This window comes from Rana temporaria, chromosome 3 (assembly GCF_905171775.1).
Source record: "Rana temporaria chromosome 3, aRanTem1.1, whole genome shotgun sequence".
NCBI classification, from domain to species: Eukaryota; Metazoa; Chordata; class Amphibia; order Anura; family Ranidae; genus Rana; species Rana temporaria.
The window spans coordinates 258651507-258723595 of record NC_053491.1 but is presented as its reverse complement, the minus strand read 5'-3'; positions in this window follow the sequence as shown (position 1 = coordinate 258723595).

Here is a 72089-nt window from a genome sequence, read left to right as displayed (position 1 = left end):
ATTTTTTTTCACGCAACAATAGCATGTCAGTTTTACTGTGTTCGGGGTGCCATTGTCAATGAATGGCACTGCAGTAGAAACACACATTTTTTGCACATTTTGTAAATACGGGCAAAAATGTGTGATTTTGTATACATTCTTTAAACTTTATACTGTTAATACAGCTGAAGTGTACATATGCCAAAAAAAAAAAATACGTTTTGAATACAGTAGTGAAGGGTTCAAATCCCTACCAGGTTTTTATTGTTTTCTTTTGTGACGAGACCCTTGCTTGCTCGGTTCTGCTCTCCCGACACTCCTCTGCTACTATTGAGTCAGCTTGCAGATTGCAACGTCTGATGGTTCGGTCATCCAAGGCTCCGGGATCCGAACTACAGCTATGTGCCGTTCGGACCCATTAAGAACACACACCAGGCAGGCTGTATGTATGTTCAAACAGGACTCTCTTTAATGGCAGCATTCTGCTGGTTAAATACAGTTTACAAGCTTATCATCAATCACAGACCAATGAAATCTCCACCCCCTTTTCACACACTGGGGCTTCCATACAGATTATAGGTAGACACTCTGGTGCCGACCCTGTCAAGACACATTCCTTTAGATAATGACATCAGTGAAGTTAATTACTAATTGTAATAGAACACGTTATCTAGACAGCTTGGCTCCTCATATAGAAGAGGTAATTACTACAGCGTTATATAAGGTACAACGAAGCAATCAGAATAATTAACATGATTAGTCCCCCTTATCCTTGTTTCACAACATTATTCACTTATTACTGCATTTTTTTTCTGAAACGGTAGCGGCGGTGGGTCCTGGGTGGTCTTTCAGTTGTGGGCCCCCTATGATGATTATCTAATCATTTAGCCTGACGAGGTGACTAGGCGTCTCGTCTGCAATTCCCCACTATACAATACACATACAATGAACTTCAATCACATTCTAAAAGTCATTTAGTGGAGGTAATTATCTCCCAGAGACGTCCCGTCTCTGACAACAGCTAATCACCTGCAGAACACAATAAAAAAGGTATTTCACAAGCCGGCTCCACTTAGCATTTCAATAGCCTGAGCTAAGCATTGAAGGATCATTGTCCTATTGACCTAGTCAGGACAAAATAAACCACTTTTAATATTTCCAGTATCTCCTGCAATGAACTGTCAGTAATGTCCCATCTTCTGAAATACATGAATTGGGATTTCAAGTAGAAACACTCCAGCACTCCAAGGTCCATGACATCTTTCATTCAAGGAAAGATTTACCTTTTGTCCTGGTCACAAAGGCAAAAATTTAGGGAATATGCAAAATTTTACAGTTGTCACCAGAACAGGAAGTAAGGAAAATGTCTTTCAATAAACGTGTTTCAGTGACACCTGTCTAGAAGAGTACATTATCTCACTTTTCAGAGGTTTGATCTGATTTCCTGCTGCATCTCTAATACAGGAAGTGAGGAGAAATATACAAAAATGTATAAGAAAGAACCGGGACGGCCGCACTCCAAAAATAAAAATGTGTTCCTTTTAATAAAAACTGGTCACAACATGGATGTCACAGCAAAAAATCAGGAAAAAGGGCTAAAGCGTTTCACACTCTCATACAGCTATGAATAAGCACTGTATGAGAGTGTGAAACGCGTTAGCCCTTTTTCCTGATTTTTTGCTGTGACATCCATGTTGTGACCAGTTTTTATTAAAAGGAACACATTTTTATTTTTGGAGTGCGGCCATCCCGGTTCTTTCTTATACATTTTTGCATACTATTGCAGTGCCTGCACCCAAGTGTTTGGACTCCACTTTGCTGTTCTCTGGGACCTCTGAGCGGTAAACTTTCTTTCTTTTCCCATGAGGAGAAATATACTTGATGAGTAAAAAAATCAAAAATAAATTGAAAGAGAATTTACACCTTCCCCTTTTTAGCCAAAACTGGAAAAAAAGTGTTAGCTACACATGCTCTTTCATGTACAGCCTCTATACCATGACCGCAGGCAATTAATACACGAATAAACTGCTGTAGCAGATTTCCCCTGCTGCTGCCCTTTCTACTCTTCTCCTCTGTGACTGAGTATGGAAATGACTATTGAGTTATTGAGTCATAGAAGGGAAGACAAAATGCAGGAAGTTAAAGGAGATTACTGTAAAAGGGTTTCCTTAAAATGTCAGGCAAAGGGGAAAAGTTTATTTTGATTCTATATTTCCCTCACTCAGTAGTTTAGTATATAATATACCATGTGTGTGAGTATTCAGCAATGCAGCTGTATATAGGCGTGAAAAGAATTGACGCATGCTTTTTAAACAGAAATAGTGTTCTTAAAACCCAACCTGTGCATGCACTGCAAAGGTTAATAACAGCTTGTATAGTCTAGGCCTGGGGTGCTCAACTGGTAGCCCGCAAGCCCAGAGCATAAGAGTTGATGGAGCCAGCATGGGAGGAAGCAAGTGGCTGAGGAGGGAGCAGGAGCTGCATAAATCGATGCTTCCTCTATAGCGCCAACTCTTGTCCCTGTGCAGAAGTTTTGGTGTGCTGTCTGAAATGGCACCACGGCCACGCCTGCAATATATAAAAGAAGTCTAAAGAAATATTAAATATGTGGGGACGATGCTAAATTGCTGCTATTGCCACTGGAGGGTCTCATCCATATATTGAAAAGTATCAAAGAGCAAAATCATGTGTGATGGGACTCTAATTGCCTACAATGCGCAAATATACACTCACAAATTATTTTAACATTTGTTTTATATAACATGTCCTTATTTTATCCATTTAAAACATTTTTTAAAACACATCCTATTACATATTACATCCAATCTACCACTTGTCTCCCATTAAAGGAAGGGGCAGGGGATTAATGGCTTGGAGATTCTCCAAATTTATGAATTGTAGGTTGGACAAATCTGGACCTCGAGTCTCTCATGCAAGCATGGCTGATCCCAGGGTCACAGAAGCCAGGGTGAAGAAACATTTCTGGCACCCCCACATGGGAGTGGGCATCTTACTAACCCCTCCTCTTTACAAATGTTTCTATGGCAATGACTCTAACACAGAGATGCTCCCCGAAGGAGTCTTCGTTACCCTGGGATCTTCCCATAATCTCTTAACAATAAACAAAATACAGGAAGAGAAGCAGAGTACTCTAATGGGACCTGGAGGGTGGTCTCTCTAATGGACACAGAGAGGGCCTCTGTTAGAGAGTCTGTTAAAAAGAGCCCACAGACATACTTCAGGCATACTACTGGAGATGGTCAGAGACTGTAGACATACTACATGAGATTGTCCAGGACTGTGGACATTATCAAAGAGATCAATGCATCAACACAGCCTCACCAGTGCCCATCAAATGCAGCTTATCAGTGCCCACCAAATGCAGCCTACCAGTGCCCACCAATTGCAGCCTAGCAGTGCCCAACAAATGCAGCTTTATCAGTGCACACCAATTTCAGCCTACCAGTGCCCCTGGATCGCACAGAACAGCGATCTTCTGCCATCACCGAGCTTGGATTCAAATTGCCTGGGCGGCCACTGTAACAGGGTCCCCCCATTTAGACCGGCTTGCGGCTCCTATGATACATGTCACACTGATTCAATTTCACAGCATTGGTTCAGTGTTCTCTCTATTACAGGAGCCTGATCTAGGAGGCAGGACTTTGTTATAGCGCCGCTGGGCATTTTAGACGAAAGCTCCATGCAGTGTGTGTGTGACACAAGGAGAGGAGGAGAGAGGAGAGCACTCTGGCACTTCAGGCCCCCCTTTGTGGTGTCTGGATGTGGTGCACCCCGCACACCTGCCCAGGTTCTGCCCTGCATGGAAGTATAATTGAAAACTACAATGATTTCAAATAAAAAATATATACAGTACCTTGAAAAAGTATTCATACCCCTTGACATTTTCCACATTTTGTCATGTTACTACCAGGTAAACATATTTTATTGGGATTTTATGTGATAGACCAACACAAAGTGGCACATAATTGTGAAGTGGAAGGAAATTGATAAATGGTTTTCGCCAATTATTTTTTAATAAATATGCCTGGTGTGTTATTGGCCTCCATGGTGCTGTTTATTCTCTAAGGTTCTCTAACAAACCCCTGAGGGCTTCACAGAACAGCTGTATTTATACAGAGTTTAAATTACACACAGGTGGACTCTATTTACTAATTAGGTGACATCTGAAGGCAATTGGTTCCACTAGATTTTATTTAGGGGTATCAGAGTACCATACAAATGCATGCCTCACTTTTCACATATTTATTTGTAAAAAAAATTGAAAACCATTTATGATTTTCCTTCCACTTCACAATTATGTGCCACTTTGTGTTGGTCTATCAAATAAAATACATTTGTGTTTTTGGTTGTAACATGACAAAATGTGTAAAATTGAAAGGGGTACGAATACTTTTTGAACGCACTGTACATATTAATCTACATAGCATGTAATATCAAACAAATAAATGTAGTGACAATCATGAATTTCCCAATATTAAAAACGCCATTACTAGTAAAAAAAATATCCCATAGTTTGTAGGCACAGGCCAGATTCACAGAGATCGGCGTATCTCTGTGCAGGCGTAGCGCATCTCATATGTGCTACGTCAACGTAACATAGAGAGGCAAGTACAGTATTCACAAAGCACTTGCTCCCTAAGTTACGGCGGCGTAGCGTAAATGGGCCGGCGTGAGCCCGCCTAATTCAAAGTAGGCTGGTAGTGGGCTGGTAGTGGGCGTGTTGTATTGAAATGAATCGTGACCCCATGTAAATTAAGCGCCGAACGAACGGCGCATGCGCACGCATGCTCGGAATCACGTTGAATTTACGCCCTAAAATACAATGACTCAATGGCAACGATCTGAACGTAACCTACACCCAGTCCCATTCACGTACGACTTACGTAAACGACGTAAAAATATACGCTTGTTTCGACGTCCATACTTTGCATTACTTGCGCCTCATATAGCAGGGGTAACTTTACACAGGACGTAAGCTATTACGTAAATGGCGTAGCGGGCGCAAGTACTTTCGTGAATCAGCGTATCTACGTCATTTGCATATTCGACTAGTAAATCTACAGAAGGGCCCCTTGCAGCCAGCGTAAATATGCACCCAAGATACGACGGCGTACAGCAACTTATGTCGGTCGGCTGAAGCCATATTTCAGGCATATCTAGTGTTAGGAATCAGGAGCATAGATACGACGGCGCATCTGGACACTTACGCTGCGTATCTGTAGATACGCCAGCGTAAGTGTTCTCTGAATCTGGCCTTATAACTTTTGACCAAACCAAAAATATGTAGCAATATACATATTGCCCTAAATTTATGAAGAAATTCGATTTTTTTTATTGGATATGTTTTATAGCAGAAAGTAAAAAATATTGTTTTTTTTCCCTCCAAAGTGTTGTTTCTTGTTTGTTTATAGCGCAAAAAATAAAAACCACAGAGGTGACCAAATACCACCAAAAGAAAGCTCTATTTGTGGGAAAACAAGGACATACATTTTATCTAGGTACATCGTTGTACGACAGCATAATTTTCAGTTAACCACTTAAGGACCGCCTCCTGCACATATACGTCGGCAGAATGGCACGGCTGGGCACAAGCACGTACAGGTACGTCCTCTTTAAGTGCCCAGCCGTGGGCGCGGACCGGATCGCCGCTGGAGTCCCGCGATCGGTCCCCGGAGCTGAAGAATGGGGAGAGCTGTGTGTAAACACAGCTCCCCCGTTCTTCACTATGGCTCGTCATCGATCGTGTGTTCCCTTATATAGGGAACCACAATCAATGACGTCACACCTACAGCCACACCCCCCTACAGTTAGAAACACAGATGAGGTCATACATAACCCCTTCAGCGCCCCCTTGTGGTTAACTCCCAAACTGCATTTGTAATTTTCACAGTAAACAATGCATTTTAAATGCATTTTTTGCTGTGAAAATGACAATGGTCCCAAAAATGTGTCAAAATTGTCCGATGTGTCCGCCATAATGTCGCAGTCACGAAAAAAACGCTGATCGCCGCCATTAGTAGTAAAAAATGTTTTTTATAAAAATGCAATAAAACTATCCTCTATTTTGTTAACGCTATAAATTTTGCGCAAACCAACCGATAACCGCTTATTGCGATTTTTTTTACCAAAAATAGGTAGAAGATTATGTATCGGCCTAAACTGAGGAAACATTTTTTTTTATATATTTTTGAGGGATATTTTGTTTATAGCGCAAAAAAAAAAAATCGCAGAGGTGATCAAATACCACCAAAAGAAAGCTCTATTTGTGGAAAAAAAAAGGACGCCAATTTTGTTTGGGAGCCACGTCGCACGACCGCGCAATTGTCAGTTAAAGCGACGCAGTGCTGAATCGCAAAAACTGTCCGGGTCCTTTAGCTGCCTAAAGGTCCGGGTCTTAAGTGGTTAAAATAACGCAGTGCCGTATTGCAAAAAATGGCCTGGTCATGAAGGGGGGTAAATATTCTGGAGGACAAGTGGTTAAATAGATATAATAAAGACATGTTATGTAATAGATTTTTAAAATAGTTTGTGAGTGTATATTTTCCATTGGAGGGGTAATTAGAGTCCCATCACACACGGTTTTGTTCTTTGATAGAAGTTCACAGTAAAGTGCAGCTAACCTGCAGGAATACCTCGCAGGTGCACTGTGCTGCACCCACAGTGTGGGTAAACAGCAGCCCATCAGTGTGAAAGCAGCCTTATATGGGGGCTTAGAACCGCGGTTCTTTTGAAAGGACTGTGTGTACACTCGGGCAGCAAGAAATTTTTGCAAGAACCTCGTCAGGAAAAACAACGTTCTTCTCCTGACGAGATTCTGGCCCGTGTGTACGAGGCCTTAGATGTGATGTCTATATTAGTTTCTTTTTTTTATGACTTCTTTCTTCCATTTTCATCTGGTGATCCAGCCAGTAAGGCTGTTGCTTTTCACAGCACAAACTCTCCATCAGAATGTATCAGTTTACAAGGGTGAGGCATACCACTTAACACTGGCAGGGGTAATTAAAATGATCAGCTTTCATTTATTCATGCACAACCTTTATCCCAAAAGGAAAAAAAAAAAGCTGTTTGCTGCAACTGGTTATAACGTTTGACCTGGGGTTTGACTTCAATGTGTAAGTCTGGGAGGAGGGTAGTGTTAAATATATTAGCAAATTTAGAACTATGTACAATTCTGCGGCTGGCTGTGCCTCCTATGCTCATTCCTCCAGAGTTGTGCCTTACTAATACAGAAGGTGTGTTACTGGTCAGATCACTTAAAATAACATAAAAAATATAAAAATAAAAAATATAATGATTTTGACCTTGGAGGACGAGGTCCATACAGTTTTGTTCAAAATTATTCAACCCCCCAATGCTGTAAAGGGTTTTAGGGAATTTAGTGTACATTTATAATTGTATACAGAATGAAATCCTGCAAGGACTTCATAAAGAACCATATGCAACTAATATGATATCAATTGGTTTTGTAATACAGTAGTAAATGCAAAATTCAAGGCAATGGGCACTGTTGAAACGCTACCTGGTCGTGGCAGAAAGAAGATGCTGACTTCGACTGCTGTGCGCTACCTGAAGCGTAGAGTGGAGAAAAGTCCCTGTGTGACTGCTGAGGGACTTAGAAAATATTTGTCAGATGTGGGTACTGAAGTTTCTGCTCAGACAATACGGCGGACACTGCGTAATGAAGGCCTCCATGCCAGAACTCCCAGGCGCACCCCCTTGCTGTCTCCAAAGAATAAGAGTCGACTGCAGTATGTCGAAAGTCATGTGGGCAAACCAATGTGAGGCAGTCCGTCACAAACCTGAGGCTTGGGAGACGTTGGACCTTTCAACAGGACAATGATCCCAAGCATACCTCCAAGTCCACTAGAGCATGGTTGCAGATGAAAGGCTGGAACATTTTGGAGTGGCCATCGCAGTCACCAGACTTAAATCCGATTGAGAACCTCTGGTGGCACTTAAAGAAAGCAGTTGCAGTGCGCAAGCCTAAGAATGTGACTGAAGGTGGAAGCGGCGGTGGAGGAGGAGGAGGAGGAGGTAGCCAACACAGCAGGTTTTGGTTTTTAATTGATTTATTTTTTAAATTAGGGTAAACCCCAAAATAGTGAGACAGATCTAGGGTTGCTACCTCATCCCTTTAAACCTGAACACAGAGTTACACAGGTTCTGGGGCTAATTTAATGTCGATAGACTCGATAAGGCACCAAGTGAGTTTAATTAACAGCACCTTAATCAGCCAGAGAACCTGTGTAATTAATAAGGTTTTGCTTTGAAAGGGATGAGATGGCAACCCTAGAAAGCTCAGAAAAAAACAATGGCTGGGTAAGGCCGGCCCGATGTCTATTCTGCACAAGGTACGGACAACTCCTCTGGGATCCATGCCTGGTTCATTTTAATGAACGTGAGCTTGTCCACATTGGATCTGGACAGGTGGCTGCGCTTGTTTGTGATAACTCCCCCTGCCGTGCTAAATACACGTTCAGACAATACACTGGCCGCAGGGCAGGCCAGCACCTCCAAGGCATAAAGGGCAAGCTCAGGCCATGTGCCCAATTTGGAGACCCAGAAGTTTAAGGGGGCATAGCCGTCATTCAGTACGTGTAGGCGTGTGCACACATACTGCTCCACCATGTTGCTGAAATGCTGCCTCCTGCTAAAACGTTCCATATCAGCTGGTGGTGCTGTTTGTTGTGGCGTGCTGACAAAGCTTTTCCACATTTCGGCCATGCTAACCCTGCCTTCTGAGGTGCTGGCGGTGCCCCTGCTGCGTTGGCGACCTCTTCCTCCTCCTCTGCCTTCGCCTTCTGCTTCCACTGTGGCCCCGCTGCCAGGTGGGAATTGCACCAGCAGCGCGTCTAACAGCGTGCGCTTGTACTCGCGCATCTTGCGTTCACGCTCCAGTGAGGGGATTAAGGACGGTACATTGTCCTTGTAACGGGGATCCAGCAGCGTGGCCACCCAGTAATCAGCACCTGTCATAATGTGCGAAACACGCCGGTCGTTGCGGAGACACTGCAGCATGTAATTGCTCATGTGCGCCAGGCTGCCCAGAGGCAACGAAAAGCTGTCCTCTGTGGGAGGTGTATCATCTGTGTCCTCTGTATCCCCCCAGCCACGCACCAGTAATGGCCATGAGCTGGTCTGGATGCCATCCTGCTGTGAACATGGTTCCTCCTCCTCCTCCATGTCTTCCTCCTCCTCATCCTCCACCGCGTCATCCTCCAAAACTGTGCCCTTGCTAGACAATTGTGTACCTGGCCTTTGTTGGTGCACAAACCCACTCTCGGAGCCACTTGTGAATGACTGCCCTGAAAGCCTTGCAAATGATCCCGATTCCTCCTCCTCCTCTTCCTCCTGTGCCACATCCTCTTCCATCATCGCCCGTAGCGTTTTTTCAAGGAGGCATAGAAGTGGTATAGTCACGCTGAGAGCGGCGTCATCGGCACTGGCCATGTTGGTGGAGTACTCAAAACAGTGCAATAAGGCACACAGGTCTCGCATGGAGGCCCAGTTATTGGTGGTAAAGTGGTTCTGTTCCGCAGAGCGACTCACGCCTGCGTGCTGCAGCTGGAACTCCACTATCGCCTGCTGCTGCTCGCACAGTCTGGCCAGCATGTGCAAGGTGGAGTTCCACCTTGTGGGCACATCACATATGAGGCGGTGAGCGGGAAGGCCGAAGTTACGCTACAGCGCTGCCAGGCGAGCAGCAGCAGGGTGAGAACGCCGAAAGTGCGCACAGACGGCCCGCACTTTCTGCAGCAGCTGTGGCATATTGGGGTAAGTTCTCAGGAAACTCTGCACCACCAAATTCAGCACATGCACCAGGCAAGGAATGTGTGTCAAACCGGCTAGGCCCAGAGCTGATACGAGATTTCGCCCATTATTGCACACCACCAGGTCCGGCTTGAGGCTCACTGACGCCAACCACTCATCGGTCTGTTGTTCCATGTCCCTCCACAACTCCTGCGCGGTGTGTGGTTTTTCCCCCAAACAGGAAAGTTTTAAAACTGCCTGCTGGCGTTTACCCATGGCTGTGCTGAAGTTGGTGGTGAGTTTGTTACGCTGACTGGATGAGGAGGCGGTAGAGGATGAGGAAGCGGAGTAGAAGGAGTTAGGAACAGGAGGCAAACTGAAGCACCCTGCAATCCTCGGTGGTGGAAGGACATGCGCCAAACTGCTATCCGCCTCAGGCCCAGCCGCCACTGCATTTACCCAGTGCGCTGTTAGGGAGATATAACGTCCCTGACCGTGCTTACTGGTCCACGTATCCGTAGTTAGGTGGACCTTAGCACAGATGGCGTTGCGCAGTGCACACCTGATTTTGTCCCCCACTTGGCTGTGCAGGGAAGGGATGGCTCGTCTGGAAAAGTAGTGGCGGCTGGGCACGACGTACTGTGGGACAGCCAATGCCATCAGGCTTTTAAAACTCTGCGTCTCCACCAGACGGAATGACAGCATTTCAAAGGCCAGTAATTTTGAAATGCTGGCATTCAGGGCCAGGGATCGCAGGTGGGTAGAGGGGTACTTCCTCTTACGCTCCAGTGTTTGGGAGATGGAGAGCTGAATGCTTCCATGGGACATTGTGGAGATGTTTGGTGACCCAGGTGGTAGTGTTGCTTGCCGGTCCTCTAATTGAGGGGTGGCAGGTGGCACTGTCACTACGGAGGTGGATGAAGAGGCAGAGAGGCCCGAGACTGATGCAGAAGAGGAAGCAGGAGGAGCCAGAGACCTTTCTTGGTTTTTGCGGTGTCTACTCCACTGCAGCTCGTGCTTTGCACTTAGATGCCTGGTCATGCAGGTTGTGCTCAGGTTGAGAACGTTTATGCCTCGCTTCAGGCTCTGATTGCACAACGTGCAAACCACGCGTGTCTTGTCATCAGCACATTGTGTGAAGAACTGCCACGCTAGGGAACTCCTTGGACCTGGCTTTGGTGTGCTCGGTCCCTCGCTGCGTTGGGCAGTAGCAGGCGTACTGTCTAGGGGACGGACACTCTGCTTTGGCACCCTGCTCCCTCTTCTGCTGTGCTGGTGGCTCTGTGCGACCACCGCCTCTTCCTCCGAACTACATGAGTCACCTGCATGAGGTTGATTCCATGCCGGGTCGAGGACCTCATCGTCCTCCACATCATCTTCCACCCAGTCTTCACCACTGTCCTCCTTGTCGGTCTGCACAATTGCAAAAGCACCAGCAGTTGGCAACTGTGTTTCATTATCATCATGCAAGACGTGCTGTGATGGTCCCCCCATGAACTCATCCTGAAATATAAGTGGTTGGGCATCAGTGCACTCAATCTCTTCCCCTTCTGGGGCTGGGCTAGGTGGATGGCCCTGGGAACACATGCTAACAGACTCATCAAAAAGAAGAAGAGACTGCTGCATGCTTTGGGGCTCAGACTGCTTGGCTGATTTGCAAGGGGGTAAGGTGAAAGACTGATGGTGGACATCGGCTGCAGGCGCCAACTCTGAGCTTTCAGCACAAGACTGGTTGGAAAACAATGTGAAGGAACTGGAGGCACTGTCAGCAACCCAATCTACTACCGCCTGTTCTGCTCCTGGCCTCAACATTCGTAGAGCTGAATTAGGCCCGACCAAATACCGCTGCAGGCTCTGTCGGCTACTCGCACCTGAGAAAGGTGTTTCACTTGTGCTTGTAGCTGGCACAGATCGACCACGTCCTCTCCCTGTAACAGGAGCTCCACCAGCAGCACCACGACCGCGGCCACGTCCCTTATTTGACGTTTTCCTCATATTTCTCAAATTCAGGGTCTTGCCCTAATTTTGAGAAATTTTAAATACAAAAAAGTGTAAGCTGGTGAAATAGGTAGAGATTCACCTATATATTTCTCCACCTATAGCAATAAGCAGGAAGCCAGCACTAAACAATGTACTGCACAGACAGTATATCACAGGGGAAAGGTGGAGTGCTGGTGAAATGGGCAGAGATTCACCTATATATTTCTCAAATTTAGGGTCTTGCCCTAATTTTGAAAAATTTTAAATACAAAAAAGTGTAAGCTGGTGAAATAGGCAGAGATTCACCTATATATTTCTCCACCTATAGCAAGAAGCAGGAACCCAGCCCTAAACAATGTACTGCACAGACAGTATATCACAGGGGACAGGTGCAGTGCTGTTGAAATATACAGAGTCACCTATAGAGTGCTGACTGCCCCTATAGAAAAAATATTTCAGGAACATGTGCCTGCCTGACTATGTACTTGACAGAAACACAGTATATCACAGGTGCACAGGTGGTGTGGCAGGTGTAGTGCTGTTGAAATACTGAGTCACCTATACAGTGCTGACTGCCCCTATAGAAAAAATATTTCAGGAACCTGTGCCTGCCTGACTATGTACTTGACAGAAACACAGTATATCACAGGTGCACAGGTGGTGTGGCAGGTGTACTGCTGTTGAAATACTCAGTCACCTATATAGTGCTGACTGCCCCTATAGAACAAATATTTCAGGAACCTGTGCCTGCCTGACTATGTACTTGACAGAAACACAGTATATCACAGGTGCGCAGGTGGTGTGGCAGGTGTACTGCTGTTGAAATACTGAGTCACCTATACAGTGCTGACTGCCCTTATAGAACAAATATTTCAGGAACCTGTGCCTGACTATGTACTTGACACAAACACAGTATATCACAGGTGCACAGGTGGTGTGGCAGTTGTAGTGCTGTTGAAATATTCAGAGTCACCTATAGATTGCAAACAGCCACTATAGTTGAACAAAATTCATAAACTATATGAAGCACAGCAGATGTCACAGGAATAGAGTGCTTGATGATATTTTTGGAGCAACATAGACCTAACACTTTCCCTCAGCAGAATCAGGAACCTTCCCCTCACATAAGTGAAGCAGTGACAACGAGCCAGATGCCATAAGATGATGCAGATATCAAAGAAATAACGTGTGCTTCTTGATATTTCTGGAGCAGTATAACAGCATAGACCTAACACTTTCCCTCAGCAGAATCAGGAACCTTCCCCTCACATAAGTGAAATCGAGCCAGATACACCTAACACTTTCCCTATGCAGCAGATTCCACCAGCCTTTCCCTATCTAGAGTGAAGCAGAGTGACGATCTGTGCTGTGTGCCTCTATCTAATATAGAGGCACGTCACATGATGGGTCACATGCTGCACTGGCCAATCACAGCCATGCCATAAGTAGGCATGGCTGTGATCAGTTCCCAGTCACAGTAGTAACACGAATGGCGATTGGCTGCCGTGCAGCGCGCCAAAACATACCTGAACTCTGAACCCGAACCCGGACTTTTTCCAACTATTCGGGTTCGGGTCCGGGTTCGGGAAAAACCCAAAGTCCGTACCCAACCCGAACTTTACAGTTCGGGTTCGCTCAACCCTACTTAGGACGTTTAAACAGTTCCCAGCAATACTCACATTAACTCTATCACTGTCCCCACAGAAAGTCCTCTCCACCAATAGCTGTCATTGAATTGCAGCAGAACCATTAAACTTTCCCTCTATCATACCACCCAACTTTCTGAGATGGGAATGAAGGACACCTATCAGCAAAACTATGCATGCATAGGACACACACCCTTGCCACGCCCCCTTAAAGGAGAATTGTACAAAAAAATAAGATTGGTTAAACCCACATGTGCTTTTTTTTTACCATTACTATTCCTTTATATTGGCTTTTGGAATTTACAAATGCAACAAATTAGAAATCAGATGAAAGGTTTAGCACTGGGAAAAGCTTTTTGATAGATAAAAAGTGTATTTTATATAAAGCTATATAGATCAGACCAAAATGAGGAGGAATGGGGGATAGAGGGACAGTCCCTAGAAATCAGGGACAGTCCCTCGAAATCATGGACAGTTGGGAGGTATGCCTCTATGAGCCCAAGCTGTCATGGACCTGCCCCTGAGAAGACATGCCACCCTAGTCCCAGGACACTTCTTCACTGCATTTAATACTGTTTATACATGATTTCATGAGTGCTGCTCAGTTTGGTAGTAAGGGGGAACACCACTATTGCCACGAGAGTAAAAGAAGAAGGATTCCTTTAAACCAGCTAGAAGAACCTTGGGAAAAAATGGTATGTCAATTTTTGGGGTTGGGCTTGTAAAGGGAGTGGGGTGCAAGGGTGGCAGGTTGGTTAAAGGTAGAAGTCTGCTGTAAAGCCCTAGCATGTCTCTATTGCTGTTCATTTTTGACACATTTAATCCTCATAATGTAAAATAAAATAAAATAAATAAAATGGTAATTATACAGAAACGGGTGTGTGTGTGTGTTTCATGCCTACACAAGTGTATCTAATAACTATGTACCTCTGTATGAAAGACAGGGCTAATTTAATTGTCATTAAAATAAAGAAATTTGTCATAGTTAGATAATGAGTGAGATAATTTGTCTTCAGTTAATCATTTCATCTAAATAAACATGCATCTTCCTGGAAGGCTTACTCTGTCAGGAAATGAATTGCTGCTGTCACCTTTGCTGTTACGGTATATCCACCTTATTTAACAAAAAACATTTTCCTACTTTCAATATAATTTTCTGATTTTGTTCAAATGGACATTTACTGCACTTTGGACGTACCTCTTAAATGTAACAGAAGGATAATTAAGACTGGATGCTCTATCATTGCACACTTTCAAACATTTGATGTCAATAGAAAACCCCTTAGGTGTTTGTTAGATAAAAATGGTAAACGTAAATAAAAAGTCTGAAGTAGAAAGACTATAAAAAGAGTCTGAAGTAGCTAAATTATTTTGTAAAACCACAGACAATTAAAGGAGCATTCCATGAAAAATTCAAATTCAAATTCTAATGGGTCACATTCACATATGTGCAGGGCTGGACTGGGACAAAAATTTGGCCCAGGACTTTATCCAGATTTAATTTTGCAAACACGCACAAAAACAGGAGGGCTAACTACATGCCGGAACATTGCTTCAGCCTCATTGGCTGATATTTTTAGAAACTGGCATTGCTGCACAGCCATTGGCTGCCATTCAGCAATGCAGCGGCGATGAGGCTGACCTGGGGTGCGCACTATGAAGTGAGGTGATGGATGGGCAGTGCGGATGACAGGTCTATAGGCAGTACATCGGTTCTCAAATTAATGGGCTACGCAGCCAATACTTTGACAGGCTGTCACCGAAACCGGCCCGCTGAGCCATCGGCCCACCGGGAAACTCCCTGTAGTCCCAATGGCCAGTACATGCCTTCATCTGTGCATTTTATGGAAAGGGCCAGGGACTTTTTTCTGGTTTGACTACAATGGATTAAAAACGTGTATTGAAAAATTCAAAATGCACCTGGAATATGCAAACTGCAACCTGCAAAGGGTGAGTGGGATGGTGTTAGACCCCTTAGGGGGTATAGTGGAATGAAAATGGAAGGCTCCAAGCAACATGCGGGGGAGAGAGAAGAAAAACGCAGCCCCAATGGTGCAGGTCAAAAAAATGTTGATTTTATTTGAATACAACCAGCAAATACATAAAAAGTAAACATAGTATAAAAGGGGCAATATGAGAAAATGGTAAAAAACCAAGCCCTACGCGTTTCGTCCTAGAGGGACTTCAACTGGGGCATCGATGCGTTTTTCTTCTCTCTCCCCCGTATATTGCTGGGAGCCTTCCAATTTCATTCCACTATACCCCATAAGGGGTCTAACACCATCCCTCCCATCCACTCTTGCGAGCGGACATCTTGGGATAATCAAGACAGCTATCCAGGATATCGTATACCTACGGCCCTTTACTGAAGATCCATTCCATCTTCGATCCAGTCCGAGGAAGCCCAGCAGAGTATGCCCCATGATCATTTATGCCTCATTGATCTGCTGTCGCTGACAGGCAGATCCACGCTTTCTGGTAAGCACAATTACATCTCTATTTCAATGGTGATAATCTGTCTCTGAGGATCCACGCGGTCATTTACCATCTATTCATCTCACCTGTTTTGGATGGACTTTTCAGTGTTTTATTATCATTCATTTTTGGTTGTGTTTCACTACAGCATCATTTTTTCACTTTTTATCATTATTTCACTGTGGTTGGTACTTTATCACTGTCTCAGCACAGTGATCATTAATATTTCCCAAGAGGAATTATTGTCTTTATGGTTTCCCAGCGCTGCATTTTTTTCTCACATCACTGTTCAATATTTGTCGTATTGTAGTGTGGCTGCTTTAGTTTTAATTTGTTTTGGTTAGCGCAATATTTTCCTCCCCTCTTCCCCACAACCCTGACCCAGTGGTTATGAGTGTGCCGGGGTAGCTAATTGAAATCTGGAAGTCTCCTTTAAGATGAGGACCCCCAGATCCCAACCTCCCCTATGTCAACGAGTATAGGGAAATATAGTACCCCTACTTATTTATCAAAAAAATTTCAGAAGTAAATAAAAACACAAAGACAATGGATCCATTGTCAATCACAATGAACGCCAGCCACTGACCTGCAAAAAAAAATGACGCTAGGCACTCGCTGAATGACAGCGTTATTTCCCCGCTTCTAAATAGATGACGGGGCACCCAGTGACCATGATGGAGACTCCCCCATGACATCATAGGGATGGGGTCACCCAGTGATGCCACCGGGTGGCTCCACCCTCTATGACGACACATGATGTGCATGAGACCCCACCCCTTATAATGTGTTCATTATGATTGACAATGGATTTATACTGTATATGGGACATGTTTATTTTTTTTTCAAAGGACTTGTCAAAAACTGTGTGCTTTTGAATTTCTTTTTGCTGGCTCTTTTTTCTACATTTTTCTGTCAGCAGGGGTGACTCCTCATTTTAAGGAAGCCGGTGAGTGCTGGCTCCTAACAACCAGCACAACTCAGATTGTAAAACCATTTTTTATATACGTGTCCATTGAAGTCTATGGACCACAAAATCACACTGCATCGCACCAAGTTTTAAAAAGTCAGATTGCAGTTTCACTGCATGTATGTGAATGGGCTCCACAGAAACTGACATTATTTCACTTGCCATGCGATTCAATGAATGCCAACTTGCATTAGAAACCTCCTCAGTGTGAACAAAGTTTGAGGGCCACTAATATGCTTTATTCCTGGCACCCAGCAGACCCACATTCTTTGGGGCCTGTGTACATGGACCTTTACGTGAGTCTAAATCGTTTTTTTCCCATAAAGCTTAGATGAAGGTGACCAAAAGGTCAGAAGGAAGTCAACTGCAGATCAGTAGCACCCGTGAAGAAATTCAGAAGCATCCTTCAACAAAATCCTACTTCTATGGCACATCTACATAAGCCCTTCCCAGAGCCAGCTAGGCACAGTACTGCACAAGTTCTAGACAACTGCCTGTATAAAAGCACATGATTTGGGATTGACAGGCATTCCATAGAAGCGTATGAAGCTGTCTAGTATGTGATATTATGGGGAATTTAACTCATTGGTAGAAGAAATTTTAGTGCTTCCATGCCACTCTGAACTGAGAGGTATCAAAAAGGTTAGGCGTTTAGTGGTTGGCATTCTGGGGATCAGCTTTAAAGTATATATATATATATATATATATATATATATATATATATATATATATATATATACCCAAAGCCTATATTTCAGTTTTGAGTAGAACAGGGTGTTTGTAATTTTTTTTGCTTGTGGCCATCACTTCTTGTCATGTAGAATGGAACAAGAACTGAGAGTAAATCTCTACAAAGTGAAGAGAACTCCCCCTGTTCTGGGGAAAACCTTAAAATATTGACTTTCTAATCATTATTTTTTTTTTTTGGGGGGGGGGGGAGTAGGCAACAGGAGAAATGGAGAGTTTGAATCTCACCAGTAGAATACAGACAGCAATAAAAATGAAACAGTGGTTCTAGCCTTCCTTACCCTACCCAAAATGTAAAAGGTTTTGGCTATACAGGATATATGTACTGTACACTTAAAGCGGTGGTTCCCCCTAAAACAAATTTCTAACAATAGATTCGTAAGACCCGTTACACTGCGGGTAGGCTGGCTTTTGTTTTTGTTTTTTCGTACATACCGAGATCTCGCCGTTTCGTCCCTTGGCGGTGGGCGTTCCTAGTTGATTGACGTTTCTCCGACGGGCGCATACTGCGCGTCACGACTTTCCGACAGAAGCCGAAAGTCATTGCGCAGGCGCCGTATAGAGTCGGCTCTATACGGCGCCTGCGCAGCGACGTTCGGCTTCTTTCGGAAAGTCGTGACGTCACGTATGTGCCCGTCGGAGAAACGTCAATCAACTAGGAACGCCCACCGCCAAGGGACGAAACGGCGAGATCTCGGTATGTACGAAAAAACAAAAACAAAAGCCAGCCTACCCGCAGTGTAACGGGTCTTACGAATCTATTGTTAGAAATTTGTTTTAGGGGGAACCACCCCTTTAAGTGTTCGGAGCCCTTTTTTTATTTTTATTTTTTCAATAAGTATTTATTTGAGTTTTCACAAAATACAGAAAAAAGAAACAAAGTCACGATGCAGGTTAACACAATGCAACAAGAGGGTGGGGGCGCAGCCCCAGCTAGGCAACATAAAAACAGGGGATATGTGACATCTCAGTGAGCAAGTCATCAGATATGTATATACTAACAGAATCAGGTATACGATATGAAGGAGACATACGAGACATACGATTTGATGGAGACATACAATTTGATGGAGACAGGATCCCCATCCGCAGAACCCCCAAAATGAGGGGGGTGTCATCTCCACCCCATTGTCGAACTGGTGGGATCTGAATCTTAGGTGAGTGAGTGACCAGGGTGCGCTGAAAAGTAGACACTAGATATCAATTAGTTCAGATAACAATGCAACAATAACATTATAGTGGACAAAATGAAAGGTAAAACAACGAGGAAGTCCACATAGGTAAAAGAGGGGGGGGAGTGGCACCATGGTGAATGCAAATGTTCAGATGGGGGTCATAATAAAAAAAAAAAAAAAGAAAAGGAGGAGAGTGGGGGGGGGGGGGGCTAAGGGTCGTGACATCTAGGTCCGAAGCTACATTTTTGCCCAGGTTGGTTTAGTTAGAGGCAGTGGAGAGCACATCTGGTGGAGTGACCTCGTCCGATGATGCTGGTGGGGGTGAATTATAGTATGAGAAGGAATATTGGTCGAAGGTGTTGTAGTCCTCTTGTGATAGCGTTGCGATCATAAAAGATTGCCAGGTAGATAGGAAACGGGACTTTGCCTTGGCTTGTTTGAAATCCGTGGTGGATCGTTCCTTGTAGAGGAGGAGAAGAAGATCTCGTATTACCATATTAGCAGAGGGGGGATTAGAAGAGATCCAATTTCTCAGAATGGCCCTTCGAGCGACAAGGAAGCATAGGAGTGGCCAGGTCTTGATAGCCTGAGATGAGTGCGGCAAGGCATTTGTGGGGGGTGTGGCTCCCTGAGATCTTTGAAGGAGTAGGGGATCCCAGTATCCGAAAATTAGGAGGAAAGGGTCCTTGGGTATCTTCAGTAAGGTGATCTGGAAGACGTAGGCCAGGACTTGGTCCCAGAACACTGAGATAAATGAGCATGACCAGAACCGGTGTGTCAGAGAAGGTCTCGGGTGCTGGCACAGGGGACAGGAGGCGCCTGACTGGGCCTGAGAAGAGTGTAGAAATGGGATGTGGGCCCGGTGGAGGATCTTTAGCTGGGTTTCCCTCCAGATTTCGTTCGGGGTTAACCGCTGGACTGTATTGAGACCTTGTAGTAACTTGGGTATCAGATTCTCGTCAGGAAAGTCCTTGCCCCAGTTTGCGGCAGATGAGGACAATAAGGAGGGTGTGGCTTTAAGGAGTAGGGGTTTGTAGATGTCAGAAATTTTGTAAGATCCTTCCTGGAGCAGCCGGTCAGTGAAAGTGGGTGAGAAGCGTTTCGAAGGTTCACAACAAGAGTATCGTAGGTAGTTGGCGCATTGCCAATAGTCTTCGCGAAGGACAGAGGGATGCCGGTTGAAGTGTCACACAGTGACGAGAAAAGTGTAAGTCCCTTTTCCTGCCATATTTTAAAGGGCTTGTGCTCCATACCTGCAGGGAAGCTGGGGTTGCCTTGAATAGGCAGGTGGGATGATACGAAAGGGGATAGACCAAGGAGTTTTCTAGTTTCCCTCCAGGCAATGACCGTGTCTCTAAGCAGCAGGTTATGTTGCAGTGTGGAGGTGGTCGATTTCCACTTGCAGTGGAGGAGGGCTACTAGGGAGAAGGGGTATACCATAGCCGATTCCATCGAATAGTTAGAGTACCTAGAGGAGCATGAGATCCAATCCAGACCTGTTCTCAGTAAACATGCTAAATTGTATAATCTAACATTAGGAAGACTGACCCCCCCCTCGCGTCTGGGAAGATAAAGTTTTTTCATAGCTATGCGTGGTCTCTTTCCATGCCATATGAAAGTGGAAATAGCTGACTCAATAAATTTAGTGTCTTTATGGCGTAGGAGCAGGGGTATGGTCTGTAACGGGTACAATAGTCTGGCAAAGCTGACCATTTTGACCAAATGGCATCTTCCCAGGAGCGAGAGGGGCAGATCCGACCAGTTCAATAGTTCCTGAGACAGTTTTGAAAACAGAGGGGGGTAGTTCAGGTGATATAGAGATGAGGGCAGTTTGCCTATTTTTATGCCGAGGTATGTGATGTGTGAGGTAGCGAACTTGAAGATGGAGTGACGTGTCCAAGGGGGATCAGGGAGGGCACCGAGAGGCAATATTTCACTTTTGGAGTAATTTATCCGAAGGCCCGAGCAGAGACGGAACGTGTCGAAGACCGTTTTAATGGTGAGTATATCCGAGGAGGGGTCCGAAGAAAAAATAAGGACATCATCAGCAAACAGAGACGAACGTAAGTCATGAGGGCCTGAGCGTATGCCATGAAGGGGGGCCTTTTGGATGAGGTGTCTGGACAGGGGTTCCAATGCTATATTAAAAAGAAGGGGGGAGAGGGGGCAGCCCTGCCGGGTCCCCTGGTGAAGGCGGAATTCCTCTGAGAGAATTCCAGCGGTCACCAATTTTGCGGAAGGAGTCGTGTACATGGCGTCAATAAGGTGGCAGAAGGGGCCGGAGAAGCCCATGTTTGTCATAGACAAAGAAAGCCATTCGAAGCTGACATTGTCGAAGGCTTTCTCCGCGTCTAAAGTGATGATGGCGAAGTCACCTTCTGGGTGTCGTTTGGCATGTTCTAAGGCCAGCATAACTTTGCGAATATTTAGGGTGGCCGTCCTACCTTTTACAAAGCCTGACTGTGCCGGGTGAATCAGGGAAGGGATGATGTCTGACAGTCTATTGGCGATTATCTTGGATAGAATTTTTTCATCAAGGTTTAGGAGGGATATTGGTCTGTATGAGCCAGGCTCAAGGGGATCTTTTCCTTTTTTTGACAGTAGTTTGACAATAGCTTGATTTCCCGAGGGGAGGTAGGGGCCGCCTGACCAGATGCCGCTATACACTTTATGTAAGGTGGGTTCTACTATGTTTTGTAGGGTCTTATAGAATTCGCTGGTAAACCCGTCCGGGCCCGGGGCCTTAGAGGGTGTGAGCTTGCGTATGGTTTCGGAAATTTCAAGGATGGAAATAGGGGCGTTTAGACTTTCTAATTGAGATGGGGTGAGCTTGGGAATGTCCAGGTTGTCTAGAAATGCGGTCGCCGTCGTTCTGTCGATGGGGTCAGGTGAGTAGAGGGCCGAGTAGTATTGGAGCATTGCCTTATTTATCGCCGGGGGCGTGGTTTTAACGGAGCCGTCGGAGTCCCTGAGGGAGGTGATATGGGTAGGGGTGAAAGAGCCTTTGCATAATCTAGCCAGTAGTTTACCCGATTTATTTCCAAATTTGTGGAACGTGGCATCTAGGTTTGCTTTGTTGACTGTTTCTAAAGTGTCTTCCCAGGTATCGAAGGATCGCTTGGCTGCGTGCCATTTATCTCTGTTGTCGGGGGAGTCAGCTAGGTAGAGGGTTCTCTGTGCTTCGTGTAGACGGGAGCTGGCTAATTTGTACTTGGACAGGGTGTTTCTCTTGAAAGAGGAGGCGTAGGAAATTATTTGACCCCTAAGGAAGGCCTTGCCGGCGTCCCAGAAGAGGTTAGGGTCATCTGAGTGGGGGGCATTCGCCGAGGAGTACTCCTGCCAGGCTTTCTCCATAAAATGTTGGAAATCGGAGTGATTGTGGAGGTAGAAGGGAAAGCGCCGAAGCTTCGGGTGGGGAGGAAGATCTAGGTTGTCCAGGGAGACAGAAATCGGGGCGTGGTCTGAAATCGCGATGTCTAAGATGTCGGTGGTTGAAATTAAGGGAATAAGGTTGTCTGATCCGAAAAAAATAGTCTATCCTAGTAAACAGAGTGTGGGGATTTGAATAAAAAGTAAATTCTCTGTCAGCAGGGTGGGCCAAGCGCCATAGGTCACGTAGGTGGAGCGAGTCCATCGTGGAGGCAAAAAGTGAAGGTTGCGATGAGTCGAGGCCCGAGCGAGAGTTTTTAGGAGAAGATCTGTCATCTACCAGGTGCATGGTGTCATTAAAGTCGCCTCCGACCAGGTGTGGGAGAGTGGTGTTTTTCAGCAGCCAGGAGGATAGGTCGCAATAGAAAGGTTTTCCAGGGCTATTAGGGGCGTATACATTAGAAATGACCAGGTCTTTGGAACCTATTTTGAGGTGGGCAGAGACCAGACGGCCTTGGGAGTCGGCATTCACTGCCAGGACTGTGCAGGGAAGGTTCCTATGGATCAGCAGGAGGACACCGGCCTTGCGGCCAACAGCTTCTGAGCCCAAGACCGTGCCCACCCAAAGCTTTTTCATGCGTGGGAAATCAGATGCGGAGAGATGGGTCTCCTGTAACAGCGCTATGTCTGCCTTTAGTCTTTTTAGATGTCTGAGGATCTTCATTCTCTTATTAGGGGACCTAAGGCCCTTGACATTCCATGAAAAAACTTTCATGTAGGGGGTTCTAGAAATGGGTTCTGTGAGGAACTTTCATAGTGAGCCTGCCTATGGGAGGAGCGCGGGAGGTCACCGCGGAAAGGGCATGGTAAGACTTGTCTGTCACGGGGGGAGGGGGTGTGTACGAAGCAAGGGAGTATGTGCCAGGGGGAGGTGGGTAGAGAGGTGTAAAGGGGGGACCTGAAATGTGGTCAACAAGAAGAACCAAACTAGTAACAAGCACTTCACTTTTTTCCACATGGAGTCACTGTGCGAGCAGGCCCCCTTGTCACGACATAGGTATCGTGTGCCCGGAAGCCCAGAGTAAGAGGCCAGGCTTCATGCGGGTGACATTTAAAGCCCGTATCGGGGAGGAAGCAGTGTCAGAGCGTACAGTGAGCCCAGGAGGCGCTAAAGTTACAAATATAATATTTACAGTGGTATCATAATACATAGAAGGAGAGGGTGCCCTGGGGGGGACATAAAGGGAGAACCGTGGCTGGATTAGGTTCATCACCGTTGGCAGAGGCATAGGTATAAGCAGAGGCATGCACACATCTTAACTAAATATCAAGATAGGTGGACTTTGCAGGTAAAATCACAAAAGGAAGTAAAACGAAAAAGGATACGCTCTATAATGAGGCACTCAATGCTACCTGTCCCGGCGATGATGGGGGGGTGAGGTACCGCCAGTAAGTTCAGGGCCAAGTGGTGTAGGAGCAGGATCCGTTCGGCGGGGACCTCATACGTGTAGCAGAGTGTTCAGGCGTAGACAAAGGGAAGCAAACCCGTGGAGGGAGGTGATAACATGGGAATCATCTCACGGTGGCCCAGGCTGGTTCTTGGGCCGAGGCCCTGAAGCGCTTTGGTGATTCCTTTCTCGGGCTTCTTTGGTCCAGAGGGCGATTAAGTGCGGAAGCCTTGGATGGTGTCTGGTGGTCGGGGTGAGCATGACGCGCCCGCAGGAAAGCTTCGGCTTCCGATGGGTCCTGGAAAGTCAGTTGGTCCCCATTTGGGGCTTTGAGGCGGAGTACAGCTGGGAAGGCTAGGGTGAACTTAATTTGTCATTTGAAAAGTTCAGAGCAGACTTGTTGAAAGGCCTTACGTTTCTTCGAGACCTCGATGGAATAGTCGGCGAACACTAGCACTTTAATGCCATCGATCTGGAGCTGGCGGGCTTGCCGAAAGGAATGCAAAATGAGGGACTTGTCGGCGTAGTTAAGATATTTGGCGATGATCGGGCGGGGTGACTTACGGTCCGAATTGAATGCACCCATGCGATGAGCTCGTTCTACCATGCAGGGGCCTGGGAGGCCCAGCGCTTCCGGGACGCGCTGAGCGCAAAAATCAGAGAGAAAGCGGAGGCCTGAAGCGATTCTGGGACACCAACGAACCTAAGGTTGCTCCTCCTGGATCTATTTTCTAGATCGTCCAATTTTTGTAGGATGAATTGGTTAGTTTTGTCCTGTGCATGCTCCATGGCCTGGGCATGGTATAGATCTTCTTCTGCACTCGAGAGGCGGTGTTCCAGCTCATTTAGTCGTGAGCCATGTTCTCCTAATTGGGCCTTAATCTGCGCCATCCCGGCGTTCACGGCCTTCTCCACTGAGGCCGCTATCATCGGGTTCAGCAAGGCGGCCACAGCTTGAGCTATCCGCTCTGTGGTATTGTCCCCCGCTGAGGGGGGTGCAGATGGTTGTGGAGGAGGAGAGGGGGAGCTGGCGCCGCTTACCTCCATTTCCGCCGGTGCGTCGGATGGCCGCGGAGCGGGGTAGGCCGAAGCCGGGGCCTCGATTTGTGGCTGGGCCGCCGTCGGCGGCGCCGTCTGCGCCGAGTGGCTCCGGGAGCCCGATTTTTCCAGGTAACGGTCCATCAGGTAGCGGGGACGTGCCCAGAGGTGTAGGGGGGCTCAGATGGCTGTCCGGGCTGGATTTAGAAGCCGGTTTGTGTCGTGCGGCGGGAGCTGCTGAGGAGAGCAGTCACTCCATGCGGCGCCGGAACCGGAAGTCCTGGAGCCCTTTTTTAAAGTGAAAAGTAAAAGTCAGCAGCTACAAAAACTGTAGCTGCTGACTTTTAATGAACAGCATACCTGTCCCAGGATCCAGCGATGTGCTTATTCGAGACAATTTTCTCCCTGTGTCCTCTCTCTCTGGCATCTTTACTATCAGCACCCAGCTGTGACAGATTGCGGTGCCCAGAGCGCATGCGCATGCGCAAGCATTGCTGCACACTATTAATGGTCTGGCCATCTTCTGGAACCTGTTGTGTCCAATAAGACTTTGGGAGGGAGGGGGGGGGAACTTTTGCTTCCAATTGCCTAGGCAGTCAGAGTGGAAGTGGAAGCGGGTACCTGTCAAAATTGGGTACCCGCTCCCTCCCTGAGGAAGGAGGCCTTAAAGTGCAATGTCCCCTTTTGGGTGGAGCTCCGCTTTAAAGGGGTTGTAAAGGGAAAAAAAATGTTCATAATAAGCATCCTTTACCTGCAGACATTCCTCTTTTCACTTCCTCATTGTTCGTTTTGGCTCAGAAGTTGCTCTATTTCTTCTCTGTTCTGTTCACTTCCTGCTTGTCTGATTTTACTGACCACCATGATGGAAGGCTTTATTGCGGTGGTCAGTGACGTGCTCACCCCTCCTGGGAACTACATCTGTGTGCCAGGACGCTCTCTACGTGTTAGAGACTTCAAGGAGGTGTGAACTACTGGGCGTGTCGCAATTCATACTGGGAAATGTAGTTCTTACATGAACGAGCGATGTAAACCAGGACGTGAATGAGAGAACAGAAACTAGAATGCCGGAGGTGATATAGAGGAAGGAATTTAATAGGTATTTACTCGTTTTTTAACAGAATCATTACACTATTCTGTCTGTCTACCTTGCAGACATTAATTTTAGACAACATTTTTTTTTTCCTTTACACCTCCTTTAAGTAAAATGTTTGATTCTTGATATTTGAGAATATTTTGTAACAATATTTATTGATCAATAGTATATGCGCAAAAAAAAAAAAAAAAGGAAACATCGATTTAATCTTAATAAACAGTTCCAGTGTTTTTCACATCATCCTGCCAGTTGTAAGAGGAAATTATCAAAATAAAAGTAATGAAATCTTGCTTGGCATTACAAAACGCACAACATAAACAGCACAACAGGTCACAATAAGCATTGTGTCCAAGAGGAATACAAATCTGAAGTGAACCAGTAAAGCGAAACCGCATGGCTTCAGGTTATCGATGTTAATTGAATTGAGCTAAACTAAAAAGAGACAGATTGGAAAGTATTTTTTAAATCATTGCAATAAAAGTGTCAGACAGGGTAACTTAACAAGATTTACAGTCAGCAAAGTAGAATCTGTCGAGAGCTAGAAGGACAGAATTAGAATAGTAAGAGGTTCACTGAATTGCATTGCCATAAAAATAGAGACAGCTGTCATAATATCAATATGTTTGTATACAGTTCGCTGCCTGGATATACTGAATATATGTTTAAATAAATACATCTGGTATCAGAAGTAAAATGCACTGACTGATAAACAGCTACTAAGCAATTTTATAGTATTTATCATTATTACAATTATCTAAATGCTTACACATTCTGTAAAGCAGCAGGATTTAATTAGATTACTGTATAAATTGCATTCCATAGAATGCCATGTGACCTTGGGTTCTGACTTGATTGACAGATGGTACTGATGCCAAGTATGAAGTAGCCTCTAGCAATGCATCATTTATACCTGCTGTGCATTGCATATCATTTAAAGTGGAAATTAAGGCAACACAACAACATAGCTGTTATTGTTGCATCTCCCACTGGTTTGATTCTCCCTGCAGACATGTTCTTCTGAACTGCCATCTAAATACATTTTTTTTTTATATTCCTAGTGTTCATGTGGCTACAAAACTCCATCCCTCTCTCCTTTCTCTAAAGTTGTTGTGACTGGAGGACATTAACTTTCTGCTGGCCGGCAATGCCTTGAAGCTATGGAGCTCACTGCGTTGTTGGATTCAAATGCATTGTCGGCCAGCAGTGATACACTGACCACCAGCTTTGCTGTCACGTGACCACATAAAACCATTCCATCAGGGGAATTCCAAATAGGACAGATTTTTGACAGCAGTTCCCTTATTCCCTAGTTCAGGCAAGCATTCAGTAACATTATCAACATATACACACAAATGTATGGCAATAATTAGGACAAACTTAAAAAAAAAAGCAAAAAATGTGTTTTAGGCTGGGATCACACTTTTGCGAATTGGATGCAGATTCACACATCTCCGGAGCGGATCTGGTGCAATTTGCACAGGAGTCCTGTGTGTTTTCTGGTCTGTTTAAGATCCGAATTTAGCCAAAAATTTGGAGTTTGTCATTCTCATAAACAATTTTCCATTCACTTGCAATGTGCCTCTGAACTTGCAATGACATTTGACAACTGTATAAAAAGTCAGTTGCCTAGTACAGCCAAATGCCCTTTTTATCGTGTTTAACCACTTGCTTACTGGGCACATATACCCCCCTCCTGCCCAGGTGAAATTTCAGCTTCCGGCACTGCGTTGCTTTAACTGACAATTGCGTGGTCATGCGACGTGGCTCCCAAACAAAATGTACGTCCTTTTTTCCCCCACAAATAGAGCTTTCTTTTGGTGGTATTTGATCACCGCGGCGGTTTTTATTTTTTGCGCTATAAACAAAAAAACAACAATTTTGAAAAAAAAAATATATATTTTTTACTCGTTGCTATAATAAATAGCCCAATTTTTTATTTTTTTTCTCAGTTTAGGTCAATACGTATTCTTCTACATATTTTTGGTAAAAAAAAAAAATCGCAATAAGCGCTTACAAAATATGGGACAGAATTATTATTATTATTTTTTTACTAGTAATGGTGGCGATCTGCGATTTTTTATTGGGACTGCGACATTATGGCGGACACATCGGACACTTTTGACACATTTTTGGCGCCATTCACATTTATACAGCGATCAGTGCTATAAATATGCACTAATTACTGTATAAATGTGACTGGCATTGAAGGGGTCAATACTAGGGGGTGAGGAAGGGGTTAAATGTGTACCTGTATTGTGTTCTAACTGTGGGGGGAGGGGGGTGACTGGGGGAGGTGACCGATGCTGTGTCCCTATGTACAAGGGACACAGATCGGTCTCCTCTCTCCCCTGACAGGACGTGGAGCTCTGTGTTTACACACAGAGCTCCACGTTCCTGCTCTGTCATTGCCGATCGCGGGTACCTGGCGGACATCGCGACCGCCAGGCACGCGCATCGGCATCTCAGGGACGCGCCGGGCGCGCGTGCAGCGCCGCCGGCGGGCTCGTGCGCCCCCAGTGGCCGGAGGAATCGAGGACGTCATATGACGTCCTGTTGGATTTTCAGAGCCACCGTGAGGCTGTCATTTGACAATGGCCCGGGGTTCAGGTGTTAACTCCTCCTCTTCTGAGTGTTCAATTAATCTTTGGGGTTGATTTACTAAAACTGGAGAGTGCAAAATCTCGTGCAGCTCTGCACAGAAACCAATCAGCGTTTTTTTTTTTTTTGTCAAAGCTTAATTGAACAAGTTGAAAGGATAAGTTCACCTTTTAGAATTTTTTTTTATAAATACACATTTTTGCAAGTAATAAAATTAGCATTTAGAATTTTTTTCTTTTGAAACCTGTAAAGCATTGCACCAGTGATCAGCAGATCGCAGGTGTCATGCAGGTCTCCTGCAGAACTATCTGTATATGTGGCAGATATACTGACATGAAGAAATCAATGAACTACCACATCGCTCCACAGCGCTGTGGTAGTTGAATAAACTACAAACCCCGGCATCCATTGCGGTTGTCGGCTTGTAGTTCTCAATGAAACACAGAGCTGTGTGAAGAAATGATGCAGCCGTGTGGGGGAGCCCCGCATGGTTGCACTGATTTAAAAATAGACAGCTAATATGGAAAAACGTATTCCCGTACTGCTGCCACAGGGAGGGAGGAGTGAGGGTGATCGGGCAGCGGCTGCAGCATTGGGAGCATGTTACATGTTCCAACCTTCCATCCAACATGTTCCCAAAGGTGAACTTATCCTTTAACCACTTCCATACCAGGCACTTACGCACCTTCCTGCCCAAGACAATTTTCAGCGTTCAAAACTGTCGCAATTTTAATGACAATTGCGCGGTCATGCTACACTGTACCCAAATGAAATTTTTATCATTTTGTTCCCACAAATAGAGATTTCTTTTGGTGGTATTTGATCACCTCTGCAATTTTTTTTTTTTGCGCAACAAAATAAGTAAGTTTACTTCTTCTAATTACGGGCACTGATATGGCGGCACTGATGGGCACCAATGAGGTGGCACTGATGGGCACTGATAGGCGGCGCTGGTATGCAGCACTGATGGGCACTCATAGGCGGCACTTATGGGCACTCATAGGCGGCACTGATGGGCACTCATAGGCGGCACTGATGGGCACTCATGGGTGGCACTGGGCACTCTTTGGTGGCACTGATGGTCACTCATGGGCGGCACTTATGGGTGGCACGGATGGGTACTTATGGATGGCACAGATGGGCACTGATAGGTGGGCACTGGGTATAGATGGGCACTGAGAGGTGGCACAGATAGACACTGAGGGGTGACACTGATGGCATTGCTGGGCATAACTTCAGTCAGTGCCCATGTTGCCAGTCAGTGCCCATTTATGGGCACTGATTGGCATCAATTGTGCTTGTTTTTTTTTACCTATTTCTCTATTGGACACCAGGGGGCCCTCCCTGGTGGTCCAGTGTGGGCATCCGAGGGGGGCTGCACTGATAAACAATCAGCGCAAACCCCCCCTGTCAGGAGAGCCACAGATCAGCTCTCCTCTACTCGCGTCTGTCAGACACGAGTGAGGAAGAGCCGATCAACGGCTCTTCCTGTCACATTGTGATCAGCCGTGATTGGACACGGCTGATCACGTGGTAAAGAGCCTCCGTCGGAGGCTCTTTACCGAGATCGGAGATGCAGGGTGTCAGAATGACACCCCGCATCACCGATCGCAGCGCTGCGTGCCCCCACGGGCGTGCGCCGGCATGTAATCCTGCAGGACGTCAATAGACGTCCAGTCAGGATTACAGAAACATTTCCCAGACGTTAATTTACTATTGACCGGGCGGGAAGTGGTTAAGTTAGAACCTGATTGGAAAGTGAAAAATTTGGTGCAGGTGTGCATGGTAGTCAGTTTTAGTAAACCAACCTGTTGTGCTTGTCCAGCTGCTGCTCCCCCCATTTCCTTACTAGTGTTGCTCACGAATATTCGCATTGCGAATATTCGACTCGAATATAGCATATTCGAGAAATCGCGCTATATTTCGAAATTCGCGGTGAATATTCGCAATTCCGAATATTCGATTTTTTACAATTTTTTTTTTGAACCAGATCACATCCTAGATATCTCCATCGACGTCTAAAAGCATTGCTGGTATCATTAGAGACCCTGGGCCGAGTAGCTGAAGCGTTCATTGAATTTTCCAGAAAGATCGCAATGCGATTATTCGGCAAACGCAATATCGCGCGATTACTTTCCTCGCCCCGATCTTCCGCATCAGAGCGATTTTTACAGTTTCATTTTTAAAACAGATCACATCCTAGTGATCTCCATAGACGTCTGAAAGCATTGCTGGTATGATTAGAGCCATTGGGCCGAGTAGCTGAAGCGATCATTTTATATTGCCGAATATTCGCAATGCGAATATTCGGCAATAGGAATATTGCGCGATTATTTGCTCCGCCCTTTTGCATCAGAGCCAATCAGAGTTCTCCTTCCACACTCGTCACAGGTTAGCAACCAATAGGAACCTGCCTGCATGGACATTATATAAGCTCACTCCCAGCACCATTTCATTGCAGATTCAGAAGCTGGCTATAGAGTGTGGAGGCTGTTTCTGTGTTCCTGGTTTCCTGTGTCTTTGTTCTTGATTGATTTAGATCATCACCAGCATTGCTATTTAGTGATTCCAGTGGATCTTTTCCAGTATATCAACTGCTTTTTTCAAAGCAATAGACCCAAGAGCTTTTTTCAAAGCTACGTTTTGTGCTGTTTTGTGCTGTTTTTTTCATTTGTGTTACTGTTTGATCCTGCAATCCTCGCTGTTCAGTGATATTTGCTAGAGATTTCAGAACACATTTTGCTGAGCTTTATAAAAGAGCTTTTCTAAAAGCTAAGTTTTGTTCATCTTGTGTTACTGTTAGATCTTGCAGGTTCGCTGTTCAGTGATATTTGATAGGCATCTCAGTTCACATTTTGTTTAGTTTTTCCTAAAGAGCTTTTATAAAAGCTAAGTTTTGTGTTCAGTTTAGTTAAATTTTGTGTAGTAAGTGTACACACTGTTAGTGTACATTTATTTCATCTAGCTTAGCTTAGTGTGTGTTTAGTGTCTGTGTTTTGTGTTTAAAAAAAAAAAAAAAAAAAAGTTAGTGTTTGTTTAGTGCTTTTTTTTTTTTCTTTAATTTTGTAGTCCTTGTCTGGTGTACTACTTTTCTTATAGTTTAGTAGCTGTCTGTGTACGTCTTTGTCTGCGTGCCTGTCTTGTAAAAAATACACAAAAACACATTTTGTTCACATTTTCCCCCCCCAATAAAGTTTACCCCCCCACACACATATCAGCAATAATGAGCGGCATCCGTGGCCGTGGCAGCAGGGGTAGGGGAGTTACTCCCAGTGCTGGATCGCTGCCAGCACGGGGTACCTCTCGTGCCCCTACTAGTGGTAGAGGATCGGGTGCAAGGGGAGTACGCCTGATCCGGGAGTTCTTCCCATCGGGCAGCCGCCCGATATTGCCATCTCAGGCTCAAGTAGTGGTGGACTACATGGGGCACAGCAGTGTCACTGAGTCGTCGGTCCCGACTCACAGTAGTACCACCATTACACCGGTGCCTGTACTACCCCCCCCCAGCCCCCAAGAGTCCAGCATCTTACTGTTCGACAGCGACAGTGAGAGGGATCTCTTGGGGGAGGCCATGCATCAGGCAGACCTCCAGCTCTGTCCTGATGGTCAGGACCTTTTTGAAGGGATGGATGAGGAGGATGGGATACCTGCTGGCAGTATCCCAGAGACATCCCTTCAAACTGGTGCTGCTGTTTTGGTGCAGGAAACAGCAGCACCTAGTCAGACCCAGGCGTGGGTGAGGGGACAGCGGAGCCAGGCTAGAGGCTCCATGTCAGGTGGTTCCCTCAGACCAACACATTTCAGCCCTTGGTCTGACATCTCTGGGGGCGAAGAGGGTGACCCATCATGGTTGCCATCTGACGCGTCGGCTCACTACGTCAGTGACGACGGGGAAGGTAGGCACCCTGGTGAAACGGTGCGCCAGGTCACCACCAGGGAGACCATCGTCAGGGTCTCCACTGGTGATGGCAGCAGGAGGTGTCAGGAGGAGGAGCAGCAGCAGCAGCAGCAGCAGCAGCAGGCAGCTCCACCTGTGCGCACCGAGTCCCAGCAGGTGCAAGTAAGCGTCACCCCATCTGACAGGAGGGCGGTGCTGAAGTCACCTGTCTGGAATTACTTTACCCTGGTGGCAGACAACCCTACCGTGGCCATCTGCCAGATTTGTAAAGTGAGGGTGAAGAGAGGGAAGTGTTTGGCTCGGGTGGGTACCACAGCCCTGAACCAGCACCTGAGGATAAACCACTGGGCGTTGTATGACGAGATGAAGCGTGGTGGTGGTAGCAGCGCCACCACCACAAGTGAGCAGGGTACAGCAGCCCCTGCCACATCTTCATCTCTTTCCAGCAGGTCATGCCCCCCCGCTCCCTCTAGTAGAGGTACTGGTACCGGCAGCCAGACCTCTACTTCCACAGCACCCTCCGCGTCTGTGTCCCGCACTGCCGTCCGGCGCCAGGCGTCGATTTCAGACGCCTTTGACCGCACCACTCCCTTCTCCCCTGGAGACCGACGTGTGCGTTCCCTCAATGGGCTCCTGGCAAGGGTTATTGCCCAACATCTGCTGCCCTTCAACATAGTTGACAGCAACCCCTTCAGGCAGATGTTGGAGCAGGCCCAACCCCAATGGCGTGTCCCCAGCCGCCATTTCTTTGCCAGGACTGGTGTCCCTGCCCTACACCAGCACATTGTGCAGAATGTAACCCTGTCGCTGGATCACGCTGTCAGCGACAGGGTTCATCTGACAATGGATGGCTGGACCAGCAGGCATGGGCAGGGACGCTACATCAGCTTCACGGCCCATTGGGTTTCCCTCCGAGGCGTCGGTGAGGGATCGGCGGCAACCGATCTTGTGGTGCCGCCCCGGGGTGTCCAGGGGAGAACTGCTGGTCTCCCTCAAGCCACTGTCTCCGCAGCTGCTGAGCCTCCCAGCAAGCGCCCCCGTAGCTACTCAAGTGTGGGGCACGTGCGCTGTCAGGCCGTGCTCCAGCTTGTTAGTTTAGGGGACCGGAGACACACTGGAGAAGAAGTGCTGAAAGCACTTCAGGCTCAGGTCCAGAAGTGGCTGACACCCCGAAGGCTCCAGGCAGGTATGGTTGTCTGCGATAACGGCAGCAACCTACTCGCCGCCCTTAGTGCTGGCAGTCTGACCCACGTGCCCTGTCTGGCACATGTCCTCAACCTGGTGGTGCAGAAGTTCCTGCGCACTTATCCAGGGTTGAGTGACATTGTGGCAAAGGCGCGTAGGATTGCCAGCCACTTCAGGCGCTCCCCAACCGCTACCGCGTCCCTGTCCAAATTGCAGCGGAAGTACAATCTGCCCCTTCACAGGCTGATTGTGGACAGTGTGACGCGGTGGAACTCCACCCTCCACATGCTGAAGAGGTTGTGGGAGCAGCAAAGGGCGGTGAGGGAGTACCTGATGGAACTAGGCACTGAGAGGGCTTCACCACAACTCCCTTTCATCGCCTGTGCGCAGTGGGGGCAGATAAACCAGGTCTGCCAAGTGTTGTCCTCCTTCGAGCAGGCGACCAAGATGGTCAGCAGTGAGCAAATTGGCCTCAATAGCGTGCTGCCAATACTGTTCATGCTGGAGAGGACACTAGATCGCCTGCTCGAGGCTGGGGAGAGTGCCTTGGTGGAGCAGGAGGAGTCAGCAATGCTCCACCGAGACCAGGGCCAGGACGAGGAGGAGGAGGAGGAGGATGATGATGAAGAGGAGGAGGAGGTGGTTGCTGGTGTCGTCCCGGAGTCAGGGCCTGGTCAGGAGGGAGAGCCGGTGTTGGGGGCACCGATAGTCCGGGGGTTGGGCATGTCTGAGTTTGACCAGCAGCGCCTCAGGGATGAAGAGTCGCACCTCATTCACCTGGCCAGCATTGAGGAGTCACAGCGGGCTGTGCTCTTCCCCATGGCTGCCCACATGCTGAGATGCCTCAGGAGGGACCCCCGGGTTAAGACCATCAAGACGAGGGATGATTTCTGGATGGCCACCCTTTTGGATCCCAGGTGCAAGGGGAAACTGGAGCAGTTCATCCCAGCCAGCCGGAGGCAGCACCGGATGGAGGAACTGCAGGCAGCCATTGTCAGACGGTTGGAGCAGGCAACTCCCCGGCCTCCAGTTGTCCCCCCTCATCTCACCCAGCAGGTGGCTGCACCCAGCTGCAGCCGAGCAGGGGACCTAATGGAAGAGATGAGGATGTTCTTCCAAACCGAGCGACCCAGTACCACCACCAGCAGCAGCAGCAGCAGTCACCACCAGCGGCTGGCCCACATGGTGGCAGACTACATGGCGTCCGTCGGTGCTTCTGACAGTATGAGCACCGACGACCCCATGGAGTACTGGGTTGCCAGATTGGACACCTGCCGCGAGCTCGCTCAGTATGCGCTGGAGTTATTGTCTTGCCCCCCCTCCAGCGTACTATCTGAGCGGACATTCAGCGCGGCAGGTGGGGTGGTCACGGACAAGAGGACCCGTCTGTCCACAGACTCCGTGGACAGACTCACATTCATAAAGATGAATGAGTCCTGGATCGGCGGTGACTTTCTGGCACCCGTCGTCGGTTCAGGGCGCTGAAGGGTCCCTTGCCATGCATTCCCTGATGAAGCCCCGGACCTGATGTATTTACAGTGCTGAATATAACTATTTTAACATCAGAGAAAATCAATGTTAATATTTGGTACAGTAGGCTTTCTTTGCAATTACAGCGGTCAAACCTTTCTTGTAGTTTTACACCAGCTTTGCACACACTGGAGGAGGGATTTTGGCCCACTCCTCCACACAGATCTTCTCTACATCAGTCATGTTTCTGGGCTATCGCTGAGAAACACGGAGTTTGAGCTCCCTCCAAAGATTCTCTATTGGGTTTAGGTCTGGAGACTGGCTAGGCCACGCCAGAACCTTGATATGCTCCTTACAGAGCCAATCCTTGGTTATCCTGGCTGTGTGCTTTGGGTCATTGTCATGTTGGAAGACCCAGCCTCGACCCATCTTCAAAGCTCTAACTCAGGGAAGGAGGTTGTTGCCCAAAATCTTGCAATACATGGCCCCGGTCATCCTCTCCTTAATACAGTGCAGTCACCCTGTCCCATGTGCAGAAAAACACCACCAAAGCATGATGCTACCACCCCCATGCTTCACATTAGGGATGGCGTTCTTGGCATGGTACTCATCATTATTCTTCCTCCGAACACGGTTAGTGAAATTATGATCAAAAAGTTATATTATAGTCTCATCTGACCACATGATTTTCTCCCATGACTCCTCTGGATCAGTCAAGACAATTATGTCAGCAGTTATTTCACACCCTATATACTCTTATTAATAATGCTGTTCATCATGGCACCTCCTGCCCATGTGATATGACTCTGTATCAACCACTACTGTTAATACTACTACTGCTGCTTCTGCTGCTGCTGCTGCCGCCCAGTCAATACACCTATGTCAGCAGTTATTTGACACTCTATATACTCCTATTCCTACTGCTGTTCATCATGGCACCTCCTGCCCATGTGATATGACTCTGTATCAACTACTACTGTTAATACTACTACTGCTGCTTCTGCTGCTGCTGCGGCCCAGTCAATACACCTATGTCAGCAGTTGTTTAACACTCTATATACTCTTATTCCTACTGCTGTTCATCATGGCACCTCCTGCCCATTAGTGTTGCTCACGAATATTCGCATTGCGAATATTCGGCTCGAATATGGCATATTCGAGAAATCGCGCTATATTTCGAATTTCGCGGTGAATATTCGCAATTCCGAATATTCGCATTTTTTCAATTTGATTTTTAAAACAGATCACATCCTATCGACGTCTAAAAGCATTGCTGGTATGATTAGAGACCCTGGGCCGAGTAGCTAAGCTGAGGCGATCCTTTTATGTTGCCGAATATATAAAAAAAAACATTGCGATTTTTCGCTATTGCGAATGCGAAAATGATTGCGAATTTTCGATAACTGTGGTAGGAGAACTCTGATTGTCTCTGATGCAAAAGGGGGGGGGCTTTGTGTATGTTTCTGTTATGAATATTTGTATGTTTGATATTATTTTTTTTTGTAAGAAGGAAAAAATTGCGCATACCTTAAAAAAAGGGGAGAATACAGCAGCAACTCAAAAATGTTATACAACATAATTTAATACAAGACAGAAAATGGAGTCGCTCTACAAGAATAAAAAATATGTCTAGTGACAAGACATGTGGGCAAATTTTAAAATAAGCAAGCGCAAATAACTTGTGAAATACACAGTGAAACAAATATATAAAGAAATATAGTCCCAATAATAGAAAAATAATCTTTCATAAAAATGTCTTTGATATGTGAAGTGAAAAAAAGTCCAAAGCATGCAGCATGAACGTGTTCAATCTTCAAGGTGTTTGATTGACAAACGGCTGTGACAGATGGATAGAGTAAAGAATCACCACCAATGCAAAACACTTTTTATTTTCTATTGTAAAATATCACGAATATTCTGAGCCAATCAGAGTGCTCCTTCTGCATTTGCCGAATATTCGCAATTATTTTGTATTGTAAAATATCAAGAATATTCTGAGCCAATCAGAGTGCTCCTTCTGCATTTGCCGAATATTCGCAATTATTTTGTATTGTAAAATATCAAGAATATTCTGAACCAATCAGAGTGCTCCTTCCGCATTTGCCGAATATTCGCAATTATTTTGTATTGTAAAATATCACGAATATTCTGAGCCAATCAGAGTGCTCCTACAGCATTTGTCGAAATTGCGCAATAAATATCGCATTCGCATGTTGCGATATTTCGATAAAATATCACGAATATTCTGAGCCAATCAGAGCGCTCCTCCAGCATTTCTCGAAATTGCGCAATAAATATCGCATTCGCATGTTGCGATATTTCGATAAAATATCACGAATATTCTGAGCCAATCAGAGTGCTCCTACCGCAGTTATCAAAAAATCGCAATTATTTTCGCATTCGCAATAGCGAAAAATCGCAATCATTTAATTTCGATAAAATATCACGAATATTCGAATTTAGCGAATATATCTCGAATATTCGAATATATATTCGAGATATATCGCGAAATCGAATATGGCATATTCTGCTCAACACTACTGCCCATGTGATATGACTCTGTATCAACTACTACTGTTAATACTACTACTGCTGCTTCTGCTGCTGCTGCCGCCCAGTCAATACACCTATGTCAGCAGTTGTTTAACACTCTATATACTCTTATTCCTACTGCTGTTCATCATGGCACCTCCTGCCCATGTGATATGACTCTGTATCAACTACTACTGTTAATACTACTACTGCTGCTTCTGCTGCTGCTGCCGCCCAGTCAATACACCTATGTCAGCAGTTGTTTAACACTCTATATACTCTTATTAAGACTGCTGTACATCATGGCAACTCCTGCCCATGTGATATGACTCTGTATCAACTACTACTGTTAATACTACTACTGCTGCTTCTGCTGCTGCTGCCGCCCAGTCAATACACCTATGTCAGCAGTTATTTCACACTCTATATACTCTTATTAAGACTGCTGTACATCATGGCAACTCCTGCCCATGTGATATGACTCTGTATCAAGTACTACTGTTAATACTACTACTGCTGCTTCAGCTGCTGCTGCCGCCCAGTCAATACACCTATGTCAGCAGTTGTTTAACACTCTATATACTCTTATTCCTACTGCTGTTCATCATCATCATGGCACCTCCTGCCCATGTGATATGACTCTGTATCAACTACTACTGTTAATACTACTACTACTGCTTCTGCTGCTGCTGCCGCCCAGTCAATACACCTATGTCAGCAGTTATTTCACACTCTATATACTCTTATTAAGACTGCTGTACATCATGGCAACTCCTGCCCATGTGATATGACTCTGTATCAACTACTACTGTTAATACTACTACTGCTGCTTCTGCTGCTGCTGCCGCCCAGTCAATACACCTATGTCAGCAGTTATTTCACACTCTATATACTCTTATTAAGACTGCTGTACATCATGGCAACTCCTGCCCATGTGATATGACTCTGTATCAAGTACTACTGTTAATACTACTACTGCTGCTTCAGCTGCTGCTGCCGCCCAGTCAATACACCTATGTCAGCAGTTGTTTAACACTCTATATACTCTTATTCCTACTGCTGTTCATCATGGCACCTCCTGCCCATGTGATATGACTCTGTATCAACTACTACTGTTAATACTACTACTACTGCTTCTGCTGCTGCTGCCGCCCAGTCAATACACCTATGTCAGCAGTTATTTCACACTCTATATACTCTTATTAAGACTGCTGTACATCATGGCAACTCCTGCCCATGTGATATGACTCTGTATCAAGTACTACTGTTAATACTACTACTGCTGCTTCAGCTGCTGCTGCCGCCCAGTCAATACACCTATGTCAGCAGTTATTTCACACTCTATATACTCTTATTAAGACTGCTGTACATCATGGCAACTCCTGCCCATGTGATATGACTCTGTATCAACTACTACTGTTAATACTACTACTGCTGCTTCAGCTGCTGCTGCCGCCCAGTCAATACACCTATGTCAGCAGTTGTTTAACACTCTTTATACTCCTATTCCTACTGCTGTTCATCATGGCACCTCCTGCCCATGTGATATGACTCTGTATCAAGTACTACTGTTAATACTACTACTGCTGCTTCAGCTGCTGCTGCCGCCCAGTCAATACACCTATGTCAGCAGTTGTTTAACACTCTTTATACTCCTATTCCTACTGCTGTTCATCATGGCACCTCCTGCCCATGTGATATGACTCTGTATCAAGTACTACTGTTAATACTACTACTGCTGCTTCAGCTGCTGCTGCCGCCCAGTCAATACACCTATGTCAGCAGTTGTTTAACACTCTATATACTCTTATTCCTACTGCTGTTCATCATGGCACCTCCTGCCCATGTGATATGACTCTGTATCAACTACTACTGTTAATACTACTACTACTGCTTCTGCTGCTGCTGCCGCCCAGTCAATACACCTATGTCAGCAGTTATTTCACACTCTATATACTCTTATTAAGACTGCTGTACATCATGGCAACTCCTGCCCATGTGATATGACTCTGTATCAACTACTACTGTTAATACTACTACTGCTGCTTCTGCTGCTGCTGCCGCCCAGTCAATACACCTATGTCAGCAGTTATTTCACACTCTATATACTCTTATTAAGACTGCTGTACATCATGGCAACTCCTGCCCATGTGATATGACTCTGTATCAACTACTACTGTTAATACTACTACTGCTGCTTCTGCTGCTGCTGCCGCCCAGTCAATACACCTATGTCAGCAGTTATTTCACACTCTATATACTCTTATTAAGACTGCTGTACATCATGGCAACTCCTGCCCATGTGATATGACTCTGTATCAACTACTACTGTTAATACTACTACTGCTGCTTCTGCTGCTGCTGCCGCCCAGTCAATACACCTATGTCAGCAGTTATTTCACACTCTATATACTCTTATTAAGACTGCTGTACATCATGGCAACTCCTGCCCATGTGATATGACTCTGTATCAAGTACTACTGTTAATACTACTACTGCTGCTTCAGCTGCTGCTGCCGCCCAGTCAATACACCTATGTCAGCAGTTATTTCACACTCTATATACTCTTATTAAGACTGCTGTACATCATGGCAACTCCTGCCCATGTGATATGACTCTGTATCAACTACTACTGTTAATACTACTACTGCTGCTTCAGCTGCTGCTGCCGCCCAGTCAATACACCTATGTCAGCAGTTGTTTAACACTCTTTATACTCCTATTCCTACTGCTGTTCATCATGGCACCTCCTGCCCATGTGATATGACTCTGTATCAAGTACTACTGTTAATACTACTACTGCTGCTTCAGCTGCTGCTGCCGCCCAGTCAATACACCTATGTCAGCAGTTATTTCACACTCTATATACTCTTATTAAGACTGCTGTACATCATGGCAACTCCTGCCCATGTGATATGACTCTGTATCAACTACTACTGTTAATACTACTACTGCTGCTTCTGCTGCTGCTGCCGCCCAGTCAATACACCTATGTCAGCAGTTATTTCACACTCTATATACTCTTATTAAGACTGCTGTACATCATGGCAACTCCTGCCCATGTGATATGACTCTGTATCAACTACTACTGTTAATACTACTACTGCTGCTTCAGCTGCTGCTGCCGCCCAGTCAATACACCTATGTCAGCAGTTATTTCACACTCTATATACTCTTATTAAGACTGCTGTACATCATGGCAACTCCTGCCCATGTGATATGACTCTGTATCAACTACTACTGTTAATACTACTACTGCTGCTTCAGCTGCTGCTGCCGCCCAGTCAATACACCTATGTCAGCAGTTGTTTAACACTCTTTATACTCCTATTCCTACTGCTGTTCATCATGGCACCTCCTGCCCATGTGATATGACTCTGTATCAAGTACTACTGTTAATACTACTACTGCTGCTTCAGCTGCTGCTGCCGCCCAGTCAATACACCTATGTCAGCAGTTGTTTAACACTCTATATACTCTTATTCCTACTGCTGTTCATCATGGCACCTCCTGCCCATGTGATATGACTCTGTATCAACTACTACTGTTAATACTACTACTACTGCTTCTGCTGCTGCTGCCGCCCAGTCAATACACCTATGTCAGCAGTTATTTCACACTCTATATACTCTTATTAAGACTGCTGTACATCATGGCAACTCCTGCCCATGTGATATGACTCTGTATCAACTACTACTGTTAATACTACTACTGCTGCTTCTGCTGCTGCTGCCGCCCAGTCAATACACCTATGTCAGCAGTTATTTCACACTCTATATACTCTTATTAAGACTGCTGTACATCATGGCAACTCCTGCCCATGTGATATGACTCTGTATCAAGTACTACTGTTAATACTACTCCTGCTGCTTCAGCTGCTGCTGCCGCCCAGTCAATACACCTATGTCAGCAGTTATTTCACACTCTATATACTCTTATTAAGACTGCTGTACATCATGGCAACTCCTGCCCATGTGATATGACTCTGTATCAACTACTACTGTTAATACTACTACTGCTGCTTCAGCTGCTGCTGCCGCCCAGTCAATACACCTATGTCAGCAGTTGTTTAACACTCTTTATACTCCTATTCCTACTGCTGTTCATCATGGCACCTCCTGCCCATGTGATATGACTCTGTATCAACTACTACTGTTAATACTACTACTGCTGCTTCTGCTGCTGCTGCCGCCCAGTCAATACACCTATGTCAGCAGTTATTTCACACTCTATATACTCTTATTAAGACTGCTGTACATCATGGCAACTCCTGCCCATGTGATATGACTCTGTATCAACTACTACTGTTAATACTACTACTGCTGCTTCTGCTGCTGCTGCCGCCCAGTCAATACACCTATGTCAGCAGTTATTTCACACTCTATATACTCTTATTAAGACTGCTGTACATCATGGCAACTCCTGCCCATGTGATATGACTCTGTATCAACTACTACTGTTAATACTACTACTGCTGCTTCTGCTGTTGCTGCTGCCGCCCAGTCAATACACCTATGTCAGCAGTTGTTTCACACTCTATATACTCTTATTCCTACTGCTGTTCATCATGGCAACTCCTGCCCAAGTGATATGACTCTGTATCAACTACTACTGCTAATACTACTACTGCTGCTGCTGCTGCTGCTGCTCAGTCAAGACAACTATGTCAAAAGTAATTTCCCACTCTATATACTCCTATTACCACTGCTGTTCATCATGGCACCTCCTGCCCAAGTGATATGACTCTGTATCTACTACTACTACTACTACTGCTGCTGCTGCTCAGTCAAGACACCTATGTAAAAAGTTAATTCCCACTCTATATATACTCCTATTACCACTGCTGTTCACTGATACCACTGATAGTTAATTTATCCCTTAACTACCCCCATTTGTGAGGGTCAGGGTTTTCCTTTAAAGTCCCATGCAAATCAATGGAAAATGTATGTTCCCACATAACTTCTGTACGCCTGGAGATATTTCAATAATACCCGCTATACATATTACTTATATGCCAAATAAAAATATATAACAGTTAAATTAACCCTTACCAACACCCTTATATAAAAGATGGGTATATTTATATTACTATGATTTTCCTCCCCAAAAGGTTAAGATAGGAAGACCGGGCAACGCCGGGTATTCAGCTAGTAATAGTATAAAATGTTTTCGGTTATTATTAAGCTAGATGTGTTGATGTTGATGTTGATGTTGATGTGTTAGATGTGAAGTTAGATGTGTTTAAAAAACTAACAATTTCAATAAGAAATGAAACCTTTGCAAAATATAACATTTTTTATTAAAAAAAAAAAAAAAAAAATTAGGACATTAACTTCTGAAGCTCTGTCACCTCATCCATGTTTTTCGCCAGTTGTTGCACCAGTTGTTGATTTTGGCGCATCAAAAACAGTATCTGCTGCTCATTTGCCATTACTCTCTTCGTCAGGTTTTTCATGGCAGCTTGTTTCACCTCTAGCTTTTTTAGAACTGTTAGGATATAAGAAAAAAACATTTGGATTTCAAAGACCGTTACGAAAGATTATTTTCAGCCATAAAAATAATAAAGTCTGACTTAAGAGACTCTATGAAAGAGGATCTGGCAGAGGCAATTCTCTTCCTTAGAACTCTACATTGCATTTATTTGCATTTGCTAAGCCTAGAACTACATTTCAAGATTAATATAAACCATTTCTAGGTTTTTCATATTTTTTTTTTGGTTCATTATAGATAAGCTTTGTTTTGGTTCTAAAACAGCCAAATAATGTGGTCTGTATTTTTGAACTGTTAAAGATCATGTTCCTGATGTTTAAGCCTGCTGCTACTATCCAGTCACTTGATTGTTTTCATTGTGTTTGTCTTTTGCTTAAACTGTTCAATACAGTAGACTGTTGGCTTCCCAGCCAGTAGTCCTGTGGTAGTTTGCGTTTCTTTCCCTCAAGGAATCTATAAAATACATTCGCATATTAATACAGAGGAGTCGGAGTCGGGGAGTCGGGGAGTCGGGGAGTCGGAGTCTGAAGTACATAAAACTGAGGAGTCGGAGTCGAAAAATTTATCTACCGACTCCACAGCCCTGCTTTAAATGCTGTCCATTTTTAGAGCTACATTTTATTGTTGAAATTTTATTAATATATGTGCACATATTTACCCTCCTGATTGACGGTATAATTAACCGTCTCATCCTGCTCCTCTTCCTCGTCACCCACTACTCCACCAGAAGTTTCGGGGGGGGGGGTGCAGCTCCTCCTCTTGCTCCTCCACAGGAACTGGGGGTGGTGATGTGGATGGCCCTGGCTGCTCCTCCTCATCCCTCTCCTCCTCTTCCACATCCTCCTCCTGCTCCTCCTCTGCGGCCTGTCGCCTTGTGCGCTTGGGGCGCACAGTTGGTAGCGGAGCTCCTATAATAACACAATGTTCATATATTATAAAAATGTTTTCTAATGACGTATGCAAATTCTGTGTACTCTACTGTATTGTATATGAATACAAATTAATTTATATAGACAGTTAACCAATGGGACAATGTTATATTAAAGGGTCTTGTGGGCACTACAGGGGACTGAGCGTGAGCTGGGCTGCCACCATGGTAAAATGAGCTGTTTTTGTCTCCTTTGTTTTGTTCAGACGATCTCATGTTAAAAAAAAGTACTTGATGGAGTACACAGGATTACTATAACAACCCCACGCCTAACACAGGAATTTAGTGGGAATCTATATATATAAAACTCAACGTGTGTGTGCATGTATGTATGTATGTTCCACCATCACGTCCAAACGGCTAAAGATATTTACATGAAACTTGGCACACAGGTTACTTATATGTCAGCCACAAATATAGGATTGGTGGTTTAACCCATACCCACCCCCATTTGCCTTGGTCAGGGTTTTTCTTTAAAGTCCCATTCAACTCTATGGGAAATACATGTTATTTCATAACAGCTGTAGATATTTCGATAACACTTGGTCACATGTTATCTATATGTCCACTTAAAGTATAGGATCGTTAATTTATCCCTTAACTAACCCCATTGGTGAGGGTCGGGCTTTTTGTTTAAAGTCCCATGCAAAGCAATGGGAAAAGTATGTTCCCACATAACTTCTGTGTTCCTGTCTGCTGTCCCATGTTTTTTTCCAACAGTACTATGAATACCTTGGCTGGTGGTGATATATGTTACAACAACATGGCGTCTTGGTTAACAACATCTGACCTTACATTAATTACATATGACCTTACATAACTGTCCCCAAGGGACCCGGGCTGGCTCAACGCGATTGCCACTGCGCTGACAAGCCATTCACCTCTGCAGCTAGGGGTTCGGATCCCGCTCTCGGCTACATGTGAATTGAGTTTGGTGGTCTCAGCTCGGCCCCCGGTGGGTGTGCTATGCGAGGTAAGCCTGCGCTTAGTATGCCCACCTCCCTCCCACAAAAACCACCACACTTACACACGCACTCGCAATTGGGTTAACATGCACGCACTCTGACCATGCGGTCTCTAAAAAGAGAGGCGAAGGACTAACGGGGCTGGTTGAGCGGGCAAATCCTCTCACTCCCTTATAGGGAGTCCCTCTGCCCCGTTGGGCTTCGAAGCGGAGCAGGTAGGACGGTCTGTGTGGGAGGACCCCCTCACACCCGCCATTGCCACCCGGGGCATGGAGAAAGGTGGCAGATTACCTCTGGGGGAGGCCTGCCTACTCCCAACTCCTGCAGTCCGGCTCCTCTCTCGAGTACACGCACAAAATACACTTTAGGAAAAAAAAAAACATAACTGTGACCAATAACTTACCAGGATGATATTTATTCCGGATACGCCTGACCCGGTTCATCTGGCGCCTCTTCAGGTCGGACCACTTTTTGAGGATCGCCATGCGAGTGTGTTCTTCGCCTAGTTCCTCAATCAGGGAGCTTATAACTCCCTGTTTTTCTTGCTGCCTCCGCAGCTCATCGTATCCTGTTTCCAGGAACTTCTGCAAGATGAAGAACAAAGTATATTGTAATACTTTTGTTGACAGCCTTATGGATATATGACATAAATGTATGCTATTCAACAATTGGAAGCATTCTCGCCTTATTAATCAATGACAGGGGTAACATGACAGATTTTATATACTGCCATTTCGGTCGCCACCTTTTTTACATAAATATAGCAGCCATTATCATTTGCATAATTATGAATATATACTAACTTTTAAACTAGACTAAAATGCAGTTGAAGATAATGAAATAACAGTGGTCAAAATACTTACACAAATCAGCAACTTTTCCTCAGATACAGTGAAATTACTTCCAACCATCTTGCTCTGCGATTGCGTTGCGATCATAAAGTTGGAAACTGGCAAGGGTCCAGGAAATGGTCGCGTGTTGTTCGCGTGTTGATTGCGCTGCTTGGACCGAGATGGGTCCATATGGCTTCGGCTGTATGGACCACAGTAACTCTTTTCCCTGTCAGGAGCCTAACGCCCCGGGGGGTCAGAGACGGGACCTTTTCGGAGGACCACTGACGTATGCAACCGTCGCAGTTTTTTGTGATGTCACTCTTTAGGTGTGTGCAAATTTTTCCTTGCACCGGGTGGAGTTTTTGGGTTGTGTTTTGCACGCCACAGGCTTTTCAACAGAAAATAACCAGCTGGAGGCAGAATGGTTGCAAAACACTACGGGTTTGTTACCTAACTCTGGGTTTCAAGACCAGTCCACCTCCAGCTGTTGCAAAACTACTACTCCCATCAGCCACGGTCTGTCAGTGCATGCTAAGAATTTTACTTTTGCTGCATCTAGGGTGCCACAGTTTAGAGACCCGTGCATAAAGGCCTGAAAAATGTGGGCCTGCAGAACTTACAATACTAGAAGTGCCAGCATTCCCAGGCATGCTGGAAGTTGTAGTTCTGCAACATCTAAAGGGCAATATGTATTCGAACGTCCTTGGGCCTTGAGGACACTGAAGTCAGGACGTTCGCATACGTCCTATGTCCAAAAAAATGTTAAATTCATTATGCTAAATAACAAGGAAAAGTGCCTAAATACACATTTGCCAACCAGGGTGTCTGCAGCTGTCCAGGCATGCTGGGACTTGTAGTTTTGTAAAAGCAGGAGACACATTTTTTGTGAAATACTAATATCTGAACATATATACTAACTTTTAAACTAGAATAAAATGCAGTTGAAGATGATGAAATAACAGTGGTCAAAATACTTACACAAATCAGCAACTTTTCCTCAGACTTAGTGAAATTGCTTCCAACCATGTTGCTGTAATATTGCGCTGCGAACATAAGTTGGAAACTGGCAAGGCTCCAGGAAATGGTCGCGTGTTGTTCGCGCTATTGCGCATGCGCGATCGAAAAATCGCAATCGCAATATGTTTTTGGGTTAAAATATCATACATATTCGATTTCAGAGTGCTGCTACAGCAGTTTTCGAAATATCTGCAATCAATTTCGCATTCGCATTTTGTGAAATTGCGTTAAAATATCTCGAATATTCGATTTCAGAGTGAGCCAATCAGAGCGCTCCTCCAGCATATCTCGAAATTGCGCAATAAATATCGCATTCGCATGTTGCGATATTTCGATAAAATATCACGAATTTTCTCAGCCAATCAGAGCGCTCCTCCAGCATATCTCGAAATTGCGCAATAAATATCGCATTCGCATGTTGCGATATTTCGATAAAATATCACGAATATTCTGAGCCAATCAGAGCGCTCCTCCAGCATATCTCGAAATTGCGCAATAAATATCGCATTCGCATGTTGCGATATTTCGATAAAATATCACGAATATTCTAAGCCAATCAGAGCGCTCATACCGCAGTTATTAAAAAATTGCAATTATTTTCGCATTCGCAATAGCGAAAAATCGCAATCAATTAATTTCGATAAAATATCACGAATATTCGAATTTAGCGAATATATCTCGAATATTCGAATATATATTCGAGATATATCGCGAAATCGAATATGGCATATTCTGCTCAACACTATTCCTTACATAACCTTTATTATAACTGCCAGGTAAAGTACAAGGGGAATACTATAGAGCAGCAGTTCTTAATCTCGATCCTTAGGCCATATTTAGAAGGAATTTTCCTTAGAATACAATAGTTGTCATAAATACGAAGCTATTGACCATAACCTTAAGCTTGAGTGACAGCTCTTATGATACTGATGTAGCGGTACCCCTGTTGGAGCTGCTAAGTATTGTGGTCCATCTGTCACCCTGCCCCAGCCAGGCACTTACTTGTCATTCATCCAAAGACATGAAAGCAGTCCTTATGCTTTTTTTTTATGTTTTATTGAGGGAGATTGAGCTTGGATAGGGATGGGGACTTATGAGATGCCCATGGAATCCCATGGAATCAAACATCAACAATTGGGACTTTATAAACATCCTGTATAAACAACCACGGTCCCCTATAATGTAGCAAATAGAAATGTCCCAGTGCTAGCCGTCCCTGTGGCTACAGCTCTCAGTACAACCTCTTCAGGCACTGCCAGCCCTCCTGGCTGAAACTGTCTCGCTCCACTGCCCATGACACCACCATCCTCCAGACTGGCTCTGTACCCATCCTAGACTGCTCCACATCAGTCCTCTCAGGCGTCCCTCCCCAGTCCTCATAATGGTGTGCTCACCCACCAGTCCTCCTGGATGCCTCTGTGGAATTCCTGGAGACTTGCCTGGAAGTGTTCTCCCTCTGTCCTCTCCTGCTCCTCCTGTGCCTCTTGTCCAGGACAACTCTGTTGGTTGTAAGAAGGTCCATCCACACATGAGCCCAGGCCTAAGGTCACCCCCCAGACTGGGGAGCTCCCTCATAGGCCCCAACAGTCTAACACTCCATCTCCATTTTTCCACCTGATCAACTCCTCCCCAGCTGGGCTGCACCTGGGTATTTAAGGAGGCCTGCCCCCCGCCAATCCAAGTTAGGGATTGGTCAGTGCTCCTCAGAATACCCCAGGTGGCTCCACCTCCCCTCCAGCAAACACACCCAGGCTGTCAGCCAAGCCTGAATATTTACCTACTCTAGGATTAAAAACCTGCACTAATTCCCTAGCACACTAGAGGGTGCTACACTGCCATTGCATCCAAAATGGTCATACCCACCAGCAGTCGCAGGTCTTCTGCATGTATACACAAGGGAAGTTTTTGCTAGTAAATAAAAAACAAACAGAATGAGTTAAATGCACATGTAATCTTACTGGAAGATTGTTGTTGAAATGAATGATTTGGCAACAGGGTTTCATTAGGGTGTTTTTATACACCTTGTTCACATTAGAATTCACTTCACAATTTTCTATGCATACAGGAAAACTGATAATTTCTCTGTATGGGCTAGTGTGAATGAGCACTTAAATCTCTTTACACTACTGCTGCATCTGCTGTTTGTGGCATGCACCAGGGGAGATTTTCAACTCTTTGGGTTCACAAAGGTGGCACTTTTCCAGTAGGACAGTAAATGTAAGGTGCCTGGCCGCTCTCCTTCACCCCCCCCCCCCATGCTATTGTCATGATATGTGTCATATGTACATTTTCTTGCAACAGGAAGGAATATCATGATTTTGGTAGGCGACTTTAACAGAGTGGGGACTACAGAGAAAAGATATGCCCCCAGTGAGCTGCTGAATTCTATTTCAGCTAAACAAGAAGGGGAAGGAAAGATCACAGACGTTGCAAATGCACAAGATCCACGTTCATTGATAGCTCACAGATCCCCGACATTAACAGGCTAAAGCTTTTTGACGTTAGGGATCACTCTGTATCCGATAATTTAGTCATTTTAAATTTCTTACAACTTGCCAAAGCAAAGCCATCGGCTCTGCAGACAGCTATTGCAATTGATAAACTGATGAATTTGTTTTTTCCTCCAATCATTAATACAGACAGATTCAAGGGAGATGGAATAGATGAAGGAGCAGCAATAAAATGTTTTCACTGGTAGTAGAAAACAACATAACATCACTTTTTAAAAGGTTATGCTATGCAACTACATCAGACTCCAAATATAAATGATATTTTACAATCTCCATTCTCTTGATGCTGCAAGACTTTCAAGACAGCAATTTATCTTTACTTAGCGCAAGACAGTTAAATGTAATTTGTTGGTCATTTAATTGACAGCCAAATGTAATTAAAACTCCATAAAACATATATTTTTTTAATATTACAGTTCAATAGTTATAACATTTAATATAAAGACGTGTATTTAATTCATTTTAATGTATTTAGACAATATTGCCCCCTACTGTACTTGATAATTAAAATTATATAACTGTTTAACAAGTGGACATATTACATTATCTAAGAAATGTGAAGAAATAATTAATGGTACATGTTCCAGTATCCAAGCGAGCATTAATTTGCCTATAGATTTATTTATGCCCTTTATTAACCTTCTAAAAAATAAAAGATAACAGGCCCAAATGATTCTTGATATTGCTAATGGGGCTAAGCGATGTTCAGGCAGAGTGTAGATTGATTCTGATCTTCTTCTTCTGTGATCATCATGTACTACAGTTTCCAGACTGGTTGGTCCCTTTTTATTTATTTTGTACTTGTATTTAAAGGGACATTTGCTTTGTGGTAAAACAGTGGTTAAATGAAAAATGAAATCCCAAATTTGTAGTTATTACCAGAGCCGGAATAGAGGGAAAATTATCCATTTGTTGTTCCAGTGACATCTGTTTAAGGGGTGACTTTCCTAATTTTGAAAATATTTCTTATCATTACCTGTTGAGGATACAAGACAGTAAAGGAAGGAAAATCCCCACTGATGCAGGAATGACAAAAAAAAACTAAAAGGGTTTTAATGATTCCCTACTTTTTATTATTTGTTTAGGATAAAGTTTTGAGTTAAGATACACTTTAAGGTGTAGCTCAATGCCTGGCTGAATTTTCATCATAGTTATGTAGCGCTACCCCCGAAGGAGACCCTGATTTGTTTGGGATCTACTCTCTATTGGCTCAGCTTACCCCTGTTTAACTTGCTCGAACCCTCCCTTGACACATCAGAAGTCTGGTAAATTAGTTATTGTGACCTCTGCCGGGCTGGGGTCACAATAGCAGGCACACAATACACAGTGACAATATAGCAATAAAATTACCTGCGTTTATGGACGGTCTCTCCGGACGAGGAAAAATACACACCACACAGTGAATATATTTAAATATAAGAGAGGTAAGTTTACTGTATAGAAACTTAAGAAAGGCAAACATAAATTTGAATTATGAACATCACTGGCAAGTAATGACCTAATCTGATTCGCAGGGGCCCTTGCAAGAATCAGCAATTTATGTAAACAAAGAGATTTTAAACAAAAGAATGGTACCATTCATCTAAGCTAATGACAGGCAGTCTATGCTCGCGAGCGCCCTCTGGCGGGCAGTCCTACAGAACATTTAATATGCGCACTGCGGCCGGGTGGTGCACGTTAAAATTGTAATCCACGGGCGGCAATCAGTGAAAGAAACTATGCAACAAAGCGTCTGTGATAACTGAAAGTTGGTGGATTGACCGCTCGTCAGTGTCAACCACTTCTGCGTAACACTGGAACAATTAACTGGGCCTCTAAGCTCCGGCTATGGGCCGAATACATGTCTGTGGCATGTGAGATGGCACTAGGTGTCTGTGCTAAACAGAGGGTTTGAAGTTGAGCATGTGCTCTCTCACCCGACAGGCCGATCCGCCTGAGTTCTCCTCAGAAAAAGGGGGCGCTGGCAAGCACTGCTCCACGGCACAAAGGATCCCGGACGGGGGTCGCTCCACTGTTTCAGTCGTCAGCTGGGCTGCCTCCTCATTCCCCAGGAACACGGGCCGGATGCTGGAGTCTTGCTTCCATCTGGATGGCTGGTCTCTCGATGGATAGGCCCAGGCTTCTGGCCTAAAAGCACGGCTTCACTCCGTCAGCAGCTCCGCAGAGGAGAGAAGTGCAGGTCCCGAGAGAGCGAGATCAGCCACACCCTTTACTTAAATAATCTCCCCCAAAAGTCTGTGCGGAGATGTCACATGCTCCAATAACACGGGGCATTGTGGGAAATGTAGTCTGTTTCTCTTCAGAGTCAATGGAGTCCATATCTCCTGCTACTTGCAGTCCCACAATGCATAACTTCCTTAAAGGTATCTTACATATTTACAAATGTGGATACATTTCCAGCGCGGATGACCTGTCGTAAGGTTCTGACAGGATGACCCCGCTACAGTTACATAGTAGGTAAGGTTGAATAAAGACAATAGTCCATCCAGTTCAACCTGTGTAGGTGTAATGTCGCGTATACACGATCGGATTTCTGATGGAATAAAATCCGATGGAATTTTTAGTCGGAATTCCGATAAAGCTGACTTTCATCGGTCTTGCATACACACCATCAGACTAAATTCAGACCATGCCAAAACACGGTGAGGTAAAACACTACGACGAGCTGAAAAAAATGAAGACTTGATTCTGAGCATGCATGGATTTTTCTCCGATGGAGTTCCACACAGACGATCGGAATTTACTATCGTTTTTTTTTTCATTGGAAAAATTTAAAACATGTTCTATCTTTTTACACCGATGGAAAAAAGTCCGAAGGGGCCCACACACGATCAGTTTCTCAGATGAAAAAAGTCCATCAGACTTTTTCCATCTGAAAAAACGATCATGTGTACACGGCATAAGTGTGTCAATGTCTATAATTATTTCCCATATGCCAGTTACTGTATTACTGTTTATACAGCCTGGCTGCATTACAGTAACAATTAAGAGCTTCTTTTGAATTTTAAGGGTTTTAGAGTTGTAATACATTGTGCTAGCAGCACACTAGATAGGACTGCTACTGAACATACTCAACACAGAGAGCAGTGTTCTGGGTTTTCAGCACTCCAACATGCTCTTTATCCAGTGCTCTAATTAGGAAGCACTGCTCAGGGAGCTTGAACACCATTGATAGAAGCACTGGGCAGAAAGAGGAGAGAGATGTTGGACTGCTGGAGACCTAGTAGTGCTAACATGGGGTATTTTAATCCTTGCTGCAGCAAATAGGACTGGCAAAAAAATAAAAAACGAAAAAGGAAGCCCCCAATAAATACCAGTTCACTGTTTATTACTGGCTGGCTGCATTACAGTAATAATGAATTTGGCATTAAAGAAAAACATTTTTGTTTTTTATCGAGTTTTTGTGTTTACCCCATCCCATACTCGATGGTCAACAAGTTGCTGAGTCTACAAATGGGTGAGCCGAAAAGACCTTCTTATTAGTTTTCCATATGTGCAAGACAGAATGTGAAAATCCATCAAATTTCATTCTCCTTACCAAGATTTTCCCTTTTTTCTTTTTTTTTTCTTTTTTTTATATTGATGGACTGTTATTGAGTTTTACAAATTTAAACAGAATACAGTAAGACTGTTCCAGTATGTAAGCAAGACAAAAGACAATGTATAATATAGAAGAAAGTAATTCCAAGTTCACAAACAATACAGAATGTTTTGTGAAGTAGCTATGTGATACAGATAATAATCTAGTTGGCTTCCTAAGGACATATTTCTAGGTTAAGTAGTTGTTTATGGTCTTAAGGTTTTTGTCACGTACCTGGTTAACCACTTAAGCCCCGGACCATATTGCTGCCTAAAGACCCAAGGGGTTTTTACAGTTCGGGACTGCGTCGCTTTAACAGACAATTGCGCGGTCGTGCGACGTGGCTCCCAAACAAAATTGGCGTCCTTTTTTCCCCACAAATAGAGCTTTCTTTTGGTGGTATTTTATCACCTCTGCGGTTTTTATTTTTTGCACTATAAACAAAAATAGAGCGACAATTTTGAAAAAAATACAATATTTTTTACTTTTTGCTGTAATAAATATCCCCCAAAAACATATATAAAAAAAAATTTTTCCTCAGTTTAGGCCGATACGTATTCTTCTACCTATTTTTGGTAAAACAAATCGCAATAATCGTTTATCGGTTGGTTTGCGCAAAATTTATAGCGTTTACAAAATAGGGGATAGTTTTTTTGCATTTTTATTTTTTTTACTACTAATGGCGGCGATCAGCGATTTTTTTCGTGACTGCGACATTATGGCGGACACTTCGGACAATTTTGACACATTTTTGGGACAATTGTCATTTTCACAGCAAAAAATGCATTTAAATTGCATTGTTTATTGTGAAAATGACAGTTGCAGTTTGGGAGTTAACCACAGGGGGCGCTGTAGGAGTTAGGGTTTACTTTGTGTGTGTTTACTAGTGTATGGGGGTGTGGCTGTAGGAATGACGTCATCGATCGTGTCTTCCCTATAAAGGGAATGACGCGATCGATGCGCCGACACAGTGAAGCACGGGGAAGCCGTGTTTACACACGGCTCTCCCCGTTCTTCAGCTCCTGGGAGCGATCGCGACGGAGCGGCTATAAACAAATAGCCGCGCCGTCGTCCTGGATCGCTCCCCGAGCGGACCCGACCTCCGCATGTACCGGGGGGGGGTCCCGATCGGACCCTCCACCCACGTCTAGCAGGCCGGTCCACCCGACAGGCCGATCCGCCTGAGTTCTCCTCAGAAAAAGGGGGCGCTGGCAAGCACTGCTCCACGGCACAAAGGATCCCGGACGGGGGTCGCTCCACTGTTTCAGTCGTCAGCTGGGCTGCCTCCTCATTCCCCAGGAACACGGGCCGGATGCTGGAGTCTTGCTTCCATCTGGATGGCTGGTCTCTCGATGGATAGGCCCAGGCTTCTGGCCTAAAAGCACGGCTTCACTCCGTCAGCAGCTCCGCAGAGGAGAGAAGTGCAGGTCCCGAGAGAGCGAGATCAGCCACACCCTTTACTTAAATAATCTCCCCCAAAAGTCTGTGCGGAGATGTCACATGCTCCAATAACACGGGGCATTGTGGGAAATGTAGTCTGTTTCTCTTCAGAGTCAATGGAGTCCATATCTCCTGCTACTTGCAGTCCCACAATGCATAACTTCCTTAAAGGTATCTTACATATTTACAAATGTGGATACATTTCCAGCGCGGATGACCTGTCGTAAGGTTCTGACAGGATGACCCCGCTACAGTTACATAGTAGGTAAGGTTGAATAAAGACAATAGTCCATCCAGTTCAACCTGTGTAGGTGTAATGTCGCGTATACACGATCGGATTTCTGATGGAATAAAATCCGATGGAATTTTTAGTCGGAATTCCGATAAAGCTGACTTTCATCGGTCTTGCATACACACCATCAGACTAAATTCAGACCATGCCAAAACACGGTGAGGTAAAACACTACGACGAGCTGAAAAAAATGAAGACTTGATTCTGAGCATGCATGGATTTTTCTCCGATGGAGTTCCACACAGACGATCGGAATTTACTATCGTTTTTTTTTTTCATTGGAAAAATTTAAAACATGTTCTATCTTTTTACACCGATGGAAAAAAGTCCGAAGGGGCCCACACACGATCAGTTTCTCAGATGAAAAAAGTCCATCAGACTTTTTCCATCTGAAAAAACGATCATGTGTACACGGCATAAGTGTGTCAATGTCTATAATTATTTCCCATATGCCAGTTACTGTATTACTGTTTATACAGCCTGGCTGCATTACAGTAACAATTAAGAGCTTCTTTTGAATTTTAAGGGTTTTAGAGTTGTAATACATTGTGCTAGCAGCACACTAGATAGGACTGCTACTGAACATACTCAACACAGAGAGCAGTGTTCTGGGTTTTCAGCACTCCAACATGCTCTTTATCCAGTGCTCTAATTAGGAAGCACTGCTCAGGGAGCTTGAACACCATTGATAGAAGCACTGGGCAGAAAGAGGAGAGAGATGTTGGACTGCTGGAGACCTAGTAGTGCTAACATGGGGTATTTTAATCCTTGCTGCAGCAAATAGGACTGGCAAAAAAATAAAAAACGAAAAAGGAAGCCCCCAATAAATACCAGTTCACTGTTTATTACTGGCTGGCTGCATTACAGTAATAATGAATTTGGCATTAAAGAAAAACATTTTTGTTTTTTATCGAGTTTTTGTGTTTACCCCATCCCATACTCGATGGTCAACAAGTTGCTGAGTCTACAAATGGGTGAGCCGAAAAGACCTTCTTATTAGTTTTCCATATGTGCAAGACAGAATGTGAAAATCCATCAAATTTCATTCTCCTTACCAAGATTTTCCCTTTTTTCTTTTTTTTTTCTTTTTTTTATATTGATGGACTGTTATTGAGTTTTACAAATTTAAACAGAATACAGTAAGACTGTTCCAGTATGTAAGCAAGACAAAAGACAATGTATAATATAGAAGAAAGTAATTCCAAGTTCACAAACAATACAGAATGTTTTGTGAAGTAGCTATGTGATACAGATAATAATCTAGTTGGCTTCCTAAGGACATATTTCTAGGTTAAGTAGTTGTTTATGGTCTTAAGGTTTTTGTCACGTACCTGGTTAACCACTTAAGCCCCGGACCATATTGCTGCCTAAAGACCCAAGGGGTTTTTACAGTTCGGGACTGCGTCGCTTTAACAGACAATTGCGCGGTCGTGCGACGTGGCTCCCAAACAAAATTGGCGTCCTTTTTTCCCCACAAATAGAGCTTTCTTTTGGTGGTATTTTATCACCTCTGCGGTTTTTATTTTTTGCACTATAAACAAAAATAGAGCGACAATTTTGAAAAAAATACAATATTTTTTACTTTTTGCTGTAATAAATATCCCCCAAAAACATATATAAAAAAAAATTTTTCCTCAGTTTAGGCCGATACGTATTCTTCTACCTATTTTTGGTAAAACAAATCGCAATAATCGTTTATCGGTTGGTTTGCGCAAAATTTATAGCGTTTACAAAATAGGGGATAGTTTTTTTGCATTTTTATTTTTTTTACTACTAATGGCGGCGATCAGCGATTTTTTTCGTGACTGCGACATTATGGCGGACACTTCGGACAATTTTGACACATTTTTGGGACAATTGTCATTTTCACAGCAAAAAATGCATTTAAATTGCATTGTTTATTGTGAAAATGACAGTTGCAGTTTGGGAGTTAACCACAGGGGGCGCTGTAGGAGTTAGGGTTTACTTTGTGTGTGTTTACTAGTGTATGGGGGTGTGGCTGTAGGAATGACGTCATCGATCGTGTCTTCCCTATAAAGGGAATGACGCGATCGATGCGCCGACACAGTGAAGCACGGGGAAGCCGTGTTTACACACGGCTCTCCCCGTTCTTCAGCTCCTGGGAGCGATCGCGACGGAGCGGCTATAAACAAATAGCCGCGCCGTCGTCCTGGATCGCTCCCCGAGCGGACCCGACCTCCGCATGTACCGGGGGGGGGTCCCGATCGGACCCTCCACCCACGTCTAGCAGAGGACGTACAGGTACGTGATTGTGCCTGTCCGTGCCATTCTGCCGACGTAAATGTACATGAGGAGGTCGGGAAGTGGTTAATGAGCCTAACGTGCGGAGGAAGGCTCTTGTACAGCTCTGACTTGGGGATTACTGATAGTGGAACAGTAACCATGTGAGCATGGCGAGGTAAGCATGGCTATGATTATTCCAGTAGTACCTAAAGCTTCACTGGAGGAATGCCAGGAGACTGAACATCTGACATCAGGCAGATGTGTAAGAAAGTACCTGACTGGAAGCAGACAAGCTGCAAATGCACAGCTGTGTGCTGGACTGAGGGAGCTGTAGCAGGCTGTAAGAGCTGGATGCAGGGTCAGGCAAGCCAGGTCGGTAACGGGTAGGCAGATCAGTCCTAGAAGGCAGACAGAAGAATGGTCAAGTCACAGACCAATATCAGAAATGGTAAATGGATCAGACAAGAGCAGAAGGCAAAGGCAGAATTCACGGACAAGCTGAGGTCAGGGTAGGTAACAGACAACGATGGTCAGGAGCAAACCAGGTCAAGATCAGAGGTCAGCACAGGAATCAAAAACACTGTAGAACAAACAGCAATTAGCCAGTGCAGAAGCATTGTTTAAATAGGCCATTTGGTGCCAGTATTGGTGACAGATGCATGGCTGGGAATCATGCTTCTATGAGTAGGAGACTGGATGTACAAACAGGTGTTATCAGAAAAGGGCACAACAAGAGTTCTGGTGGAATTGTACAAATATGCCCAGATATACAGTACAAAAGTCATTAAAAGGATATCTCCAGTTGAATGTTGAAGCAAATTCTAGTTGCAGGGGCTCCTGAGCATGATCATGATGCAGCATTCGGTTTGGTGCCAGAGACCTGAAGATGTGAGGTGATGAGGAGATCCTTCAGCTGTTGTCTAACCAGCCTGGAATGCAGCTTTTCATATCAGCAGCACAGGCATTTACAAGTACAGACAGCAGAGGGCAGTAAATCACTACAGTAGAATGAAGGTAGTCAAAGTAGGAAAGAACAAAAATTAAAAAAAAAACTGTTCATAAAGTAAGACACTGGAATATATTGCAAACTGTGCCAGGTTCTACATTTAGTGTATGATATCAATAGTATATTGGGGAAATAATGGAGAACATAAGGTGATTGATCACCAGTGCTCACATCTGTGAGAATGTTTCCAGTCTATCCCAAACTTTAGCCTTCAGCTGTTCCATCCTCCTAATTTTCAGTATCCAGTAAGTGTGTCTGGGAGGGGACAACAGTTATCCTCCAGTGAAAGGGATGAGAGACTCTTAAATGGTGTTGAAATAGAGATAGTACATTTTTTTTACATTTCTGGTTATACCTGAGAAAGGGAGGCTCAGAAAGTGACATAGTAAATCTGCTACCTTCTCCCAGAATGACTGTATCAGGAGGCATAGCCAGAATATATAGAAAAGAGTGCCCACTGACTGTTCACATCTCTAGCACCTCTTGGATACAAAGGGTTTATAGAAGTGTAGTACCTCAGGGTTTTTTTCCAAAACATTACAAACTGTATACCGTATTTTCCGGCGTATAAGACGACTTTTTGGATGCAAAAAATGCATCCAAAGTCGGGGGTCGTCTTATACGCCAGGTACGGTCTCCGTGCAGCTGCGATCGTTCATGATTTCAAAGCCGTGCCGTCTTCTCAGCGTGTCCTGTGATAGGCGGAACACAAATTTTCCCAGCAGCGCCTCTGTTGTGAGTGATGGCACAGTGGGGGGGGGGGGAAAGTGGGGGCGAGTGATGGCACAGTGGGGGGGGGGGAGTGGGGGCGAGTGATGGCACAGTGGGGGGGGGGGGGAAAGTGGGGGCAAGTGATGGCACTGTGGGGGAAAGTGATGGCACTGTGGGGGCAAGTGATGGAACTGTGTGGGCAAGTGATGTCACTGTGGGGGCAAGTAATGTGATGGCACTGTGGGGGCATGTATTGTGATGGCACTGTGGGGGCATGTAATGTGATGGCATTGTGGGGGCATGTAATGTGATGGCACTGTGGGGGCATGTAATGTGATGGCACAGTGGGGGCATGTAATGTGATGGCACTGCGGGGGCATGTAATGTGATGGCACTGTGGGGGCAAGTAATGGCACAGTGGGGGCATGTAATGGCACAGTGGGGGCATGTAATGGCAAAGTGGGGGCATGTAATGGCAAAGTGGGGGCATGTAATGGCAAAGTGGGGGCATGTAATGGCACAGTGGGGGCATGTAATGGCACAGTGAGGCATGTAATGGCATAGTGAGGCTTGAAAAAAGCCTGTTTCTGTCAGCGGTTGTTTCTGTCAGCGGTTTTTCTGGCTAACCCTCAGCTTCCAGAAAGACTAGTAGGAAGGGGGTAGTCTTATACGGCGAGTATATCCCAAAACCAAATTTTTTCCTGGGAAAATAGGGGGTCGTCTTATACGCCGAGTCGTCTTTTACGCCGGAAAATATGGTAAATGTTTTCCTTGTATACAATACAGAGTGAGGACTTTGATGCAACATCCAGAATTATGTTCCATACATGTAAAACTGATTAGGTGTTGAAGGCCCTGTACCCATTTTCCAATACACATGTTGATCTCCTGTTAATGGGTAGGAGTTATGAAGTACTTTGTATAGATCTGTGATGATATGAGGTTGGGAGGAACCCTGGGCACATATTGTTTTAAAAGGTGTGGGATGCTTTGACTTGAGTAAAGGGCATCTAGTAAAACAATAAGGTTTTACTGTTAACATACAACTGACTTTTAGGTAAGTCTTTCTTGGAGTCCAGGTCTTCAAAAGTCCTCAGTCAATGAGTTTCTGGGTAGTTTATTAGCCTGAGATGGAAAAAGTAGTCTGCACACAAGGAATCATGTGGGGATTAAGCAGGTGGGAGAATTGATGGACAGCCGCACTCCAAAAAGTCTTGTTGAAAAAAGACGTGCTCTTTATTGTAAAAAGGAAAAAATGCACAGCACACAACAGCATACAGTGGGATAGACAGCTGACGCGTTTCGCATTAACAACTAATGCTTAGTCATAGCTACAAATGAAATACAAAATTCTCAATATATACATATGAGGGTGTAAACTTTCCAGGTCCCACCCAGCCTCCGATTAGCTCCAGTAATTAGCTGGATGCAAACCACATGCAGGGGGGGAAAAACCCAATATCCAAAACATATGTGCAAGATGTAAAGCTCATAAACAAACAAGATACAATATATGTAAAATATATAAAAAAGGATTATATATATAGATGAAGGGCATAAAAGTGAATATGAACACACAAAACCACAAGAAGGCCGACAACCTATTAATAAACCCTACAAGTGAGGTTGCATATTAGATAAAAAGTCAAAATATGGTACACCTGTATAGAAATAAAGTAAAGTAAAATAAACAGAAGTAAAGGTGATGAACAGTGATGTGTGTAAACCATAAAGACCATGGGAAGTGTCAAAATATATGCAATGATGCAGTGAATGTGAAAAGTATAGCTGTATTCAATGCGTGTCAAAAAATGACAGTGGTGATAGTAATCGTGGTCATAAAGACCACCAAGTAAATGAGCATTGGGGTACATCGTGAAAAAAAGAAGTAAAAAAGACTGAACTACTGTGACGGCGGTGGGCATGAGAAATAGAAATAAAACGTCTGTGTATATATATATAACCAATGAAAAGTTCCAAGAAGAGAGAACAATATCAAAGCAATGATATGTGCGGGAGGATTCCCAGCACAGAGCGTGTGGCTAATTACCGGTAAATAAAATATATATACATGTGGTGAATGAAGTGTGTCCTGTGATATGTTTTATGGTCGGAAAACAAAGAACAAGTTAGTTCGAAGTGACCGACAGTATCGTTTGAAAGAACTAATAAGTGAGATGCCTACAATGAATAATGAAAATGGAGTAAAGAATGCACCGTGATGATGAATGAACATAAGAAGATTGGGCCAGATCCTCAAAAGGCATACGCCGGCGTAAGCCGTCGTATCCCTGGTTCTAACTTTGGAACTGATCCACAGAATCAGTTTTCCAAAGTTAGGCAGAAGATCCGACATGTGTAAGGGACTTACACTGCCGGATCTTAGGATGCAGTACCGCATCCGCCGCTGGGGGCATTTCGAGTCGAAATGCTGCTTCTGGTATGCAAATTAGCACTTAGGGCGATCCACAAAGCTTTTCAGCTTCGTTTTTTCGCCGTAAGTTTTAGTTTGCAAGTGTAAAATTAGGGCTGCTTTTACAAAGTGTAAAGTTAGTAACACCATGTAAAAGCACATTCAAGCGACGGCATTTGGTATGCATTCCTGAGGGAGAACTTCACGGCAATTTGTAAAATCAAAACCGAGAGAAAAATAAAAAATAAATCTGCGCTATCAGGGTGACAAGCAGCTACATACAATCCAGTGAAACCAAGGAAAGAAATACAAACAAAATTCAAAAAAATGCAGCGCTGAAAATGAATAGTAGGAAGACCGTGATGTCTAAGTTCGACATTCACAGGTATCAATGTAAATAAGTGAATAACATTAAAAGTGATATCAATTGGTATAGTGAAAGCACTATGGACCTTATTAACAAGGCAATATCTGTATATGCATAAGTCCACAAGAATATACGTAAAAATAAAAGTCCATATATATAGACGTGGAAAAAATGTGGAAATTATTTTTGTTGAAATCATCAATGAGAGATCATAGTGACAAGACACCCACGGTGATTCTATTGGAATGTGATGATAGTGATAACGCCCACCACCAAAGGGGAGGCTTACCGGATGCGATGGACCCAAATGAGCTTATACCCAAAGGGTCAAATAGGCTTGTAGGCAGTACAGATGAGATGGTACAGGAACACGCCAGCGCAAACGGACAACAAACAGCGATAAGATCTTCGCTTGGTATCAGGTGGAGGGGGTACCTCAGCTAGGAGATGGCTCATACAGTTGGAAGAGCTTGCCCAAATTATGTGGAGGAAAACGAAAGGCACATAGCGTGATACCGTAAAAACAGCAACGTTTATTATCGGTTAAAAACACTTACAGTTTAGTGGATAAAAAAGGACATCAATGTTTGTAAAGTGCATGGCAGCAGTAGAGTCCCGACATGTTTCGCTACAACTAGCATCGTCTGGGGTGAAACCCTACTGATGCCGCCATGCTTAAATTTAAAATCTGACCTCCTTGGAAACACACCCCTAGGGGATCGTCCAATGGAAATGCACTTCCGGGTCGCCTCAGTAATAATAAATTGTTTAAATATATAATAAATAAAACATATAGATTCTGTGTTCCAATGAATATTATTATCATTTGAGGCTAATTTATTATTTAGAATGCACTAACCTGATCCGTTTGTGAAATGAGACAAACAGTCCATAGTGATCTGGTGTGATAAAATCACATTATATAATCCCATATGACTCCAGGATGGAACTCGGGGCCAATGAGATCAATCAAGGTCCCTATGTGAGGGACGTGGATAAATAGTTGATTCGATTGCTGTCCCGGGTCCAGCCGGCATTTGGGTCACGTGACCGCGCTGAACGAGGGCGCATAAACAAACCGTCATGAGACGCGCCAGTCTGTTCATTCGCTCAGATGGAGTGACATGTGCGATGGGCGTGTTCTCACTGGTACATAGTGCGTACGTGCGTATATGCGTGCGTTGCGCTCCACGTTTGAATGAATCCAGTGCGCTGCGCTCCACTATGCGTTCCGGGATGCGGAAACGAACTCACTATCCCGGCAGACGCAAATGATATATATTAAATAAAACAGGGGATAAACGTGGAAGTAAAATTAAGCTATCACTAAAACGGTAAAGTGTGGTGAAATAAAATTTACGTCCATACAAAAAGGTAACTCATTGATTCCATAATAGGAGTCACATTAAGGGGACAGTGTGTATATTGCCTATGAATGTCAATAAGCATCCTCATTTATAAAACAGGACTAATGCCCCCTAGAAAGGTAATATAAACCTATAGGGGATGTTTTTTTATATAAAGGGAGAATTTACCCAATCCATTGGGTCTATGTCCAATTACAAGTCTGAGCGTGTGAAACTACAGAGACCAGGAAATGACACTCCTCCGAACGAACCCCTATGCAGGCTATAAATTGAACAACAATATCTATAACCATATTAAAAATTAATACGATACATGTTATTATATGTATACATAAAAATCTAAAACAATAATAAAACAGGTGTGGATGAAAGAAAAGAAATAAATGTTGTTTCATAGAAACATGCCATACCATATAGAAATAATAATATGTCTCAAATGAAACTGATGTGTTAAAAATGTATAGAACAATACATGGTAGATAGGGACATCTATATGTTTCCTAGGATTTGTTAATAAAAGAGTTGATGTCCCACTCTACATTAAGGCCCAATGGTGTATGTGTACCCAATTCATATATCCAGAAGGTTTCGAGTTGAGACACCCCACGGGTTTTTGGGCTACCTCTCCATGGCGACACAAATTGATCTATAATAAGAAATTGTGTGCCAGTGGGGTTCTGGGCATGATGTTTTTTATAATGCCTGGGTACAGTATGATAAATGTCACCGGCTAAAATAAGAGCTATATGCTCGGCAACTCTTACAGAAAATTTCCGGATAGTGCGGCCAACATATTGTTGGCCACACGGACAAGTGATGAGGTATACAACGTACTTAGTTGAACAGGTACAGAACTGTTTAATAGGATAAACTTTCCCGGTTGTTGTGGACCGAAACTCAAGGTTCTTAGTCCTGCCTGAGATGTTATACCTACATACCGTACACTTCTTACAAGGATGGTAACCAACTAACTGGAAAAAGAAAGAAGGGCGTGTGGGGGGGTTGATAATATTCGGGGCTATTTTGCTTTGAAGTGATGGTGCACCCCTGAATATAACTTTGGCTCGTTCGGGTAGAACGGATCCCAAAACTCGGTCATTTCTCAATATATTCCAATGCTTGGAAACAATGGATTTGACTAGTTTATGTTGCATGGAGAAAGACGTGAGCAATGCCCATTTGAAACTCTCATCTTGTACTCTTTTTGGTTTAACCTCTAATAAGGAACTTCTATCTACTTCAAGCGAGGATTTAAGAGCCAGTTCTATGTTGGCAGGATCATATCCTTTCTCAATGAACCTATTTTTGAGGATGTTAGCCTGTGTAGAGAAAGTATCTAAATCTGTACAGTTCCTTCTCAACCTGAGAAACTGACTTCGGGGTATAGAGTTCAGCCATGACGGATGATGGCAGCTATCAGTTGAAATGAAGCTGTTACGGTCAGTTTTTTTAAAAAATGTTTTAAACTGAAACCGGTTGTTTACAATGCTAATCTCCAGATCTAGAAATTGAATAGTATCTGAACTAGCAGTATGGGTAAGAGATATCCCCCTGTCATTGTTGTTCAAATGACTCATAAAAATTTCTAGTGTTTCCAAACTGCCATCCCATAGGAGGAGGATGTCGTCAATATACCTCGCCCAGAACACCAGTGAAGTGGTATTATAGGCATAGACGACATCCTCCTCCCATTTGGCCATGAACAAATTAGCGAGGCTTGGGGCATATTTAGCCCCCATAGCCACGCCTCTCTGTTGTAAATAAAATTGTTCATTAAACCAAAAATAACTATGTTTGGTGGCAAATTTTAACAATTCCATGATGTAATCTGTCTGGAATGGGGCTAATGTCTGATCTTTCTTTAAATAATAATGTACGGCTTCAAAACCTGTATCGTGAGGGATGCACGTATAAAGTGACGCTACATCGGCTGTCACCATAATATAATTACCCTTTATTTCAACACTATCCAATTTATTTATGGTTGCCCTTGTATCTTGAAGATAGGAGGGAGTGCGTTGTACCAAAGGTTGTAAATAATTATCAATGTATCGACCCACCCTGGAAGTAACAGAGTCGATCCCACTTAAAATGGGTCGACCAGGTGGGTGTACAGGGTCTTTGTGGACCTTAGGAAGATAATATATGGTCGGTATCCTAGGAACTGTGGGGACTAAATATTTCTTTTCTTTCAAATTTAAAATCTCTCTTTCAAAACCACTATCAACTAGTGTTTGTAGCTCTGCTTTAAACCGGGATGTGGGATTGGCGGCCAATTTGGAATAAGTATTGGGCTCGTCCAATAATCGAAACATCTCGGTTTCATAGTCGGATTTGTCGAGGATGACTATGCCACCCCCTTTGTCCGCGGGACGGATAATGATGTCCTTGTTTTGACATAAGGATTTAAAACCGACACTGGACATCGGATGATTAGTATTACGTCTATCTGGTATCTCTGCTAGATCTTTCAAGACAAGATCTTTGAAAATATTAACTGCGGCTGCGGCTGGAACAGATGGATTAAACAATGAAGGGTTCCTCAACCCTGAATGTACTGTGCCAGAGGTAGCCGCTCTAGGTTCATTTCTAATGGGGTTAGTAATTAGGTATCTTTGTATGTTAATTTTACGGATGTATTTTTGGATATCGATAAACGTTCCAAATTTATCTAAACGTTTCGGAGGGGCAAATTTGAGGCCCTTATCCAAAACGGATAGTTCATCCTGTGTGAAAACTTTAGTACTCAGATTAAAAACCCCTTGTCCTTTTATGTTCGTCTTCGTTTTCCGCTTCTGAACTCTCTTGCCCCCTCGGGTACCTCTCTTAGATCGGAACCCCTTACATTTGTGACTTGGTCCTCGTGAAAATCCCGTTCAACAAAGGTATCACGATGGGTTGGGGTGTAACTACGATTGGACGGTTCGTGATGGTCCCAGCTACGATTATAGTAGCTGTCATTACGCACCTCTCCCAAAGGAGAAAACCTATTGTGAACAGGAATATGTTGGAACCCATAATAGGGGGAGGGGTCTCTGTAGGGACCTTGTCTCTCCCTATGTCTTGCGGGGGAAGGTCCATACAGTCTATCATCATAATTATAATGAGGATAAGATTGATGGGAATTACCTCTAGATTGTCCTCTATTTCCTCTGTTGCCTCTGGATCTACCCCTACCTCGATGGGGCTGACCAGAGACACGAGGGGAGGAGTATTGAACCCTGGGTTGAGAAGAATGTGGTTCAACCGCCCGGGACACCTGCATAGATGGAGCCCTTAAAGTACTTGTACTCTGACCAGTAAAAGGGCCTACATTCGAATTGGGAACAATACTAGAGGAAGATGCTGAGACTGGAGTTGAGTCCATATCTGTGCTAAATGATGTTGAGAAAAGTTTTTGCCAGTTGAAAACTGTGTGATTTCTATAATCACCAGCATCCCTGGCATACTTCTTGTGTTTTTTTAGTTTTTGGTCTCTGTCTTCTTTTTCCAAAAAAGACTGAAGGCTGGTTGAGAGGGAGATGTACTCTAGAGATTTCTTGTGTGAAACCAGTTTCTCTCTGAGTTCTTTTATCTCTTTATCAAGAGCAACCAGTCTAGTCTTCTTTTTGGAAAGTAAGACCCCTAAAAATGCTATACCAGCATCATTAAAATACTTGAACCAGGAGTCTATTTCTAGATCTCCCTGTTGCGGTTGGACCTCCCACCTGAGACTCCTTGGTACCATTCGGTCAGTAATATACTGGTCCAAAAATACAAGATCCCATTGGAGGTGCAACTCAGATGACATGACGTTTTTAAGTCTGGTGAACAAACCTCCTATCTCTGAGTCATTTCCTGTAACGGTGAACACTCCATCAGTGTCCACGGTACGGGAAGCTCTATATTCAAATATATCCATATGAAGGCGTGTACTCAGAGAAATAGATAGCAGCAAAAATGAAATCACAAAACAAGCAAGAGAAAAATAAAAAATAAATCTGCGCTATCAGGGTGACAAGCAGCTACATACAATCCAGTGAAACCAAGGAAAGAAATACAAACAAAATTCAAAAAAATGCAGCGCTGAAAATGAATAGTAGGAAGACCGTGATGTCTAAGTTCGACATTCACAGGTATCAATGTAAATAAGTGAATAACATTAAAAGTGATATCAATTGGTATAGTGAAAGCACTATGGACCTTATTAACAAGGCAATATCTGTATATGCATAAGTCCACAAGAATATACGTAAAAATAAAAGTCCATATATATAGACGTGGAAAAAATGTGGAAATTATTTTTGTTGAAATCATCAATGAGAGATCATAGTGACAAGACACCCACGGTGATTCTATTGGAATGTGATGATAGTGATAACGCCCACCACCAAAGGGGAGGCTTACCGGATGCGATGGACCCAAATGAGCTTATACCCAAAGGGTCAAATAGGCTTGTAGGCAGTACAGATGAGATGGTACAGGAACACGCCAGCGCAAACGGACAACAAACAGCGATAAGATCTTCGCTTGGTATCAGGTGGAGGGGGTACCTCAGCTAGGAGATGGCTCATACAGTTGGAAGAGCTTGCCCAAATTATGTGGAGGAAAACGAAAGGCACATAGCGTGATACCGTAAAAACAGCAACGTTTATTATCGGTTAAAAACACTTACAGTTTAGTGGATAAAAAAGGACATCAATGTTTGTAAAGTGCATGGCAGCAGTAGAGTCCCGACATGTTTCGCTACAACTAGCATCGTCTGGGGTGAAACCCTACTGATGCCGCCATGCTTAAATTTAAAATCTGACCTCCTTGGAAACACACCCCTAGGGGATCGTCCAATGGAAATGCACTTCCGGGTCGCCTCAGTAATAATAAATTGTTTAAATATATAATAAATAAAACATATAGATTCTGTGTTCCAATGAATATTATTATCATTTGAGGCTAATTTATTATTTAGAATGCACTAACCTGATCCGTTTGTGAAATGAGACAAACAGTCCATAGTGATCTGGTGTGATAAAATCACATTATATAATCCCATATGACTCCAGGATGGAACTCGGGGCCAATGAGATCAATCAAGGTCCCTATGTGAGGGACGTGGATAAATAGTTGATTCGATTGCTGTCCCGGGTCCAGCCGGCATTTGGGTCACGTGACCGCGCTGAACGAGGGCGCATAAACAAACCGTCATGAGACGCGCCAGTCTGTTCATTCGCTCAGATGGAGTGACATGTGCGATGGGCGTGTTCTCACTGGTACATAGTGCGTACGTGCGTATATGCGTGCGTTGCGCTCCACGTTTGAATGAATCCAGTGCGCTGCGCTCCACTATGCGTTCCGGGATGCGGAAACGAACTCACTATCCCGGCAGACGCAAATGATATATATTAAATAAAACAGGGGATAAACGTGGAAGTAAAATTAAGCTATCACTAAAACGGTAAAGTGTGGTGAAATAAAATTTACGTCCATACAAAAAGGTAACTCATTGATTCCATAATAGGAGTCACATTAAGGGGACAGTGTGTATATTGCCTATGAATGTCAATAAGCATCCTCATTTATAAAACAGGACTAATGCCCCCTAGAAAGGTAATATAAACCTATAGGGGATGTTTTTTTATATAAAGGGAGAATTTACCCAATCCATTGGGTCTATGTCCAATTACAAGTCTGAGCGTGTGAAACTACAGAGACCAGGAAATGACACTCCTCCGAACGAACCCCTATGCAGGCTATAAATTGAACAACAATATCTATAACCATATTAAAAATTAATACGATACATGTTATTATATGTATACATAAAAATCTAAAACAATAATAAAACAGGTGTGGATGAAAGAAAAGAAATAAATGTTGTTTCATAGAAACATGCCATACCATATAGAAATAATAATATGTCTCAAATGAAACTGATGTGTTAAAAATGTATAGAACAATACATGGTAGATAGGGACATCTATATGTTTCCTAGGATTTGTTAATAAAAGAGTTGATGTCCCACTCTACATTAAGGCCCAATGGTGTATGTGTACCCAATTCATATATCCAGAAGGTTTCGAGTTGAGACACCCCACGGGTTTTTGGGCTACCTCTCCATGGCGACACAAATTGATCTATAATAAGAAATTGTGTGCCAGTGGGGTTCTGGGCATGATGTTTTTTATAATGCCTGGGTACAGTATGATAAATGTCACCGGCTAAAATAAGAGCTATATGCTCGGCAACTCTTACAGAAAATTTCCGGATAGTGCGGCCAACATATTGTTGGCCACACGGACAAGTGATGAGGTATACAACGTACTTAGTTGAACAGGTACAGAACTGTTTAATAGGATAAACTTTCCCGGTTGTTGTGGACCGAAACTCAAGGTTCTTAGTCCTGCCTGAGATGTTATACCTACATACCGTACACTTCTTACAAGGATGGTAACCAACTAACTGGAAAAAGAAAGAAGGGCGTGTGGGGGGGTTGATAATATTCGGGGCTATTTTGCTTTGAAGTGATGGTGCACCCCTGAATATAACTTTGGCTCGTTCGGGTAGAACGGATCCCAAAACTCGGTCATTTCTCAATATATTCCAATGCTTGGAAACAATGGATTTGACTAGTTTATGTTGCATGGAGAAAGACGTGAGCAATGCCCATTTGAAACTCTCATCTTGTACTCTTTTTGGTTTAACCTCTAATAAGGAACTTCTATCTACTTCAAGCGAGGATTTAAGAGCCAGTTCTATGTTGGCAGGATCATATCCTTTCTCAATGAACCTATTTTTGAGGATGTTAGCCTGTGTAGAGAAAGTATCTAAATCTGTACAGTTCCTTCTCAACCTGAGAAACTGACTTCGGGGTATAGAGTTCAGCCATGACGGATGATGGCAGCTATCAGTTGAAATGAAGCTGTTACGGTCAGTTTTTTTAAAAAATGTTTTAAACTGAAACCGGTTGTTTACAATGCTAATCTCCAGATCTAGAAATTGAATAGTATCTGAACTAGCAGTATGGGTAAGAGATATCCCCCTGTCATTGTTGTTCAAATGACTCATAAAAATTTCTAGTGTTTCCAAACTGCCATCCCATAGGAGGAGGATGTCGTCAATATACCTCGCCCAGAACACCAGTGAAGTGGTATTATAGGCATAGACGACATCCTCCTCCCATTTGGCCATGAACAAATTAGCGAGGCTTGGGGCATATTTAGCCCCCATAGCCACGCCTCTCTGTTGTAAATAAAATTGTTCATTAAACCAAAAATAACTATGTTTGGTGGCAAATTTTAACAATTCCATGATGTAATCTGTCTGGAATGGGGCTAATGTCTGATCTTTCTTTAAATAATAATGTACGGCTTCAAAACCTGTATCGTGAGGGATGCACGTATAAAGTGACGCTACATCGGCTGTCACCATAATATAATTACCCTTTATTTCAACACTATCCAATTTATTTATGGTTGCCCTTGTATCTTGAAGATAGGAGGGAGTGCGTTGTACCAAAGGTTGTAAATAATTATCAATGTATCGACCCACCCTGGAAGTAACAGAGTCGATCCCACTTAAAATGGGTCGACCAGGTGGGTGTACAGGGTCTTTGTGGACCTTAGGAAGATAATATATGGTCGGTATCCTAGGAACTGTGGGGACTAAATATTTCTTTTCTTTCAAATTTAAAATCTCTCTTTCAAAACCACTATCAACTAGTGTTTGTAGCTCTGCTTTAAACCGGGATGTGGGATTGGCGGCCAATTTGGAATAAGTATTGGGCTCGTCCAATAATCGAAACATCTCGGTTTCATAGTCGGATTTGTCGAGGATGACTATGCCACCCCCTTTGTCCGCGGGACGGATAATGATGTCCTTGTTTTGACATAAGGATTTAAAACCGACACTGGACATCGGATGATTAGTATTACGTCTATCTGGTATCTCTGCTAGATCTTTCAAGACAAGATCTTTGAAAATATTAACTGCGGCTGCGGCTGGAACAGATGGATTAAACAATGAAGGGTTCCTCAACCCTGAATGTACTGTGCCAGAGGTAGCCGCTCTAGGTTCATTTCTAATGGGGTTAGTAATTAGGTATCTTTGTATGTTAATTTTACGGATGTATTTTTGGATATCGATAAACGTTCCAAATTTATCTAAACGTTTCGGAGGGGCAAATTTGAGGCCCTTATCCAAAACGGATAGTTCATCCTGTGTGAAAACTTTAGTACTCAGATTAAAAACCCCTTGTCCTTTTATGTTCGTCTTCGTTTTCCGCTTCTGAACTCTCTTGCCCCCTCGGGTACCTCTCTTAGATCGGAACCCCTTACATTTGTGACTTGGTCCTCGTGAAAATCCCGTTCAACAAAGGTATCACGATGGGTTGGGGTGTAACTACGATTGGACGGTTCGTGATGGTCCCAGCTACGATTATAGTAGCTGTCATTACGCACCTCTCCCAAAGGAGAAAACCTATTGTGAACAGGAATATGTTGGAACCCATAATAGGGGGAGGGGTCTCTGTAGGGACCTTGTCTCTCCCTATGTCTTGCGGGGGAAGGTCCATACAGTCTATCATCATAATTATAATGAGGATAAGATTGATGGGAATTACCTCTAGATTGTCCTCTATTTCCTCTGTTGCCTCTGGATCTACCCCTACCTCGATGGGGCTGACCAGAGACACGAGGGGAGGAGTATTGAACCCTGGGTTGAGAAGAATGTGGTTCAACCGCCCGGGACACCTGCATAGATGGAGCCCTTAAAGTACTTGTACTCTGACCAGTAAAAGGGCCTACATTCGAATTGGGAACAATACTAGAGGAAGATGCTGAGACTGGAGTTGAGTCCATATCTGTGCTAAATGATGTTGAGAAAAGTTTTTGCCAGTTGAAAACTGTGTGATTTCTATAATCACCAGCATCCCTGGCATACTTCTTGTGTTTTTTTAGTTTTTGGTCTCTGTCTTCTTTTTCCAAAAAAGACTGAAGGCTGGTTGAGAGGGAGATGTACTCTAGAGATTTCTTGTGTGAAACCAGTTTCTCTCTGAGTTCTTTTATCTCTTTATCAAGAGCAACCAGTCTAGTCTTCTTTTTGGAAAGTAAGACCCCTAAAAATGCTATACCAGCATCATTAAAATACTTGAACCAGGAGTCTATTTCTAGATCTCCCTGTTGCGGTTGGACCTCCCACCTGAGACTCCTTGGTACCATTCGGTCAGTAATATACTGGTCCAAAAATACAAGATCCCATTGGAGGTGCAACTCAGATGACATGACGTTTTTAAGTCTGGTGAACAAACCTCCTATCTCTGAGTCATTTCCTGTAACGGTGAACACTCCATCAGTGTCCACGGTACGGGAAGCTCTATATTCAAATATATCCATATGAAGGCGTGTACTCAGAGAAATAGATAGCAGCAAAAATGAAATCACAAAACAAGCAAGAGAAAAATAAAAAATAAATCTGCGCTATCAGGGTGACAAGCAGCTACATACAATCCAGTGAAACCAAGGAAAGAAATACAAACAAAATTCAAAAAAATGCAGCGCTGAAAATGAATAGTAGGAAGACCGT